Here is a 72,089-nt window from a genome sequence, read left to right as displayed (position 1 = left end):
CAAGATTGATGTAAATATTTCAAATTGTGTATGCAACCATGGACATTGTACCCCATAATTAAATTAATGTACACATCTAAGAATGAATTTAAAAAATTGTAAAGAAGGAAATGAAGAAAGAAAGACAGGAAGAAAGAAAGGAAGAAGATAGGATTGAAGGTTGGAAGAAAGATAAAGAAAGAAAAGAGGAAAGCTAAAAAGTGAAAAGAAAAAAATGAAAGGTAAGGTAAGTCAATGAAAGGGAAGGGAACACAAGGCAGCAAAGGGAAGGAGTAGAAAGGGTAGGGAAAGGTAGAAAAAAAGAAAGAAAGAAAAAGAAAGAAAGGAAGGAAGGAAGAAAGGAAGGAAGGAAGATTAGAAAGGAAAAAGGAAAGCAAAGGAATGAAAAGAAAAATGAAATGTAAGGTAAGGGAAGGTAAGTCAATGAAAGGGAAGGGAAGCAAAGGGAAGGGATGGGAAGGGAAGAAAAAGGATGAAGAAAGATAGAAGGATGGAAAAAGAAAGAAAGGAAGAAAATGAAAGAAAGAAACGAAATGACAAGAAGGTGGACGATATTCCTCTTAGCATTGTCTACCCGGAATGGAAGAAAAATATCCAATGTACTCAGTACTACAGTCAAGCATATATATAAAAAGTACACTTCAATAAGAATGCTACAATTCAGCAAAAGCCAAAGGTAATGAAGAAAGTGGAGCAACAGGGTACGGGGAGAATGGGTGAAGGAACAATAATGATTTGCTTCCTACCAATTGTGCATTTTATAAGACTGCATGTTAATTCTCTGAATTGTAAAATAGGAATATCATATCACAACACTGAAGAAACTATAAAGAAGGATATGTTAACAAGATTGATGTAAATATTTCACATTGTGTATGCAACCATGACATTGTACCAATAATTAAATTAATGTACCCATTGTAAGATTTAATTTAAAAAAAGTAGTAAAGAAACAAAAGAAGAAAGAAAGACAGGAAGAAAGAAAGAAGAAAGGATGGAAGGTTGGAAGGAAGCAAAAGGAAGAAAAGAAAACAAAGGAATGAAAAGAAAAATTAAAGTAAGTTAAGGCTAGATGTCATTGAAAACAAAGGAAAGACAAGGGAAACAGAGGGAAGGGAAAAAATGGAAGAAGAAAAACACAAGGAAAGAAAGAAAGAAAGAAACATGAAAGGATGGAAGGTTGAAAAAATGGAAAAGGAATAAAAGAAAGGAAAAAGGAAAGCAAAGGAATGACAAGAAAAATTAAAAGGTAACATAAGGCAAGGTAAGTCAACAAAAGAAAAGGAAAACAAATGTACAGAATGGGAAGGGATGGGAAAAAATAAAAAGACAAAATGAAAGAAAAAGAAAGGAGAAAGAAAGAAAGATAAAGAATGGAAAGCTGGAAGAAAGGAAATAAAGAAAGAAAGGAGAAAAGCAAAGAAATAAAAAAAAAATAAAAGGTAATGTAAGACAAAGTAAGTCAAAGAAAGGAAAGGAAAGATAAGGGAAACAGAAGGAAGGGATGGAAAGGGAAGGAAAAAACAAGAAAAAAGACAATAAGAAAGAGAAAGAAAGAAGAAAGAAAGAGAGAGAAATGAAGAAAGAAAGAAAATGACAAGGACGTGGAACATATAATTTTTAGCAACATGTATCAAAAATGGAAGTAAGATATTCAATGTACTCAGTACTACAGTGAAATTGATATAAAACCACTAAAATGGGGTGGCGCCTGTGGCTCAGTCAGTGCGGCGCCAGCCCCATGTACTGAGGGTGGTGGGTTCAGACCCAGCCCCAGCCGAACTGCAACCAAAAAGGTAGCCAGGCATTGTGGCGGGCGCATGTGGTCCCAGCTGCTCTATGGCTGAGGCAGGAGAATCGCTTGAGCCCAGGAGTTGGAGGTTGCTGTGAGCTGTGTGGGGCCACGGCACTCTACCAAGGGCCATAAAGTGAGACTCTGTCTCTACAAAAAAAAGAAAAAGAAAGAAAAAAAAACCCCACTAAAATTGAATATGAAAGCTACAACCCAGTAAAAGCATTCAGTAATGATGAAAGCGGAGAAAGAGGGTATAGAGGAGGACGGGTGAAGGGACAATTATTCTTTGCTCTGTACCAATTGTGCATTAACAAGGCTACATGTTAAATATCTAAATTGTAAAATGTGAATATCATATGACAAGACTGAAGAACTATGGAAAAGTATATGTTAATGACATTGATGTAAATATTTCAAATAATGTATGGGACTCTGACATTATACGCCAATATTGCATTAATGTACACACATAAGATTTCATTTAAATAATAATGAAGTAAGAAAGAGAGGAAGAAAGAACACTAGAAAGGATGGAAGGTTGGAAGGAAGACAAAGGAAGTAAAGAAAGCAAAGAGGTAAGCAAAGGAATGAAAAGAAAAATGAAAGGTAAGGTAAGTTATTGAAAGTGAAGGGAGACAAGGGAAACACAGGGAAGAGATGAGAAGGGAAGAATAAAGAAAAGAAACACACAAGGGAAGAGAAAGAAAGAAAGAAGAAAGGATAGAAGGTTGGAAGCAAGGAAAAGGAAGAAAAGAAAAAATAAGACAGCAAAGGAATGACAAGAAAAATTAAAAGGTAAGGCAAGGTAAGTTAAGGAAACAAAAGGTAAGCAAAGGGAAGGGATGGGATCAGAAGGAAAATAAAGAAAAAGACAAAAGGAAAGAAAAGGAAGAAAGAAGAAAGGATGGAAGGTTGGAACGAAGGGAAAGGATGAATATAATGGAAAAAGAAAAGCAAAGGAATGAAAAGAAAAGTGAAAAGTAAGGTAAGGCAAGGTAAGTAAAACAAAGGAAAGGGAAAAAAGAAGCACAGGGAAGGGATAGCAAGGAATGAGAAAGGAAGAAAAAAGACAGAATAAAAGAAAAAGAAAGAAAGAAAGAAATATGAAAGAAAAAAATGACAAGAAGGTAGAACATATAATTCTTAGCAACATGTATCAGGAATGGAAAAAATAATATTCAATGTACTCAGTACTACTGTGAAGCCGATATAGAACCAATACACTTCAATAAGAACATTACAACCCAGAAAAAGCCTAAGGTAATGATGAAAGAGGAACAAGAGGGTATAGGAGAGAACGGGTGAAGGGACGATAATTCTTTGCTCTTGTAAATTGTGCATTTACATGGCTACATGTTAAATATCTGAATTGTAAAATATAAATATCATATGACAAGAATGAAGAATTGTGGGGCAGTATATGTTAATGAGATTGATGTATATATTTCAAATTGTGTATGGAACCATGACCTTGCACCCCATAATTGCATTACAGTACAAATATAATATTTAATTTTAAAAGTAATAAAGAAAGAAAGAAAGAAAGACAGGAAGAAAGAAAAAAAGAAGAAAGGATGGAAGGAAGTGAAAGGAAGAAATAAAACCAAAGAGGAAAGCAAAGAAATGAAAAGAAAAAGAAAGGTAAGGTAAGGGAAGGTAAGTCATTGAATGCTACAGGAAGACAAGGGAAATAAAGGGAAAAGATGAGAAGGGAAGGAAAAAGATAAGAAACACACAAAAAGAAGAAAATGAAAGAAAGAAAGAAGAAAGGATGCAAGGTTGGAAGGAAGGAAAAGGAAGAAAAGAAAGAAAAAAAGAGTAAAGGAATGACAAGAGAAATTAAAAAATAAGGCAAGGTAAGATAAGGAAACAAAAGGTAAGAAAAGGGAAGGGATAAGAAAAGAAGGAAAATAAAGAAAAAACAATAGAAAAGTAAAAGAAAAAAGAAGAAAGGATGGAAGGTTGGAAGGAAGGGAAAGGACAAATAAAATGGAAAAAGAGAAGCAAAGGAAGGAAAAGAAAAGTGAAAAGTAAGGTAAGGCAAGGTAAGTAAAAGAAAGGGAAGGGAAGACAAAAAAAGCAGAGGGAAGGGGTAGGAAGGGAATGAAAAGGAATAAATAAGACATAATAAAAAAAGAAAGAAAGAAAAAGAAGTAAGGATGGAAAATTGGAAGGAAGGGTAAAGAAGAAAACAAAGGAAAAATGAAGGCAAAGGAATCAAAAGAAAAATAAAAGGTAAGGTAAGGCAAAGTAAGTCAAAGAAAGGTAAGGAGACAAGGGAAGCAAAGGGAAAGGATAAGAAGTGGAGGAAAAGAAAGAAAAAAGAGACCAGAAAAGAGAAAGAGAGAGAGTGAGAGAGACAGAGAGAGAAAGAAAAAAGGAAGAGAGAAAATGCCAAGGAGGTGCAACATATACTCCTTAGCAACATGTATCAGGAATAGAAGAAAAATATTCAATGTATGCAGTACTACTGTGAAGCCGATATAGAACCAACACACTTCAATATGTACGTTACAACCGAGCAAAAGCCTACAGTAATGATGAAAGAGGAACAAGAGGGTATAGGAGAGAACGGGTGAAGGGACGATAATTCTTTGCTCTTGTAAATTGTGCATTTACATGGCTACATGTTAAATATCTGAATTGTAAAATATAAAAATCATATGCCAAGAATGAAGAACTGTGGGGAAGTTTATGTTAATGAGATTGATGTATATATTTCAAATTGTGTATGGAACCATGACCTTGTACCCCATAATTTAATTGAAGTACAAATATAATATTTAATTTAAAAAATAATAAAGAAAGACAGGAAGAAAGAAAAAAAGAAGAAAGGATGGAAGGAAGGGAAAGGAAGAAATGAAACCAAAGAGGAAAACAAAGGAATGAAAAGAAAAAGGAAATGTAAGATAATGCAAGGTAAGTCATTGAATGCTCCCGGGGAGACAAGGGAAACAAAGTGAAGAGATGAGAAGGGAAGGAAAGAAATAAGAAACACACAAAAGAAGAAAATGAAAGAAAAAAGAAAGGATGGAAGGTTGAAAGGAAGGAAAAGAAAAGAAAGAAAAAAGAGCAAAGGAATGAAAAGAAAAATTAAAAAATAAGGCAAGGTAGATGAGGAAACAAAAGGTAAGCAAAAGGAAGGGATAAGAAAAGAAGGAAAATAAAGAAAAAGTTAAAAGAAAAGTAAAAGAAAAAAGAAGAAAGGATGGAAGGTTGGAAGGAAGGGAAACGATGAATAGAATGGAAAAAAAGAAGCAAAGGAATGAAAAGAAAAGTTAAAAGCAAAGGTAAGGCAAGGTAAGTAAAAGAAAGGGAAGGGAAGACAAAAGAATCAGAGGGAAGCAGTAGGAAGGGAAGAGAAAGGAGAAAAAAGACATAATAAAAGAAAAAGAAAGAAAGAAAGAACGAAAAAGAAGAAAGGAGGGCGGTGCCTGTGGCTCAGTTGGTAAGTTGCCAGCCCTATATACGGAGGACGACTGGTTCAAACCTGGCCCTGGTTGAACTGCAACCAAAAAATTGCTGGGCATTGTGGCAGGTGCATGTAGTCCCAGCTACTCGGCAGGCTGAAGCAAGAGAATTGTTTAAGCCCAGGAGTTGGAGGTCCTGTGAGCTGTATGATGCCATGGCACTCTACCAAGGGCCATAAAGTGAAACTCTGTCTCTCCAAAAAAAAAAAAAAAAAAGAAGAAGAAAGGACAGAAGCTTGGAAGGAAGGGTAAGGAAGAAAACAAAGGAATCAAAAGAAAAATGAAAGGTAAGTAATGCAAAGTTAAGTCAAAGAAAGGTAAGGAGACAAGGGAAGCAAAGGGAAAGGATAAGAAGGGAAGGAAAAGAAGGAAAAAAGAGACCATGAAAGAGAAAGAGAGAGAGAGTGAGAGAGACAGAGAGAGAATGAAAAAAGGAAGAAAGAAAATGCCAAGGAGGTGGAAAATATACTCCTTAGCAACATGTATCAGGAATGGAAGAAAAATATTCAATGTACCCAGTACTACTATGAAATCGTTGTAGAACCACTACACTTCAATATGAACGCTACAACCCAGCAAAAGCCTTAGGTAATGATGAAAGAGAAGCAAGAGTGTATAGGGGAGGACGGGTAAAAGGACGATAATGCTTTGCTCTGTACCAATTATGCATTTACAAGGCTACATGTTAAATATGTGAATTGTAAAATATGAATATCATATGACAAGACTGAAGCACTGTGGGGAAGTATATGTTAATGAGATTGATGTAAATATTTCAAATAATGTATGGGACCCTGGCATTGTACCCCAATATTGCATTAATGTACACATATAAGATTAAATTTAAAAATAATAAAGAAAGAAAGAAAGACAGGAAGGAAGAAAAAAGAAAAAAGGATGGAAGTTTGGAAGGAAGAGAAAGGAAGAAAAGAAAGTAAAGAGGAAAGGAAAGGAATGTAAAGAAAAATGAAAGGTAAGGTAGGGAAAGGTGAGTTATTGAAAGCGAAATGAAGACAAGGAATACAAAGGGAACAGATGAGAAGGGAAGAAAAAGGAAAAGAAAAGCACAAGGGAAGAGAAAGAAAGAAGAAAGGATGGAAGGTTAGAAGGAAGGAAAAGGAAGAAAAGAAAAAAAGAGAGAAAAGGATTGACAAGAAAAGTTAAAATGTAAGGCAAGGTAAGTTAGGGAAACAAAAGGTAAGCAAAAGGAACAGACGGGAAAAGAAGGAATATAAAGAAAAACACAAAAAGAAAGAATAAGGAACAAAGAAAAAGGATGGAAAGTTGGAAGGAAGGGAAAGGATGAATAGAATGGAAAAAGAAAAGCAAAGAAATGAAAAATAAATTGAAAAGTGAGGTAAGACAAGGAAAAGTAAGAGAAAGGGAAGGGAAGACAAAAGAAGAAGAGGAAAGGGGTATGAAGGGAAGAGAAAGAAAAAAAGACAAAATAAAAGAAAACAAAAGAAAAAAGGAAAAAAATGACAAGGAGATAGAACATATATTTCTTAGCAACGTGTATCAGGAATAAAAGAAAAATATTCAATGTACTCAGTAATACTGTGAAGCTGATATAGAATGACTACGTTTCAATATGAATGCTACAACACTGCAAAAGCCTAAGGTAATGATGAAAGAGAAGCAAGAGGGTATAAGGGAGGATGGGTGAAGGGACGAAAAGACTTTCCTCTATACCAATTGTGCATTTATATGGCTACACGTTAAATATCTGAATTGTAAAATATGAATATGACAAGCCTGAAGAAATATGGGACAGTATATATTAATGATATTGATGTAAATATGTCAAACTGTGTATGGAACTATGACATTGTACCCCATAATTGTATTAATGTACACATATAAGATTTAATTTAAAAAAATAATAAAGAAAGAAAGAAAGAAAGGCAGGAAGAAGGAAAACAAGAAGAAAGGATGGAAGTTTGGAAGGAAGGGAAAGGAAGTAAAGAAAGTAAAGAAGAAACCAAAGGAATGAAAAGAAAAACGATAGGAAAAGTAAGGCAAGGTAAGTCATTGAAAGCAAACGGAAGACAAGCAAAGCAAAGGGAAGAGATGAGAAAGGAAGTAAAAAAAAAAGAAATACACAAGGGAAGAGAAAGAAAGAAAGAAGAATGGATGGAAAGTTGGAAGGAAGGAAAAGGAAGAAAAAAAGAAACCAAAGGAATGACAAGAAACATTAAAAGGTAAGGCAAGGTAAGTTAAGGAAACAAAAGGTAAGCAAAGGGAAGGGAAGGGAAAATAAGGAAAATAAAAAAAGGACAAAAGGAAAGAATAAGGAAGGAAGAAGAAAGGATGGAAGGTTGCAAAGAAGGGAAAGGATGAATAGAATGGAAAAAGAAAACCAAAGGAGTGAAAAAAAGTGAAAAGTAAGGTAAGGCAAGGTAAGCAAAAAAAGGGAAGGGAAAACAAAAGAAGTAGAGGGAAGGGGTAGGAAGGGAAGAGAAAGGAAGAAAAATGACAGAATAAAGGAAAAAGAAAGAAGACAAAAGAAAGAACAAAAGAAAAATAAAGATAAAATTAAAAGTAAAAACAAAGAAAGAAAATGACAAAGAGGTGGAACATATACTTCTTGCAATGTTTATCACGAATGGAAGAAAAGTATTCAATGTACTTAGTACTACTGTGAAGCTGATTTCGAACGAATACACTTCAATGTGAATGCTACAAGGCAGCAAAAGCCTAAGATGATGAAAGACTAGCAAGAGAGTATAGGGGAGGACAGAAGAAAGGACAATAAGTCTTTGCTCTCTACCAATTGCACATTTATATGGCTACATGTTAAATATCTGAATTGTAAAATATGAATATCATATGACAAGAATGAAGAATTGTGGGGCAGTATATGTTAATGAGATTGATGTATATATTTTAAATTGTGTATGGAACCATGACCTTGCACCCCATAATTGCATTACAGTACAAATATAATATTTAATTTAAAAAATAATAAAGAAACACAGGAAGAAGGAAAACAAGAAGAAAGCATGGAAGTTTGGAAGGAAGGGAAAGGAAGGACAGAAAGGAAAGGGGAAACTAAAGGAATAAAAACAAAAATGAAAGGAAAGGTAAGACAAGGTAAGTCATTGAAAGCTAACAGAAGACAAGGAAAGCAAAGGGAAGAGATGAGAAAGGAAGGAAACGGAAAAGAAACACACAAGGGAAGGGAGAGAAAAAAAGAAAGAAGAACGGATGGAAGGTTGGAAGAAAGGAAAAGGAAGAAAAGAAAGGAAAAAAGAAAGCAAAGGAATGACAAGAAACATTAAAAGATAAGGAAAGGAAAATTAAGGAAACAAAAGGTAAGCAAAGGGAAGGCATGGGAAAAGAAGGAAAATAAAGAAAAAGACAAAAGGAAGAAAGAAGAAAGGATGGAAGGTTGGAAGAAAGGGAAAGAATGAATAGAATGGAAAAAGAAAAGCAAAAGAATGGAAAAAAAGTGAAAAGTAAGGTAACGGAAGGTAAGTAAAAGAAACAGAAGGGAAGACAAAAGAAGCAGAGGTAAGGAATAGGAAAAGAAGAGAAATGAGGAAAAAGACAGAATAAAAGAAAAAGAAAGAAAGAAGGAAAAAAGAAGTATGGATGGAAACACTGAAGGATGGGTAGGGAAAAAAAGGAATAATGAAGGCAAAGGAATGAAAAGAAAAATGAAAAGTAAGGTAAGGCAAAGTAAGTCAAAGAAAGGGAAGGAAAGATAAGGGAAGCAAAGGGAAGGGAAGAGAAGGGACGGAAAAGAAAGGAAAAATAGACCAGAAAAGGAAAAGAAACAAAGAAGAAAAAAGACAGAGAGGGAGAGAGAGAGAGATAGAAAGAAAAAAGAAAGAAAGAAAATGACAAGGAGGTGGAACATATGATCCTTAGCAACATGTATCAGGAATGGAAGAAAAATATTCAATGTACCCAGTACTACTGTGAAACCGATATAGAACCACTAAACTTCACTATGAATGCTACAACCCTGCAAAAGCCTAAGGTAACGATGAAAGAGGAGCAAGAGGGTATAGGGGAGGAGAGGTGAAGGGACAATAATGCTTTGCTCTGTACCAATTGTCCATTTATAAGGCTACATGCTAAATATGTGAATTGTAAAATATGAATATCATATGACAAGACTGATGTACTGTGAGGAAGTATATGTTAATGAGATTGATGTAAATATTTCAAATAAGGTTGGAACCATGCGATTGTACCCCAATATTGCATAAATTTACACATGTAAGATTAAATTTAAAAAATAATAAAGAAAGAGAGAAAGAAAGAGAGGAAGAAAGAAAAAACAAAGATAGGATGGAAGATTAGAAGGATAGGAAAAAAGATAAGAAAGCAAAGAGGAAAGCAAAGGAATGTAAAGAGAAATGAAAGGTAAGATAAGGAAAGGTAAGTCATTGAAAGCAAAGGTAGACAAGGGGGAAAAAGGGAAGAGATGAAAAGTGAAGGAAAAAGAAAACAAACACAGAAGGGAAGAGAAAGAAAGAAAGAAGAAAGGATGGAAGGTTGGAAGGAAGCAAAAGGAAGAAAGGAAAGGAAAAAAGAAAGCAAAGGAATGAAAATAAAAATTAAAAGGTAAGGCAAGGTAAGTCAAGGAAACAAAAGGTAAGCAACGGGAAGGGATGAGAAATGAAGGAAAATAAAGGAAAAGACAAAAAAAAGAAAAGGGAAGAAAGAAAAAGAATGGAAGGTAGGAAGAAAGGCAAAGGATGAATAGAATGGAAAAAGAAAAGCAAAGGAATGAAAAGAAAAGAGAAAGTAAGGTAAGGCAAGGTAAGTAAAAGAAAGGGAAGGGCAGACAAAAGAAGCAGAGGGAACGAGTAGTAAGGGAAGAGAAATGAAGAAAAAAGACAGAATAAAAAAAGAAAGAACGAAAGGAAAAGAAAGAAAGAATGAAAAGAAAAAAGAAAGAAAATGACAAGGAGGTGGAACATATACTTCTTAGCAACAGGTATCACGAATGGAAGAAAAATATTCAATATACTCAGTACTACTGTGAAACAGATTGAGAACCATTACACTTCCATATGAATGCTAGAACTCAGCAAAAGCCTAAGGTAATGATGAAAGAAGACCAAGAGTGTATACGGGAGGACAGGTGAAGGGTCGATAATTCTTTGCTCTGTACCAATTATGCATTAACAAGGCTACATGTTAATTATGTGAATTGTAAAATATGAATATCATATGACAAGACCGAAGAACTATGGGGATGTATATCTTAATGAGATTGATGTAAATATTTCAAATTTTGTATTGGACCATGGCACTGTATCCCATAATTGTATTAATGTACACATATAAGATTTAATTTAAAAAATAATACAGAAAGAAATAATGAAAGAAAGGCAGAAAGAAAGAAAAAAAAAGAAAGGATGGAAGTTTGGAAGGAAGGGAAAGGGAAGAAAGAAAGCAAAGAGAAAAATGGAATGAAAACAAAAATCAAAGGTAAGGTAAGTCATTTAAAGCTAAGGGAAGATAAGGGAAAGAAAGGTGAGAGATAGGAAGGGAAGGAAAAAGAAAACACACAAGGGTAAAGGAAGGAAGGAAGGAAGGAAGGAAGGAAAGAAGGAAGTAAAGAAAAAAAAGAAAGATAGAAAGAAAGAGATTGAAGGTTGGAAGGAAGGAAAAGGAAGAAAAGTAAAAAAGAGAGAGCAAAGGAATGAGAAGAAAAATTAAAAGGTAAGGCAAGGTAAGTTAAGGAAACAAGATCAGCAAAACGAACAGATGGGAAAAGAAGGAAAATACAGAAAAAGACAAACAGAATGAATAAGGAACAAAGAAAAAGGATGGAAATTTGGAAGGAAGAGAAAGGATGAATAGAATGGAAAAAGAAAAGAAAAATGAAAAAAATTGAAAAGTGAGGTAAGGCAAGGTAAGTAAAGAAAGGGAAGGGAAGACAAAAGAAGCAGAGGGAAGAAATATGAAGGTTAGAGAAAGGAAAAGAAAAGACAGAATATAAAAAAAGAAAGAAGAAAAAGAAAGAAAGAAGAAAGAACGGAAGCTTGGAAGGAAGGGTAAGGAAGAAAAGAAAGGAAAAATAAAAGTAAAGGAATGAAAAGAAAAATGAAAGGTAAGGTAAGGCAAAGAAAGTCAAAGAAAGGGAAGGAAAGAGAAGGGAAACAAAGAGAAGGGATGGAAAAGGAAAAAAATGGAAGAAAAAGGCGAAGGGAAGGGATGGAAAGGGAAGGAAAAGGAAGAATAAAGAGATCAGGAAAGATAAAGAAAGGAGAGAGAGAAAGAAAGAAAGAAAGAAAATGACAAGGAAGTGGATCACATACTTCTTGTAAGTGTATCAGGAATGGAAGAAAAATATTCAATGTACTCAGTAATACTGTGAAACCGATATAGAACCACTACAATTCAATATGAACACTACAACCCATCCAAAGCCTAAGGTAAGGATGAAAGAAGAGCAAGAGGGTATAGGGGAGTGTGGAAGGCTGACACCACAGCATCTATTTTGTAGGCCAAGTGTTATTTCCGGTACTAACAGACTTAAGTTTCTATTTCCCTGCAAACGCCAGGCCTAAGTTTCTATTTCCCTGCAAACGCCAGGCCTCTTCTCGTAAATCACGTGAGCAAACTTGGAAACTTGCCGTTGGGAACTTATCTCCACTGTGGCCAGGTTGCTTGGATACCTGGTGACACAAACGTCCTCCTTCACCTACCCTTATATACCCTGGAAGAACTTTGCAATAAACGAGACTTGATCAGACTCCTGTCTTGTCTCCATTCTTCACAACCCTTGCCCCTTCCCATTCTCCCCCCTCCTCCAGGTATCCCTGTCGACTGACCCACAGGCCGGGTCACGTGGCGCCCGAACAGGGACCTGGATACGAGGGAAAATGGTGAAGAAGCTACTGGAGGCAGCTGGCCGGCTCAGAGAAAAATCGGGACCTGGCCACGCAGTAGCCTGCTGCGCTGGAACGAGGATCTCGGTGAGTAGTAGCGATCATGGGGCAAGAAGTCAGTCAGCATGAGTTATTTATGGAACAGTTAAGAGAGGCACTCAAGATGCGAGGAGTAAAGGTCAAAATTAAACAGCTATTTCAAATTTTTGACTTCATAAAGAAGTCTGTCCTTGATTTCCTCAAGAAGGAACCATAGATGAGAAAAGATGGATAAGAGTAGGTGATGCTTTAAATGATTTGTATCAGGTATTTGGACCTGAAAAAATACCACTCACTGCTTTCTCGTACTGGAATCTCATTAATGATATTATTAGCTATCGCAGTGTTTATCCCACGGTTGCGGGTGTCATAAAAAAAGAGAGAAGAACTGTTACATCACCACAAAGAAAAGGATATTAAATCCAAAGATCCATCCAAGGATTTTGGGGCTGCTGGAGGCACTCCTCCTAGCTGTCAGCTTAATGAACAAGAAGATCTTATCTCACTAGAGAGTGATGAGGAATCAAACAGAAAGGAACAAAAGGCTCCTGCTGTTCAGCAGAAAGTTAAGCGGAGAACAAACAGAAAGTAAAACAGCCTTTTGTCATACATGGCATCCCTGTCAACCTTTGGGGACGAGATCTCTTGTCCCAAATGGGACTCATAATGTGTAGCCCTAATGATGTAGTGACAGCGCAAATGCTTGCCCAGGGTTTTCGACCAGGAAAAGGATTAGGAAAAGAGGAATCAGGCATTCCCAGCCCTCTACAAATTACTGGAAAAACAGACAAAAAAGGGCTAGGAAATTTATCTTAAGGGCCATTGACAGTCCTGAACGCCATGCAGATAGGATCACTTGGAAAAGTGACGAGCCTGATGGGTTAATCAATGGCCCCTCTCAAAAGAAAAATTAGAAGCCACTCAGCAGTTAGTGCAGGAACAATTAAAAGCTGGGTATATAGAGGAAAGCAACTCCCCATGGAACACTCCAATCTTTGTCATAAAAAAGAAGTCAGGGCGATGGAGACTATTACAAGATTTGAGAGGTGTAAACTCCACTATGGTCCTCATGGGGGCGTTGCAACCAGGATTACCCACTCCTGTGGCCATCCCTCTTGGTTACTATAAAATTATCATTGATCTTAAAGACTGTTTTTTCACTATACCACTCCATCCATTAGATCAAAAAAGATTTGCATTCAGTCTCCCCTCTATCAACTTCAAGGAACCTATGAAAAGTTTTCAATGGAAAGTTTTACCACAGGGCAAGGGCAACAGCCCACCTTATGTCAAAAATTTGTTGCTGCAGCTATTCAGGAAACTAGGCTTCGCTAGAACTCCATGTACATCATTCATTATATGGATGATATTCTTATTGCTGGACAGAATGCTCAGCAGGTTTTACTATGTTACAGTGATTTATCATCCTCCCTCACAAACCAGGGACTTCAAATAGCCCCAGAGAAAGTTCAGCTAAAAGATCCCTACCTTTACCTTGCTTTCCACTCAACTGGACCCAGAATTACTAATACTCAATCTGTCCCTGAGATTGGACAAATTAAAAACACTAAATGATTTTCAAAAGCTCTTAGGGGATATAAACTGGCTTAGACCTTACTTAAAACTAACCACAGGGGATTTAAAACCTTTATTTGCTATTTTACAAGGCGATAGCAACCCCAATTCTCCTAGAACATTAACAGAAGAAGGCCGTCAGGCTTTAGTATTAGTACAACAAGCTATTCATTCACAATTTGTTACAACCATAGATTACACTCAGCCCCTGAGCTACATCATTTGTAAAACTTCTCTTACACCCACAGCAGTATTTTGGCAAACTGCCCCCATAATGTGGATCCACTTACCTGCTTCTCCCATGAAAGTTATTTATCCCTATTATCAGGCTGTCGCAGATATCATCATTATAGGAAGGGAAAATAGTAAAAAATACTTTGGTAAAGAACCAGATATCATTATACAGCCTTATTCTCAGGCACAAATTAATTGGTTATTTCAAACTACAGAACATTGGTCTAGTGCTTGTGCTTCTTATTCAGGTCAACTTGACAACCATTATCCACCCAATAAATTATTACAATTTATTAGTACACATGACTTTGTATTTCCCACAAGAACCTCCAATTCCCCATTGCCCAATGCCTTATTAGTTTTCACAGATGGCTCCTCTTCTGGTCATGCAGCTTACACCTTTAATACAGAGATTGTACAATTTCAGGTAAAATCAAATTCTGCACAAATTGTGCAACTTCAAGCAGTTATTGCAGTTTTCTCCACATTCCCCAATCTAGCTTTGAATATTTATACTGATAGTGCTTATTTAGCTCATTCAGTTCCCTTATTAGAGACAGCAGCACAAATGAAACATGTATCAGATACTGCTACCTTTTTCTTGCAACTTCAAAATCTTATACACCAAAGGCCCTCTACTTTTTCATTGGACACCTTAGAGCTCATTCCAATTTACCGGGCCCCCTAACTGATGGTAACCGCAGAGCGGATGGAGCCACTTACTTAGTCTGTACTGCCCAAACCCACCACAGAGCCTGATCGGATCGCATTAGCCTCTGCTGCTCACCAATTACATCATCTAAACGCTCACACACTTAGACTCATGTTTCAAATTACCCGAGATCAAGTCCGCCACATCATAAAGCAATGCTCTTCTTGGGTAATTCTACTCCCTACTCCCCATCTAGGAGTAAATCCTCGAGGTGTCATACCCAATGCCATCTGGCAAATGGATGTTACTCACCTACCTGAATTTGGAAAACTCAAGTATGTTCATGTAACCATAGATACCTTCAGTGGATTTATTTATGCCACTGGCCAGTCAGGGGAGGCCGGCAAACATGTCATTGCCCATGTACTAGCCAGCATGGCTGTACTAGGCACCCCTAAACAAATTACAACTGATAATGGTCCAGGATACACAGGACATGCATTTAACACCTTCTGTAAACACCTCAATATCAAACACGTCACTGGTATACCATTTAACCCACAAGGGCAAGGCATAATAGAACGTGCCCACCTATCTCTTAAAAACACTCTAGAATAAATAAACAAGGGGGAATGGTACCCTGTTAATGGGTCCCCAAGAAATCTCTTATCCCATTCATTACTCATTTTAAATTTTTTCACACTGGACCAAGACAGCTGGTGTGCAGCAGACCACTTCTGGCATCCAGATACTAAACGGGATTTTGCCACTGCCCTATGGAAAGATCCATTAGATAATAAATGGCACGGCCCCGATCCAGTTTTAATTTGGTGTAGAGGTGCCGTATGCATATATTCACAGAAGATGGAAGCAGCACGATGGTTACCTGAACGACTGGTCAAACAAGTAGATAACATCATCACCTCTAAATCCAGGGAGCAAGAGACCCCTGAGAAGGCTTTCTTTCCTTTTCTTTGCAGGTAACTATAAGCACCTGGATGTGGCTACTGCTGGGAATCTCTTTCCTGATACGAAAAAATGAAGGTGGTTTCGGTAATCCCCATGAGGCTTGGGCACTCTTACAAAAATTAACTGGTACTCCTTTGCGAGTGCCGTGGTAGCACCTGGAATGGTGAGACAACCACTCTCCCAAATGTAGAATGTGGTGATAAAACAGCATACTTAGTAATGAGACAAAATGTTCATGGAGCACAGGCATGGATCTGTAGCAAAAAGGCTAAAATTATCCCCACCTTGAATAACAAGCCTGGACCATGCCCTTGTATAGAATTCCATACATCTGTACATAATACCTGTTATGAGCAGGTTCAACTATGCACTGGTACAGATAATAATACCTATTTTACAGCAATCTTGACCAGACATTTTTAGGGTATATTTGGAAGCGAGTGGGACACAGTCCCTCAGGTCTGGGGGAACCTCAAATAAATATGCCCAATCTGGCTGTCCTGATACAGTAGGAAAAACAGTTTGCTGGAATTAGACTCCACCTGTGCACATCGCTGATGGATGTGGACCCCAAGATCAGGTGAGACAGAATATAGTCCAAAAGCAACTGAAAAACATTGTAAACCACATGTCTCCTAAATTTAATTACCATCCAATAGCTTTACCCAAAAATAGGGATGCAAATCTAGACCCTCAAACCCTGAAAATGCTAGACATCACACATAGGTTACTTAATCAATCCAACCCTTCTTTGGCTCAAAATTGCTGGTTATGCCTTCATTTAGAACTATCTATGCCTATTGCTATCAATGTTAATTCCAGTGAATTATCATCTAATAACTGCATGCCCATCATGCCTTTACCAGTAGAACCTATCTTTTCTGAATCACCCTGTATTGTCTCCCCTTATAGAAACGACAGTTATGCTATTGATATTGGCATACTCTCTTTGACCAATTGCACTGACATCATCAATATTACTTATTCCCCGTGTGCTCCCAATGATATGGTATTTGTTTGTGGCAATAACTTGGCATATACCATTCTGCCCACTAATTGGACAGGATTATGTACTATTGCCCTTTTGCAACCCGATATTGATATAGTGAATGGAAATGAATCTTTACCTATACCATCCTTTGATTATATATCTGGCCGTTCTAGAAGGGCTGTCCAATTTCTCCCTCTCTTGGCCACTCTGGGAATCACTGCTGGCATGGCCACTGGTACCACCGGTATGGGCATTGCTGTACATAAATATACCTAACTATCTCAACTTATGGCAGAAGATCTACAAGCCCTATCAGGCACAGTTAAAGATCTTCAAGGTGAATTAGATTCCTTAGCTGAAGTAGTACTACAGAATAGAAGAAGTTTAGATCTTCTAACATCTAAGCAAGGAGGCATCTGCTTAGCATTACAGGAAAAATGCTGCTTTTATGCAAATAAATCAGGAATTGTTCGAGACAAAATAAAAAAAATACAAGATAATCTAGAGGAAAGAAAAAGAAAAATTATGGACAACCCATTTTGGAGCGTGCTAGATGGCTTTCTGCGTTATCTCCTTCCATTTTTAGGGTGCCTCCTTGGCTTATTAATATTACTGTCGCTAGGACCTTTTCTTTTTAACAAAGTCATGGCCTTTATAAAACAACAAATTGATGCTATTAAAATGCAGCCCCTCCAGGTTCATTATCACAGACTTGCTATGGAAGATGAACGCATAACCATAACTACTTCCGGGACTGGCTAGTCAAGGATGGGTAATGAGGAACCTCATCTCAGACTTTGCTTATCCTACCAACCTAAGACAGGAGCCCAGTCAGATAGCTACTGTGTATCCCATCATGGGTAAGGAGGATCAGCTGAGATGGTAAGGTGGTCCCAAACTAAGACAGACACAGTCACCCCACCCTCTCAGTTGAGAGCTGGTAAAACTTTAAAAGTAAAATGTACATTTACAAAGATTATAAAAAAGGGGGACCTGTGGAAGGCTGACACCACAGCATCTATTTTGTAGGTCAAGTGCTATTTCTGGTACTAACAGACTTAAGTTTCTATTTCCCTGCAAATGCCAGGCCTAAGTTTCTATTTCCCTGCAAACGCCAGGCCTCTTCTCGTAAATCACGTGAGCTAAACTTGGAAACTTGCCTTTGGGATCTTATCTCTGCCACGGCCAGGTTGCTTGGATACCTGGCGACGCAAACTTCCTCCTTCACCTACCCTTATATACCCTGGAAGAACTTTGCAATAAACAAGACTTGATCAGACTCCTGTCTTGTCTCCATTCTTCGTGGCCCTTGCACCTTCCATTCTCACCCCCTCCTTCAGGTATGCCTATTGACTGACCTGTGGGCCAGGTCAGGGGATGATGGGTGAAGGGACGATAATTCTTTCCTCTGTACCAATAGTGCATTTACAAGGCTAAATGTTAAATATTTGAATTGTAAAATATGAATATCATATGAAAAGACTGAAGCATTGTGGTGAAGTATATGTTAATGAGATTCATGTAAATATTACAAATTGTGTATGGGACCATGACATTCTACCCAATAATTGTATTAATGTACACATAAAAGATTTAATTTAAAAATTAATACAGAAAGAAATAAAGACAGAAAGACAGGAAGAAGGAAAACAAGAAGAAAGAATGGAAGTCTGGAAGGAAGGAAAGGAAGTAAAGAAAGGAAAGCGGAAAGCAAAGGAATGAAAAGAAAAATGAAAGGTAAGTTAAGTCATTGAAAGCAAAGGGAAGAGATGAAAAGGGAAGGAGATAGAAAAGAAACACACAATTCTCAGACCTATCCCCTATAATAACCAACCCAATCCTCTACTACAAAAGTAAACTCACTCAGAAACTTCTGATCAAACTCCAACTTCCACAATGGCAAAAGGATTAAAAATGTCCACTGGACTTTTGAAAAACTCAATACCCAAAATTTCACCAAACTTATCAATACTCTCCATTAATGTAAATGGCTTAAACTGCCCTCTAAAGAAACATAGGTTAACTGACTGGATACAGAAACTCAGGCCAGATATGTGTTGCATACAAGACTCACATCTTAACTTAAAAGACAAATACAGACTCAGGGTGAAAGGATGGTCATACATATTTCAGGCAAATGGTAACCAGAAAAAAGGAGGTGTTGCAATTTTATTTGCGGATACAATAGGCTTTAAACCAACAAAAGTAAGGAAGGACAAGAATGGTCACTTCATATTCGTTAAGGGTAAGACTCAATACGATGAGATCTCAATTATTAATATCTATGCACCCAACCAGAATGCACCTCAATTTATAAGAGAAACTCTAACAGACATGAGCAACTTGATTTCCTCTAACTCCATAATAGTCGGAGATTTTTAACACTCCTTTGGCAGTGATGGATCGATCCTCCCACAAAAAGCTGAGTAAAGAAATTCTAGATTTAAATCTAACCATCCAGCATTTAGATTTAGCAGACATCTACAGAACATTTCATCCCAACAAAACTGAATACACATAATTCTCATCAGCCCACAGAACTTACTACAAAATTGATCACATCTTAGGTCACAAGTCTAACCTCAGTAAATTTGAAGGAATAGAAATTATTCCATGCATCTTCTCGGACCATCATGGAATAAAACTTGAGATGAGTAACAACACGAATCTGAATATTAATACAAAAACATGGAAGTTAAATAACCTTATGCTGAATGATAGCTGTGTCAGAGATAAGATCAAGAAAGAAATTGCCAAATTTTTGGAAGAAAAGAACAATGAAGACCCTAACTATCAGAACCTCTGGGACACCACAAAGGCAGTTCTAAGAGGGAAATTTATAGCACTGCAAGCCTTCCTTAGGAGAAGGGACAGAGAGAAAGTAAGCAAATTCAAGCGACTGGAAATGGAAGAACACTCCAACCCCAAATCCAGCAGAAGAAAAGAAATAACCAAAATCAGAGCAGAACTAAATGAAATTGAAAACAAAAGAATAATACAACAGATCAATAAATCAAAAAGCTGGTTTTTTGAAAAGGTCAACAAAATAGATAAACCTTTGGCCAACCTAATCAGGAAAAAAAGAGCAAAATCTCTAATCTTATCAATCTGAAATAACAAAGACGAAATAACAACAGACTCCTCAGAAATCCAAAAAGTCCTTAATGAATATTACAAGAAACTTTACTCTCAGAAATATGAAAATCTGAAGGAAATTGATGGTTACTTGGAAGCACGTCACCTTCCAAGACTTAATCAAAATCAAGTGGAATTGTGGAACAGGCCCATATCAAGTTCGGAAATAACATCAACCATACAAAATCTCCCCAAAAGGAAAAGGCCGGGACCAGATGGTTTTACCTCAGAATTCTACTAAACCTTTAAAGAAGAATTAGTACCTATATTACTCAACCTGTTCCAAAACGTAGAAAAAGAAGGAAGACTACCCAACACGTTCTATGAAGCAAACATCACCCTGAACCCCAAACCAGGAAAAGACCCAACAAGAAAAGAAAATTATAGACCAATATCACTAATGAATATAGATGCAAAAATATTCAACAAGATCCTAACAAACAGAATGCAGCAACATATGAAACAAATCATAAATCATGACCAAGTCGGTTTTATCCCAGGGTCTCAAGGCTGGTTCAATATATGTAAATCTATAAATGTAATTCAGCACATAAACGAATTAAAAAACAAAGACCATATGATTCTCTCAATCAATGCAGAAATTGCTTTTGATAACATCCAACATCCCTTCATGATCAGAAGACTTAAGAAAATCCGTATAAAAGGGACATTTCTTAAACTGATAGCAGACATCTACAGCAAACCCACAGCCAATATCATATTGAATGTTGTTAAATAGGAATCATTTCCACTCAGATCAGGAAACAGACAAGGCTGCCCATTGTCTCTATTGCTTTTTAACACTGTAATGGAAGTTTTAGCCACCGCAATTAGGGAAGAAAAGACCATCAAGCGTATCCACATAGGGTCAGAAGAGATCAAACTTTTGCTCTTCAAATATGATATGATTGTATATCTGGAAAACACTAGGGACTCTACTACAAAACTCTTAGAAGTGATCAAGGAATACAGTAGTGTCTCAGGTTACAAAATCAACATTCATAAATCGATAGCCTTTATATATACCAACAATAGTGAAGTTGAAAAAACAGTTAAGGACTCTATCCCATTCACAGTAGTGCCAACGAAGATGAAATATTTGGGAGATTATCTAACAAAAGATGTGAAAGATCTATATAAAGAGAACTATGAAACTCTAAGAAAAGAGATAGCTGAGAATGTTAACAAATGAAAAAATATACCATGCTCATGGTTGGGAAGAATCAATATTGTTAAAATGTCCAAACTACCCAAAGCAATAGATAATTTCAACACACTCCCCATTAAAGCTCCACTGTCATACTTTAAAGATGTTGAAAAAACAATACTTCATTTTATATTGAATCATAAAAAACCCTCGAATAACCAAGACATTACTCAAGAATAAAACAAAGGAGGAGGAATCACGCTACCAGACCTCAGACTATACCACGAATCAATAGTGTTCTAAACAGCATGCTACTGGCACAAAAACAGAGAAGTAGATGTCTTCTTTGGAACAGAATAGAGAACCAAGCGATGAATCCAGCTAATTACCATTATTTAATCTTTGACAAGCCAATTAAAAAGATTCAATGGGAAAAGATTCCCTATTTCACAAATGGTGCTGGGTGAACTGGCTGGCAACCTGTAGAAGACTGAAACTGGACCCACACCTTTCACCATTAACCAAGATAGACTCTCACTGGATTAAAGATTTAAACCTAAGACATGAAACTATAAAAATACTAGAAGAGAGTGCAGGAAAAACCATTGAAGAAATTGGGTTGGGCAAGTTTTTTATGAGAAGGAACCCCCAGGCAATAGAAGCAGCTTCAAAAATCTCTAATATCATCAATCAGAAACAACGAAGACGAAATAACCACAGACTCATCAGAAATCCAAAAAATCCTTAATGAATATTACAAGAAACTTTATTCTCAGAAATATGAAAATCTGAAGGAAATAGACCGATACTTGGAAGCACGCCACCTTCCAAGACTTTACCAGAATCAAGTGGAAATGTTGAATAGACCCATATCAAGTTCAGAAATAGCATCAACTATACAAAACCTCCCTAAAAAGAAAAGCCCGGGACCAGACGGTTTCACGTCAGAATTCTACCAAACCTTTAAAGAGGAATTAGTACCTATATTACTCAACCTGTTCCAAAATGTAGAAAAAGAAGGAAGACTACCCAACACGTTCTATGAAGCAAACATCACCCTGATCCCCAAACCAGGAAAAGACCAAACAAGAAAAGAAAATTATAGACCAATATCACTAATGAATATAGATGCAAAAATATTCAACAAGATCCTAACAAACAGAATCCAGCAACACATCATCATTATCCCAGGGTCTCAAGGCTGGTTCAATATACGTAAATCTATAAATGTAATTCAGCACATAAACAAATTAAAAAACAAAGACCATATGATTCTCTCAATTGATGCAGAAAAAGCTTTCGATAATATCCAGCATCCCTTCATGATCAGAACATTCAAGAAAATTGGTCTAGAAGGGACTTTTCTTAAACTGATAGAGGCCATCTACAGCAAACCCACAGCCAATATCATATTGAATGGAGTAAAATTGGAATCATTTCCACTCAGATCAGGAACCAGACAAGGCTGCCCATTGTCTCCATTGCTTTTCAACATTGTAATGGAAGTTTTAGCCACCACAATTAGGGAAGAAAAGGCGATCAAGGGTATCCATATAGGGTCAGAAGAGATCAAACTTTCTCCATTTTTTTTAATAGCTGAATAGTATTCCATAGTATACATATACCACAGCTTGTTAATCCATTCATGGGTTGGTGGGCATTTAGGCTGTTTCCACATGTTGGCGATTGTAAATTGAGCTGCAATAAATAGTCTAGTACAAGTGTCCTTATGATAAAAGGATTTTTATCATTCTGGGTAGATTCCCAGTAATGGGATTGCAGGATCAAATGGGAGGTTTAGCTTGAGTGCTTTGAGGTTTCTCTATACTTCCTTCCAGAAAGGTTGTACTACTTTGCAGTCCCACCAGCAGTGCAAAAGTATTCCTTTCTCTCCACGTCCACGCCAGCATCTGCAGTTTTGAGATTTTGTGATGTGGGCCATTCTCACTGGGGTTAGATGATATCTCAGGGTTGTTTTGATTTGCATTTCTCTAATATATAGAGATGATGAACATTTTTCATGTGTTTGTTAGCCATTTGTCTGTCATCTTTAGAGAAGGTTCTATTCATGTCTCTTGCCCATTAATACATGGGATTGTTGGCTTTTTTCATGTGGATTAATTTGAGTTCTCTATAGATCCTTGTTATCAAGCTTTTGTCTGATTCAAAATATGCAAATATCATTTCCCATTGTGTAGGTTGTCTCTTTGCTTTGGTTATTGTCTCCATAGCTGTACAGAAGCTTTTCAGTTTAATGAAGTCCCATTTGTTTATTTTTGTTGTTGTTGCATTTGAAATGGCAGTCTTCTTCATGAAGTCTTTCCCCAGGCCAATATCTTCCAGTGTTTTTCCTATGCTTTCTTTGAGGATATTTATTGTTTCATGCCTTAAATTTAAGTCCTTTATCCATCTTGAATTAATTTTTGTGAGTGGGGAAAGTTGTGGGTCCAGTTTCAGTCTTTTACATATAGACATTCAGTTCTCCCAACACCATTTATTGAATAGTGAGTCTTTCCCCCAAGGTATGTTCTTGTTTGGTTTATCGAAGATTAGCTGGTTATAAGATGTTAGTTTCACTTCTAGGTTTTCAATTCTATTCCAAGTGTCTATGTCTCTATTTTTGTGCCAGTACCATGCTATCTTGACCACTATGGCTTTGTAGTACAGACTGAAATCTGGTCTGCTGATGCTCCCAGCTTTATTTATATTACTAAGAACTGTCTCAGCTATATGGGGTTTTTTCTGGTTGAATAAAAAACGCAGAATCATTTTCTCCAAATCTTGAAAGTACGATGTTGGTATTTTGATAGGAATGGCATTGAATAGGTAGATTGCTTTGGGAAGTATAGACATATTAACAATGTTGATTCTTCCCATCCATGAGCATGGTATGTTCTTCCATTTGTTAATATCCTCTGCTATTTCTTTTCTGAGGATTTCATAATTTTCTTTGTAGAGGTCCTGCACGTCCTTTGTTAGGTATCTTCCTAAGTATTTCATTTTTTTGAAACTATGGTGAAGGGAGTTGTGTCCTTAATTAGCTTCTCATCTTGACTGTTGTTGGTGTATACAAAGGCTACTGACTTGTGGACATTGATTTTATATCCTGAAACATTACTGTATATTTTGATGACTTCTAGGAGTCTTGTGGTTGAGTCTTTGGGGTTCTCTAAGTATAAGATTATGTCGTCAGCAAAGAGTGAGAGTTTGACCTCCTCTGCTCTGATTTGGATTCCCTTTATTTCCTTGTCTTGCCTAATTGTATTGGCTAAAACTTCCAGCAGTATGTTGAATAGTAAAGGTGACATAGGACAACCTTGTCTGGTTCCAGTTCTAAGTGGAAAAGCTTTCAGTTACTCCATTCAGTAAAATATTAGCAGTGGGTGTGTCATAGATACCTTCAATCAGTTTTAGAAATGTGCCACCTATACCTATACACTTCAGTGTTCTAATTAGAAAAGGATGCTGGATTTTATCAAATGCTTTTTCTGCATCTATTGAGAGGATCATGTGATCTTTATTTTTGCCTCTGTTAATATGGTGGATAACTTTTATGGACTTGCATATGTTAAACCAGCCTTGCATCCCTGGGATGAAACCTACTTAATCATGATGAATGACTTTTTTGATGATAAGCTGTAATCTATTGGCTAGGATTTTGTTGAGAATTTTTGCATCTATATTCATGAGTGAGATTGGTCTGAAATTTTCCTTTTTGTTTGGGTCTTTTCCTGGTTTTGGTATCAGGTTGATGTTTGCTTCATAGAATGTGTTGGGGAAGATTCCTTCTTCCTCAATTTTTTGGAATAATTTCTGCAGTACAGGAATAATCTCTTCCTTGAAGCTTTGATAGAAGTCTGGTGTGAAGTCATCTGGACCAGGGCATTTTTTGGTTGGAAGATTTTTTATTATTTCTTTGATCTCAGTGCTTGAAATTGGTCTGTTCAGGATTTCTATTTCTTCCTGTCTAAGTGTAGGGAGAGGGTGTGATTCCAAATATTGATCCATTTCCTTCACATTGTCAAATTTCTGGGCATAGAGTTTCTGGTAGTATTCAGAGATGATCTCTAGTATCTCTGTGGGATCAGTTGTTATTTCCCCTTTATCATTTCTGATTGAGGTTACTAGAGATTTTACTTTTCTATTCCTCATTAGTCTGGCCAATGGTTTATCTATTTTATTTATTTTTTCAAAGCACCAACTCCTTGTTTTCATTAATTTTCTGAATGATTATTTTGTTTTCAATTTCATTGATCTCTGATTTGATTTTGGAGATCTTTTCTTCTACTGAGTTTAGACTTAGATTGTTCTCCTTTTTCCAGATCCATAAGATGGCTTGTGAGATTGTTGATGCCCTCTCTTTCTGTTTTTCTAATGCAGTCATCTAAAGTGATAAATTTTCCACTCAAAACTGCTTTTGCAGTATTCCACAGGTTTTGGAAGCTTGTGTCTTCATTGTTGTTATGCTCAAGGAAGTTAATGATTTCCTGTTTTATTTCTTCCTGCACCCATCTGTTATTCAACAGAAGGTTCTTTAATTTCCATGCCTTTGAGTGGGGTTGAGCATTTTTGTTAGAGTTGAGTTCCACCTTGAGTGCCTTGTGGTCTGAGAAGATACAAGGTACAATTTCAATTCTTTTGATTCTGTGATATTTGTTTTGTGTCCCAGGATATGATCAATTTTGGAGAATGTTCCATGGGGTGATGAGAAGAATGTATATTCTTATCTTTGGGATGGAGTGTTCTATATGCATCTATCAAGCACAGTTGTTCTAGGGTCTCATTTAAATCTCTTATATCTTTGTTTAATTTCTCTTTCGAGGATCTGTCCAGCTCTGTAAGAGGAGTGTTAAGGTCCCCTGTTATTATGGTATTATCAGATATCATATTGCTCAGACTGAGTAAGGTCTGTTTCAAGAATCTGGGAGCATTTAAATTGGGTGCAGAAATATTTAGAATTGAAACATTTCTTGTTGTATTTTTCCGTTGACAAATATAAAGTGACCATGTTTGTCTTTTTTTACTTTAGTTACTTTAAATCCACATGAATCTGAAAATAAGATTGCAACTCCTCTTTTCTTCTGAATTCCATTTGCCTGAAAAATTGTCTTCCAACCCTTGACACGGAGCTTTAATTTGTCTTTTGAAGCCAGGTGTGTTTCTTGCAGACAGCAAATGGATGGCTTGTGTTTTTTAATCCAGTCAGCCAATCTATGTCTCTTCAGTGGGGAATTCAAGCCATTGACATTTCTTGAGATAATTGATAAGTGTGGTAGTATTCTGTTCATCTTATTTTGTGAGAGTCCATTGCTTAGTTTTATCTTTTGCATCAGTGTGGAGGTTAGGTTCTGTCCTTTAATTTCTGAGTTCTTACTTTGCTGCTGATCCATTGTGATGGTCAGTGTGCAGAACAGGTTGAACTATTTCCTGTAGAGCTGGTCTTGTTGTGGCGAATTTCCTCAATGTTTGTATATCTGTAATTGATTTCATTTCTCCATCAATTTTAAAGCTTAGCTTAGCAGGGTACAAAATTCTGGGCTGGAAATTGTTCTGTTTAAGTAGATTAAAGGTAGATGACCATTGTCTTCTTGCTTGGAATGTTTCATTAGAGAAATCTGCGGTCACTCTGATGGATTTTCCCCTGTAGGTCAACTGGCGCTTACTCCTGGCAGCTTGCAGAATCTTTTCTTCTGTCTTGACTTTGGACAGGTTCATCACAATGTGTCTTGGAGAAGCTCAGTTAGAGTTGAGGCAACCTGGGGTCCGATATCCCTCTGAAAGCCTTGTGTCAGAATCTTTGGTGATATTTGGGAAATTTTCTTTTATAATATTCTCTAATATGGCTTCCATTCCTCTGGGGCATTCTTCTTCCCCTTCTGGAATTCCTATAACTCGTATGTTGGAATGCTTCATAAAGTCCCATAATTCTGACAGTGAACGTTCTGCTTTCTCTCTCCTCTTTTCTGCCTCTTTTACTATCTGAGTTATCTCAAGAACTTTGTCTTCTACCTCTGAAATTCTTTCTTCTGCATGGTCTAATTTGTTGCTGATACTTTCCATTACATCTTTAAGTTCCTTAATTGACTGTTTCAGTTCCTTCAGCTCTGCTATATTCTTTCTATATCCTTCATATCATTCATCTCTTATTTGATTCTGTTTTTGGATTTCCTTTTGGTTATTTTCCACTTATTAGCAGTTTCCATCATTGTTTCCTTCATTTCTTTCATTGTTTTCATCATGTGTATTCTAAATTCCCTTTCTGTCATTCCTAACATTTCTTTATAGGTAGAATCCTCTGCAGTAGCTACCTCATGGTCCCTTGGCGGGGTTGTTCTGGACAACTGTTCTTCATGTTGCCTGGAGTTTTCTGCTGATTCTTCCTCATGAGTGATTTCTTTTGTCTGTTTTCCTTGCCCTAATTTTCCTTTCACTTCCTCTTGCTCTTTAAGTTCTCGTGCCTGTGGAAGTTGCAGGCGGGTTTAGACCGATTGAACACATGCGACCATTTGCCAGTTTTCCACTGTTTTAGTCCTCCTCTTGGGGTCCAGAAGTCTCTTGCTGACTCCCTGTCTCCTCACTGGGATGATGATAGGCTTATCCCACCATCCAGAGATGTCTGTAGTCCTATATCCCCAGACTCACGGTGCCCAGATTCAAGGAAGCTGTTACTCGGCTGCCATCTTGCTCTCCAGCCACCTTTCGCAGATATTTCAAACCAGTGGTTTTCACAGAAATGTGTTGAACATTCTGCTTCTCAGATAAATGATGTCCAAACTTTAAGACTTAATGGAGCTTGTCCAATAATACTTTAAAGCTCAGCTCACAGGCATGAGATCTCTCTAGGCTTTACAAATGTCAAAATAGCTTCTCCTTAATTGGAATGGAAGGTGAATGTTACTAGGCCTTGGTTTTTCATTTAGCCTTAGGCTTGCAGCTCATTCATAGGGTGTTATAAAAGTTTCCTGGATTTTATCAACAGAAATGTCCCCTGAGGCAGCCTTACTTTGCAGGCCTCATACACCTCAATGTGCCCATCTATGCAATGGGTAGATATTGGAAGTTTCATGAAAAAGAAAGAATCTGAAAAAGATGACACAGTTTACTGATATCTCCCTGTGGGAGATGATCTCACACCAGTAAACTCAGTGTTGGAACTTAAAATTAAGGGACGGTTTTGTCCATCTTAATAAAATTTTCTTTGGTGGTCAGTGCTGATGTAATGTAAGTACACTCACACATACTTTAACAAGAAGAGAGATGTATTATTTCTTCTGTTGGTCTTAAAAGTAGTAAGTAGGACTAATGAAATATAGTCAAACAAGGGAGGGTAGACACAGGAGCAATGACTATCCACATGGGGCCCTTGAAATCTGCACCAGGATAGTAGGTAGAAAGGAGTTTATTCAGAGATGATAGCATATTATGCCAAGGTCACTACATTCTTGGCCTTTGATAAAATATTTGGAGAAAGCAGGTAGATAGGCACAAAGACTGCTTGAAGCCATGCTTCTCGTGAATTTCTAGGGCCAAAATTTTGGGAATAGCTTTAAAACAACATTTAAATTATTTGTTTTCCCATTTCCTTCTCCACAATGGGATAGCCCTCAGTTAATACAAATTAAACCACACTTGTCTTGTCTGTAATTGTCTAAACTAGCAAAGTGCCTTTGTTTGGGGAAAAGAGCCCTCCAAAACTCCTTGCTCCATCTACCCCTGAGGCCCTGAAGGCCCAGTGCATGGTCCATGCTTTATCTCTTTCTTGTGGCTTTTGTGCACACAACATTAAAGGGACTCTCTTTCCTTTATGCAGGCAAATAAAAAGTAGATTTAGGGGTGGCGCCTGTGGCTCAGTGAGTAGGGCGCCGGCCCCATATGCCGAGGGTGGTGGGTTCAAACCCAGCCCTGGCTGAACTGCAACCAAAAAATAGCCAGGCATTGTGACTACCTGTAGTCCCAGCTGCTCGGGAGGCTGAGGCAGGAGAATCGCTGAAGCCCAAGATCTGGAGGTTGCTGTGAGTCCTGTGTCATCATGGCATGCTACCCAAGGCGGGAAAGTGAGACTCTGTCTCTACAAAATAAATAAATAAATAAATAAATAAAGTAGATTTAGAGAACAAAGATGAAAACAACACATTCCACCAATAGTATATTTCAGAATCCAGCAGCCTGGTTTTCAGACATTGGCCAAGTTAAAAATTTCACTGAAGTTAAAAATTTCAGACATTCAGATGAAAAAAAAATTTAAATCAAGTATGTGCCATATGGACTCATAGTACATTAAAATGAAGTTGTGTCATTGGCAGCTCTTGAAAAGAGATTTTCAGGCCTGCCTTTTAGCTTTGGTTAATGGGGAAGAAGAGTTCAAGAGTTGCAAGGCTGCTATTTGCCCTCTCAATCTGTTTCCATTTAAAGAATATTTTCTCCAAAGCTTAAAGCAGGTAACAGAGCCTGAACTGCATCATTACCTCTAAAATATCAACTTCTCACCAGCTAAGCAGTTCTCAGTAGGTACATTCAATAAGAAACTTTTAGGAGCTTATGCTTATTTTTCCCTTCAAGCAGGTAGTCAAACAAATCACAATTAAAATTCACTTAGCTCTCCAAATGAGAAACATCAGAAAAGCAAGGCAGAGCTCTCTCCAGAGCAAGCCTAATGTCAGAAGAGAACTGGAGAAAAGGTCATGGGTTTGTTTCAATGTTGTTCCATGAAGCTGGCTGTGTGTCAGAGGGTGTAGGATAATATTTAGAAATAAACTTATCCTACATCAAGCACACAAAGTAAATTCAGTGTGAGTTTAAAATGACTTGCTTTTCTTCCAGAGGCTTAAAGAGACCTGGACCCCCCTGGGTTACTCACAGAGTTAGGCTTTTTTGGAATTGTAAAATTCCTTAGGCCTTTTCTCTGAAGCAGTACACCCCGTGAAGCCTGAGATCCAAGGGCATGCCACCCTTCCTCAGAGATACGCGCCAGAGGGTTGACATATGTTAACAACATATTGTCAGAGGTCTATAGGTACTCTGCCCTGAGGGAAGGACACAGTCATTACTTCATACTGAGTAAACTGAGTGAATGCTTGAAGATATTCTTCTATTAACTCTGTTCCCCTATGGCTACTTTCGTCTTTGTGACCTGCTCAGAAAACTAGTCACTGTTTAGAGAAAGAGATTTACTACACAAGTGGTTGCATTGATATGATAAATATTTCCTTTCAAGTTAAATTATAGATATGTAAAAAAGAAGATAAGATGATGGAACTAATAGATAATAGATTAGGTGTGTACATGATTGGAAGAGTATTAAACTAAAACTTGGAATAAAGAATTTTGCTATATGCCATCCCACGGTGTATAACCTGTTTCTTGACTCAATAATTATAGGAGCGAGTTTACACCCACGGCAAAGCTGCTGTTCGTTCGCGTCTCCGGTCACGCAACTGAGGGGCCTATGAAGGCACAATCGTTTGATGCCCTCACATCCTAAAGAGCACCAAAACTGTCCCTTTAATTGTTAGCAAGTGAATGGACACACCCAGAATCAGATGATATCCCTGCCCTGGCCTTTCACACAATGTGATTGAAATGATCTTCCTCATTACTGTCACATACCTCCCACATCCCCATTACCACAGGCTTTCTACCCCCTTAAAATGACTTTCAATGAAGCAGAACTGCTTTGCCCTTTGTTCCAACACCTTTACTTTTTATCTATTCTGCTCCCAGTCACCCATTCCTGCCCATCCAACCTGTGGCCCATTCCAGAGCCACTCTGCTAAGACCATGCCACTTCCCCTCTTCCTACATTTCCTATGCTGTCTTCTATGTAGGCTCAAGCTACAAGAGGAACTCAGCTCGCCCTCGTCCTTAACCCCTACTCACAGATTGACTAACCCTGAAAATCCAAGCTGCACTAGGACTATCACTGCCTTTTCCCCTCCTCCACAGTCCCAGGTAATGTAAAGACCTGTTCTGAAGCTCACTGTGCAATGGGTATAGCAAGGACTTAGGTGCTACATCCTGAGTTTAAATCCTAGATCTGTTGCTTACCAGTTTCTGTAGTTCATTTTTCCCATGTATTAACACAAAGTGGGTTGGAATAAAAATACAGAGGACCTGGCATATTTGGGTAGTGAGCCTCCAAGACGGTCCCAATGCTCTTCACCTCCTGGTATTCACCTTCTTGCATGGTGGTCCTTTAATGTTGAATCAGAGATAGCCTTCCTTGTGTGAGCAAGAGAGTATGGAAAAGGTAATGAGGCTAGATCATAAAGGGCACTGCAGTTTCTACCTTGTTTCTGGGATAGTTACTGTGTCATGAAGATACTTAAGCAGCCCTGTGAAAAGTCCAAATGGAGAGGACCGTGGGATCTCCCACCAACATCCTTTACCAAATTTATGACTATATGAGTGAGCTACCTTGGAAAAAGGTCCCTCAAGCCTCAATCAAGCCTTCAGATGATGTCGCTCCAGCTGATATCAAACCGTGATCTCAAGAGAGACCCCAGGCCAGAACTATCCATCCAACCCACTCATGAACTTATAATCTACAGAAATTGTGTGCCCCAATAAATACTCATTATTGTATTAAGCCACTAAGCTTTGGGGTCATTTGTTATGCAGCAATAAATAAATAACACACAAGGGTAGATGCTCAGATGTTTGTTTCATTCCTCCTCAATTACAAAGTTGAAACTTACCCTTGACCTTCCCAAGTATGTCATTACTTATAGGGAAACACCTACTCCCACCCCTTACCCAGTGTTAAAGCAACTATTCTTGGCCATGTGTTATACAATTTCTCTTACATAAATATCTTTTTAAAAGTATGTGGCACGTGCCTCACTTTCCCCCTCTGCCTTACCTGCATTCTACGTGGCTCACAGGCTCATAATACCATATCTATTTCTTGCAGTGAGAATCTTATCCAAAAGTAAACCATTACACGTGGAGTGGCAGACAGGTCAAGGACCCATAGAGAATCCAAGATGCATGTTAGCAATAGTCATAATTCAGCTATTCTCTACATTTTTTCTCAAAAATGCCTATGAAGAACATTAAATTTTCCACTAAGGATGCCTAAAACTTTGTAGAACTGGTGTTAATTATGAGACAGAAAGATGTGGATTAAGAAAAATCCTACTCAGCCTTCAGCTCATGGCTGAACTTTGTATCATGAAAACAAGAGTCATGGAAAATGGTAGAAGGTACCTTGAGTCAGGAGAGAGAAGGTGAGTGAATACTGACCCAAACATAGGGCAGCTGGCTTCCTCTGTCTTCTGGTGCTGCTCCCCAGGGATATGGAAATCCCTGTAATTTCTCCCCAGTAATTTCTGCCCCTCTTCTTTCCTCCTCCCTGATCTTAAGCAGGGTCAGCAAAATGGGCACTTCTTGGTGCCTTCTGAGAAGAAAAAAGCTTCAAGTTAAGTGGGGGAAGTGATAGGAAGGACTCTGTGAAAGATGCCTGCTTGTTAATTGGCCCATGTTGGACCAGAGAAAAAGAGGTTCAGGTAAAGAGAAAAGGGAAAGACATGTCCTTTTGAAGGTGCAAAGATACACTTGATCCTGCTAGAAATTGGGAACTGGACTTGGACTGTGCATAGCAACCTGCCCTCCTACCTGTGGCTTTGAGAAGCAGATTCAGCCATTGGATAAGTGAAGGTGAAGAGGATTATCAAGCCAAATACAAGCCACACATCCTGACTGGTCAACTGACTTCAGATAGCAGTTTGTACAATGCCGAAGAAAAGAGAAAATTGGACTACAGAAAGAAAATGGACTGGCATCTGGAAGTATTAAAGCAATAATATTCTTATGAAGATGATATATTTTAGATATCAAAGTATAAGAAGCCATGGCCTTAATGAAACAAGAACTGAGAGTCATGAGAGAAGAGGCTGACATGAAAATGTCAACTAACTGAAACATCAAGGTCAGACTTTGAAAAACTTTGGCTACACGTGGCAAGGGACTGATATGTCTCAGAAGAAGAGCTCATACTTACCAATATAAAAAGAGGCTAAGTAATAATTACATAAAGAATATAGACAGTTTGCCAGTGATAAGATAAATGAAAACATGAATATAAAGGATATCATTTTCGTCAATTAGATAGTAAAAGTCCACTGCAGGCTGAAGTTTAAGTAAACAAAGACTCTCATATACACCACTGTTGGAAATGTAAAATAAAAGCTTTTATAATGTTTACAAGTTTTTATACCAAAGTTCATATGTTGGTAGTTTATGCTTATAAATATAGGAGAATGGATAAATTAAGGTACGTCCCCAAAGTAGAAAATACGGAGCCATTTAATTATGAGAATATATGTATTTTTTATCTATGTGTTAATCTAAAAGTAGAATTGAAAGGACTATTTAGAGTATAATACATTTTCATGTATTGGTATACATATAAATAAAGCCTAGAAAAATAAATATTAAAACATTAACAGTGGAGTTTCTGGGTAATAGTAATGCCAGTAATTCTCCCGATCCTATATATTCAAACTTTTTCTTCCTTTTTTTTTTTTCTTTTCTTTTCTTTTTGAGACAGAGTCACGCTCTTTTGCCCTGGTTAGAGTGCTACAGCATCATAGCTCACAACAATCTCAAACTTGGGCTCAAGTGATTCTCCTGCCTCAGTCTCCTGGGTAGCTGGGACTACAGGTACCTACCACAAAACCCAGCTAATTTTTCTATTTTTAGTAGAGACAGAACTCAGGCTGGTCTCAAATTCATGAGTTCGGGCAATCTTTAGGACTTGGCCTCTCAGAGCACTGGGATTTCAGGCATGCGTCATCACACCTGGCCCTCACTTTTTCTATAATCAGCTTTTATTGCTTTTACATTTAAAGAAGTATTTTATATTTAGGCTTTCCTTGCCTGCAATTATCTATCTTCATGCTATATCTCTAAGTCAAAATTACTTTTTATTCACTGATATGACACATGCTATGGAAAATGGTGTCAAAGTGTGAAGAGATGGTTATGGCAACTTCAACTGTAAACCACGTGCAAACATTGGGTGTGAGTATCATTTTATAATACCACATGTATGTTAGTAACCTCTAGGAGAGACTGCTATGGGTCTCTGTGAAAACGTATTTTGATTTACAGAAAAACTTTCACATAGCCAGTGGTGGATCCTCACTCACCAACACAGCATACTGCATGCATCACCGTGCCTGCATTCCACATCTGAAATTCTTTAGAATTTATGAAACGAGGTGAAAATCTCTTGCCATTAAAATGTCTCTACTCAGCAGTGCTTTTCAATTTAGACTTAGAAACAATATTTTTAGCATTTAAAATATACCCCTGGACAAGAAAGAGTGCTTTAGTCAGAAGCAATATGAAAGAGCTATCATTTCATGTGACTGAAATGGAATGTTTTGAGATGATTTGTGAAAACGATTCCACTAGCCAGGCATGCTCATATCAACATAGTCAAATGCTCCCACCCAAACCCTAGCACATAATCAGGGATCAATACATATCAGTTGAAGAGATATGACAGCTTAATTAAGGCACGTCATGCTGACATGCAGACTTATTCCTCCCCAAATGGAATGCAAAAATTTCCCCCTCCCTTTCTTATACCCCCTATTCTCCCCTCCTCTAACCTTCAAAACACCTACATACAACTGTCTCCTCACTGGTTAATGAATGAGTTCAAAATGATAGATGGAAGCAGCCCTATTCCAGAATTTTGCAAAAACTTTGCTCTGATACTCAGAAGTCCTGTATGAACTTGAAAAAATTATTTATAATTTTGAGCCTCTGTTTCTATATCAGAAGAATATGGAAAAATAATTGACTTTTTCTCCCTCACCATGTCATCGGGAGGATTTAAGGTAACACAAGTTAAATGCTTAGTGTTATAAAACTCAGGAACTTGTATTAACTTTAGGAATTTGGGCCATTTACTATGTTCTTTTCACCTGATTACACGTGTAACCAGCACCTCTGTCTATAAAGTTTCTGTCATTCTGTTGTTCAAAATGAAAACACATGCAAATCTACTAGGATTGCAGATGACACATTTTCTCGCTAACTGCCTGCCCTAACTCTTCCCCTCCTGCCCTGCCCTTTCCAGATGTCCTTGGCTACCTGGAAGAGGCAGGCAGTGTGAAGTCCTTCATTCAACAAGCCTCTGCACATCCACAGCATGCACCTCCTTGTTCTGTTAGGTTAGATGCTTTGTTAAGGGTTGATCTGTTTGCAGTTCAGACATTGGGCATTATCATCAAAAGCAGCAGATTCAAGTCACTAAGAGTTTGAGCAGGCTGAGAATGCTCTGATAGGCTCTTTCCTACTCATGGTTTGGGCTCAAAGGGCTACAGAGAATGAAAACAAACAGTTCTCTTGACACATGGAATGATGTCCAAACAAAACCAATTCCTCACAAAGCAGAGTCTGGAAACTGACACTTTTTCATACAAGAAGTACAGTCCTCATAATTGATAATTCATCCTGCAAAAAGCAACTGTTTTCTTTCTCACATGGCCCACCTTTTCCTAAGTGGCATTTAGTTTATTTTTATCTATCTGCAAACTTTTGTTCTTTTATCTCTTAAAAACAAACAACTAGAAAATGGAAATACATCACGATAAAAGTAAGTTAGCACTGCTGTACATGTGTATGTGGGTATAAAATAATGTTTCAGGATGGATTTTAAGTGTATCCTGGCACTCGTCTTTGAACACCAATCTACATAGCTCCTTGGGATTTATGTGGGAGCTCCCTAGCATTCTAAAGTAGTTCATATTGTCAGAAATGTAACTTGTTTCCAAATTTTCACTGTCCAAACCACATTACACTGCACTGAACATTCCCTAACTAAATCTATGCTACGTCCTTACAGTTAGATTTCCTGAAGTGGAATTATTGGGTTAAAGTTAGGACATTTTAAAGACTTTTGAAATATTTGTCACACTGCCCTCCAGATAAGCTGTTCCAATTTCTATTCTACCAGCCATATGTGTACGCTTTAAAGTATTATAATAGTCAAAATACGTGTCAAATCATAGGCTGAATGAACACTCAATGTTTATGTTGACTGTTGCTTTTTTTTTTTTTTGAGACAGAGTCTCAAGCTGTGACCCTGGGTAGAGTGCCATGGCATCATAGCTCACAGCAACCTCCAACTCTTGGGCTCAAATGATCCTCTTGCCTCAGTTTTTCTATTTTTTTAGTAAAGACAGGGTCTTGCTTTTGCTTGGGCTGGTCTCAAACTCGTGAGCTCAAGCTATCCACCTGCCACCGCACCCGAACCGAGCATTAAATTTTTGATTACTAGCAAAGGGAAGCATCTTTTCACATGCTGGTGCTTCTGTGTATGGGTGGGTTTACTGGGTGGTCTCTTAATTCATTTGTAAGGGTTTTTGTGCATTAATGCTTTATGTTGCAAATATATTCAGCATGTCATTTTGCATTGTTTTGAATTGTCATGATGATTTTGTTGTTGTTCTTGTTTTACTGTTGTCTTTTTCCTTATGAGTTCTGTCAATTGAGGGCCAAAGCCCCTGTTTTGGAGAAAGTGACCAATGATCAAGGAAGCAGTTTGCGGTCACTTGGGGAATGTCCAGAGCTGACATGGTGACCCCATAACCTTTGCTCTCTGGTCTGTTCTGCAGCTATCCCTGAATGTATTGAGCTATATCGAGAAGGGGGTTTCTAGACATTATCCCAAATTAGAAGGTATTAGTGGTCTTCTGTCAGGATGTTATCCACTTGTTTCCCTAGGTACTACGTTTCTTTCTCATGAAAAGAAAGCTATTACTTAGCTTTTGTGAATTCATTCTTATCTGCATTGATTTAGAGGACATTCCTCAAAGTCCAAGGCACGTCTATGACACATCTCTCTAGGTCCATTGCTGATTCGGGGTCTGTGCCATTTAACTTGCCTTTGACTATTGTAGACAAGCACCTCTTCTCATGCCTCCAGCTTTCCCAGAACATATTTTATGTTATTCATTAAAAATGCACTATCCCCATTGTTGTCATATTCTGTATATGGCACATATACTGGAGAAGTATTGTTATTTTTGTTTTTTAACAGGCAATCTTACTGAAATCTTACTCTAGCTCTTTCCAAGTTGGCCTTGGATTACTTGGGTAGGCAATGAAAGCATCTGAAAATATTTTGTTTCCTTTTCCAGTATTTACAAGTTTTTGTATTCCTTCACATCTTCACTCCACCCACAGTGTGCATAACTCTGTTTTCAGATTATGTTATTTAAACAAATGACTCAAACTAGGTTCTAGAGAAATCTAATGACAAGACAGACAATGAACTAAAAAATTCACAACACATCTCAGTAGTTACAGCAAAAACATTTTACACAATGCTCCTTCATGGTACATGGGTCACTACGAAAGTTTAGAGACAGACTATGATTATGGTCTATTATTTTACTTCCAGAAAACACAGTTGCCAGAGTCCTTTCTGATTCACCTGTACAAGTTTCAACTTGCTTGGCTTATCAGCATTGCTGAGAGGGCTTCATTTGTTTTTATTCACAGATGTTATGCTTCTTGATTTTTGTGTTTCTCAAAACTTTTGTTAATGACCCATAGAAATGTACCCAAACTAGAAACAGAAGGAAACCTCTTCAACCTGATAAAAAGAACCTATAAAAAAAATCTCGAAGGAGCCACACATTTAAAGATTAGGAAAGGACAAAAACGTCTTAAAGATTAGGAAAGGGCAAGAACGTCTATTTTCACCACTTCTATTTAACATTGTACCATACGTGCTAACCTGAGTAATTAGATAAGAAAATGAAATACAAAGCATTAATATTGAACAGGATGCAGATAAAATGATTTTGTATATAGAAAACTATAAGGAATCCACAAAAAAATAATATAACTAATAAATGAGGTCAGCAACGGTGTAGGAGAAAAGATCAATATGCAAAAATATATTGATTAATTTGAGTTCTCTATAGATCCTACTTATTGAGCTTTTGTCCAATTCACAATATGCAAATACCCAACAATCCTATATATCACTGGGCAAGAGAAATGAATAGAATCTTCTCAAAAAAAGACAAACAAATGGCTAACAAATTAAAATTACTCTGAGGTATCACCTAACCCCGGGGAAAATGGCCCATATTATAAAATCTCAAAACTGCAGATGCTGGTGTGGATATGGAGTGAAGGGATTCTCACTGCAGGTGGGATTGCAAACTAATACAACCTTTTTGGAAGGAAATATGGAGAATCCTTAAAGAACTCAAATTAGACCTCCCATTTGATCTTCAAGCCCATTACTAGGCATCTAGCCAGAAGAAAAAAAATCCTTTTCTCATAAGGACATTTGCACCTGTTTTTTGCAGCTCAATTTATAATCGCCAAAATGTGGAAACAACCTAAATGCCCACCAACCCAGGAATAGATTAACAAACTGTGATGTATGTATAACATGGAATACTACGCAGCCATTTAAAAAGATGGAGACTTTACATCTTTTTTATTAACCTGGATTTAGTTGGAACATATTCTTCTCAGTAAAGCATCACAAGAACAGAGAAGCAAGAATCCAATGTATTAAATTCTAATACAAGGTGGGGGTTGGGGGAAAGAAGCGAATGGGGGGGCTCACATGTATGGCACACTTCTTAGGGGCTGGACACAATTATAAGAGGGACTTTATCTAACAAATAAAATCAGTGTAACCTAATTCTTTGTTCCCTCAATTAATCCCATTATAATGTAACATATATAAAGCAATTGTATTTTTATACAGTAGCAATGAATAAACTGAACTTGAAATTAAGAAAACAATTCAACTGATACTAGAATCAAAAAGAATAAAATATTTAGGAATAATGTTAATAAAATAAGTGCACAAAATAGGCTAAAAACTACAAAAATTGCTGGGAAAAATTGAAGTTCTAAATAAATAAAAGATGCCCCATTCTCATGGATCACAAGACTTTCTTAAGATGGAATAACTTTTCAAACTGATTTCCAGATTTAACTCAATCCCTATTAAAATCCCAGTTGGCTTCTTTGCAAAAATTGAAAAGCTTGGACTAAAATGCATTTATAAATTTAAGAGACTCAGAAGAGCCAAACATCTTTAAGGAAGAACCAAGTTATTGTACTCACACTTACCAACTTCAATACTTAACTAAAAAGCTGACACCACTAGGCTGTGTGGTAATGGCATGAGGATATAGGTCAATGAAATAGAATTGAGAGTGCAAAAACTAACCCTCACATTTATGGTCATTTGATTTCTGACAAGGGCTACAAGACAGTGTAATAGGGGAAAGGAGAGCTTTTTAAAACAATGTTGCTAGGACAATTAACATCCTCATGTAAAAGTACAAAGTTAGACCCTACTTCACACCATATACAAAAATTGACTCGAATGGATCAAAGACCTAGACATAAGAGCTGAAGCACAAGAAAATTTTAAAGGACACCATAAAGAAAGTAAAAAGACAATCCAAAGAATGGAGTAAAATATTTTCAAATCAGACACAATTGACCCTTGAACAACACAAGGGTTGGGGGCACTAACCCTCTGCACAATCAAAAGTGATTAAAAAAAAAGATGATAGAAAATAAATAAGGATACACTGAAAGAAAAAAGTCATGTATAACTCTTGACTTTCCCAAAACTTAACTAATAGCCTACTTTTGTTTTTCTACTTCATAAGGCTCTGGACCAAGAGGAATCACCTCCATTCCTAAATAGAGAGATGGTGGATATCACTTAGCCATCGCAGACAATGTATGGATCCAGCACATTTTTTTTTGCTGTGAGTAGAGGGTGTGGTCTTCTTGTGAAAAAATATTTCATGGGAAGAACAGACAACAGTAGGAATTAATATGGTCCACTAAATTTTTATGTTTTTTCTTTCAGGTATGTATTCCTTTTCCCGCTCTTTTAAAGTTTACTTTGGTTATGTTTGACTTCCTGTAACTAATAAAACATGACACAAACAACGTATTAATGCATGTTTTGTATGTTATGCTACATGTAGTGTATATTGTATTTTTACAATAAAGTAAGCTAGAAAAAAGAAAATGTTATTAAGAAAATCATAAGGAAGAGAAAATATATTTGCTATTCATTAAGTGGAAGTGGATCATCATAAAAGTCTTCATCCTCATCTCAGTGTTGAACAGGCAGAAGAAGAGGAGGGAGTGAAGAGGTTAGTCTTGCTATCTAAGAGATGGCAGAGGAGGAAGAAAATCTGCAGGTAAATCTATCCATGAAGTTCAACCCATGTTGTTCAGGGATAAACTGTATGTAATAAGAGACTTGTCTTTAGAATACAGTAGAACCTCCACAGTTGACTACCTCCCTACATTGCCCACCCTCCTTAAGTTGACCTAATTTTCATGGACTGGACAATGCACCACATGTACATATCAGTACAGTAGTCCAAGTTCCTTATGTTGATTACCTCTGTGTGTTGACCAGTTTGCTATTGTCCCTTGGATGGTAAACATACAGAGGTTTTACTGTATATGAATAACTCTATCTCAATAATGAAATTAAAACCCAATTAAAAAATAGAAAAGGGTATGAATAGACATTTCTCCAAAAAAATGTATGAATGTCTAATAAACACATGAAACAATGTTTAACATAATTAGGGAAATGCACATCAAAACTTTGACAACCCAAACTAGTATACCCACTAGCATGACTATATTAAAAAAGATAATAACAAGTGTTGGTGAGGATGTAAAGAAATTGAAACCCTTACATAAACTGCTAATGGGGATGTATAGTGATGCAGCTCTTTTGGAAAGGAGTCTGTCTATCTGCTCTGTAAAGGCCATAGAGTTTCCATATTGCCCATCAATTCCACTCCTAGTTATATGCCCAAGGGAAATTATATTACATCTGCTTGTGTTTTATTAGTTACAGGAAGTCAAACATAACCAAAGTAAACTTTAAAAGAGCGGGAAAAGGAATACATACCTGAAAGAAAAAACATAAAAATTTAGTGGACCATATTAATTCCTACTGTTGTCTGTTCTTCCCATGAAATATTTTTTCACAAGAAGACCACACCCTCTACTCACAGCAAAAAAAAAAAATGTGCTGTGTCCATACATTGTCTGCGATGGCTAAGTGATATCCACCATCTCTCTATTTAGGAATGGAGGTGATTCCTCTTGGTCCAGAGCCTTATGAAGTAGAAAAACAAATTATGTGTCTCCACATATACTCAATGGGAAATAGTGAGACAGGGAGTATAGGAGAAAAACAGTAATAGGAGAAAACCAGTGCACAGAAATTCTGAAATCCCCCTGGGAAGACATTGTGGAGACTTCATCCCTGGGGTTATTGTCCTTTCCTGAATTTAGTCTTGCTATGTCTACTGGCTTGGAACCCTAGCCATTCTCTTCTGAACAGAGGCATCAGTGCCTCTGCCTTTCATGCACCTTTGCTGTGCATCTCTCCCATGCGTCCCTCTCTTCCCATGACCCCTGCTTCCACTGAAGTCACTGTTTCTGTGCTGCTGTCTGGCAGCCCACACAATGCCTAGGCCTCTCAGGGACTTGCCAAACACTCTGGGCTCTGCAGGAGGCAGACCTTCAGACCGCCAGGTGAGGGGGGAGAGTAGAATGAGAGTTCAGAATTACCAGGAAAATATTTACTCAATTTTATGCCCAGCAGGATGATGCCTAGGCTCACAAGTAGGACATCCCTAGAAAAGGAGGCCTGGTGTTTAATGGCTCTCTCCCGCAGGGAAAAATGGAGGTCTTTTGTTTTCTCCTCTCTTACAGAGAGCCCACAGCAAGACTCCTGCGTCTCTCATCCTCTTGGTGATGGGCTTTGTACCTGGAATTTGTTTTCTTGGATCCTCTTTCTTGAGTCACAGCTTGCCTCAGCAGTGATGATGTGCACTTGTCCTTGTCTATCTTCTTTCTTAGCTCAGCTCCTCACCTTCAGCTTCACTAAGTCCACTTCTATCCAGTATCTCTCCCTCTGGACAGGGACTTCTGGCAAAAGCTGCCCCTAGTCAGCCTTCTTCCTTCCCCATTCTTTTCTGAGAAGTTCTGTTTTCTCCTTGTCCCACTGTGGCTACTTCTAAACAGGGCAATAGAACGTCAGCTCTCCTTGGGGACCAGTTTCTGATTACAGGTAGTTGGGATCTCAAACTTGTTTGAAATTAGTCTTCATCAACGATGCAACCCCCTTCAAAACTTAGTCAACATATTTGCTCTTTTATTCAAGTTACATGCTCATGTTTTGCTCTTATTTGCTGTATTTCATTGCTTCTTCTTCTCTGCCTTCTTTTTAATTCATATTCCCTCTCTCTCCCTCATGCTCTCTCTTCTCTCCTTTCTCCTCTCTTTCTCTTCATTCAAGAATAGGACTAAATATTTTTGAGAATTCAAGTCTGAATAAAAAATTGGAAGGTTTTACTACCTTCTGACACTCTTTAAAACACATGAATTTTTTAAAAATAATAATTTAGGTCAAAGAGACACCATAATATCTGGTCAATGAGTAAGAGATTCATAGGTGAAATACTCAGGAAGACACTTATAAATTCAAGAAAATATTTCTCATGCTAGATATTTATCTTTGTGTAAGTTAAAGCAATAAGAACAAAATGAAACACCCAGTGGTTAAATCATTAACTGAAAATAGTCCAATTTGTTTATTTCCACAATTCCAGACACCTTAATTTTTTTTAATGCAACAGCATCTCACTTTGTCACCTTCAGTAGAGTGCCATGGCATCACAGCTCACAGCAACTCCAAACTCTTGGGCTCAAGTGATTCTCTTGCTTCAGCCTCTCAAGTAGCTGGGACTACAGGTGCCAACCACAACATCAAGTTATTTTTAGAGACGGGATCTTCCTCTTGCTCAGGCTATTCTTGAGCTCCTGAGCTCAAGCAATTTACCCCAGCTTGGCCTCCCAGAGTGCTGAGATTACAGGTGTGAGCTACCGTGCCCTGCCAGATACTTTTAAAAAATGCAAAAGGTCGAGCCTTTAGTTTTAAGAGACACATCTCCCTAAGGTAAACTCTGAGAGATGTGCCATTCAAGAAACGTGTGCACTCAATTGTCAGCATTAAACCTCGACCTAGGTCACTGGCTGCTCTGGCCAAATGGCAGGGAAGACCTGAGACCTGGCTGTTTCAGTCTTCCAATAAAAAGGATAGTAAAATGAATGTGTGGTGATAAAAATGCTTTTATGGAAACTTGCGTAATTCATGCTTTTTGGTGGTGGTTTAACGTCAGATTTTACAACAGGGCAGTTAAATAGTTGGCTGAATTTTTGAAAGGTCTGTGGAATTTAATGGAAGAAAGTATACTCTTTGTAGTTTTGTCAGTTCAGATTAGGTTTGAGTTGCCAGGCTGAAGAATCTGGGATTTCTTTCTTGACATAATTTTCAATTCTTCAGTCTTCTGTGCCTAACACAAAAGGTGAGGCAGGTATCACATTGTTCTGAGGTGCTTTGGGGTTTCTGAGAGAGGAATATGTTAGTCCCAAGTGTTTTATATCCCCACAAGACCATTCATAGTAATAAGTTTAAGACAGAGGCTTAAGCCCTCATCTACAAACAGAATTGTCCACAAACAGAATGATGCTTATCCTTAAGGCTCAAATTTGCCATTCCCACTGTTAAAGGCTAAAACCACTGAGCTTCTTGATGAAGTAGCTTCTTTTATAAGTAGTTAGAGTGCTACTTTCTTGGTCCCTCCTACTTACAACCTTCTGGACAATGAAAAAGAGGGACTTAAAGGATGTTTTGCTACACTGCCCTCGGGAAGGGTAAGCATAAAGCAATTCAGATAAAAATATCCATGAGATAAAGACCACATTTCTACCCTACTATGTTACAGGAACATCACTTGTGGATTAAAGAGGGAAAGAAGCAGAATAATTGTCCTTAAAAAAAAAAAAAAAAAAAGGTGATTTTGTTTATGCTCTATCATTCCATTGCTAACATTTTCATTGTGCTGTATTTCTGTGTTCTTTCTTGCTTCAGTAAATTGGTGCAACTTTAAGATTATTGTGTGTAGCTTTGTGGACCAGATGATTCCATCTTAGAAAATAAAGAATGACACATCATTTTCAGAGACAACACTGCTGACTACTTTTAAAGAAGTAGAATTTATGCTTTAAGTTAATTATCCTGAAGTGGAAGGATTGATGCTTTCTTTTTTTCTCTGCTGGTCTCATAATTATTTTTTAAAAAAAGCATTTTCAATAATAAAATTTGAATTCTGGAAATCAGATTTTACATCTTTCTCAAAGTTTGTTGTTTTATGCTATTATTATTCTTGTTTGTTTGTTTAGTGACCTTTTTAAAACTAATTTTATAAATTCTATTTGCTTTGTTGTGTGTGGCCATTGACATCTATGCTCAATTACCTTGTTAGTTAGGTAATGAATAGGATGACTTTTTTTTGTCAGTGCCTGGAACTAGTAAGCCTTTGCTGGGAAACTGTAGCTGTGCTGAGGCACGCCTTCAACACTCAGCCTGGCACTTACCAGCTCTAACTTCATCGTTACTTCCTGCTAATTCAGAGTCTCAAAGTTGGCCAGAGGTGAGAGTTTAGGGCCTTCTCAGATCTTCCCAGAGTATGTGTACATCCCTGGGCATACACACAACCCAACATGGGCATAGGGCCTTCCAGATTCCAGAGGTTTTCAAAGCCCCCACGGATGTCCCATTCCCCAACTTTTCTTCTGAGATTTTTTATTAGTCTATTGTTTGCCCCCAAATATTATTTATCTCTTCAGGCAGCTGTGATGTTTAACAATTACCTCTGATTGATTTAAGAAAATGCTCCTTGGAAAAAAGACTGTTCACACTAGGTGACCTTGGGGTTAGGGCAAAAGAAAGATGAACCTGATGAGTGGAGTTTCCCATGGGACCACCAGACAGGTCGTGTAAAGACTGTCTTCAGGAACTGAGAAGGTGTTCCTGCTCCACTTTACTACTCCCACTGGCCGTGAGTATGGGCTACTGCCTGTGGACTATGTGGAACTAATAGCCAGCAGGAGAGGAGGAGATGGGACCAGAGAAAGAAAAATGACACAGTGATCACTATTCTTACCAAGACTCATCTGTTTTTCTCAATAAGATGCTATTTGAATCACTGTAACCCTTCATTTAACTTCAAGAGTTCTGAAATAGTCAATTCTGACCATTTCTGCTAGTTTCCTCATTGCTTTTGTGGGACAGGATAAAATGTCCATTTCCACTAACATCATTTACTATTTTGATCATTGTTCAGCTTCTTGAAAAATATTGTTACTGAGTTATAAGAGTTCTCTATAAATGCTGTATCAAACCCCACTGCAGATACATGAGTTGTGAATATTTCTATGAAAGTATACCTTGATTTTTTTGTTCTCTTGGCTATGTCATTTAAAAAGATTTCTCTTTTATGACCAAAGTGTGTGTGTGTGTGTGTGTGTGTGTGTGTCCTATGAAATCCTTTCCTGTCCCAAGCTGGCAAATATTTTTTGCTTTTAGGAATGTTAGGCTTTTTGGCTTTTACATCTAGGTCTATTATATTCCCTTAGAGTAATTTCATATTCAATGAGATAGAGGCTGTGGTTTATGTTTTCTAAATGAATAACCAGGTGTTTTAATGTCATTTTTAAAAGATAAAAATGAATTACATTGAGAATAAAATATCTGAGAATAAATTTAACTTAAGAAGCAAAAGATTGACAACCAAAAAATGTTACTAAAAGACATTAAAGAAGACCTACATAAATGGAAAGATGTTCCATGTTCAAAGACAGAAAGACTAAACATTGTTAAGATGTTAATACCACCCAAGGAAATCTATAGATTCAGGGAAATCTCTACCAAAATTCCAATAGCCTGTTTTTCAAAAATGGAATAGCCACAAATTCATATGGAATTACAAAGGACCCTCTATAGCCAAAAGATTTTTGAGAAATATCAAAAATGGAGTATTGATACATTCCAATACCAAAGCTTACTAGAAAACTATATTAATCAAAACGGTGTGGTACTGGTTTATGGATAGGCATAGAGACAAATAGAGACTGAGACTCCAAAAAGTAAATACACATCTCAATAGCCCGATTTTCAGCAAGGCTGCCAAACCAACCAATGGGAAAAGAATAGTGCCTTTAAAAGATGGTGTTGCGACAGCTGGGTTTCTATGTGCAAAAGAATACAGTTAGACCCTTACCTCACCACTGTAGTCAAAAATTAACTCAAAATGGATCAATTGGGTAAATATAAGAGCTAAAACCATAAGATTCTTAGAAGAAAGTATAAGGATAAATCTCCGTGACCTTGGATTTGGCAATGGAGTCTCAGCTATGAAACCAAAAGCACAAGCAACAACAGTGAAAATAGATAAATTGAATTCATCAAAGTTAAAAACCTTTATCAAAGGATATTATCAAGAAAGTAATAGGACAGCCTACAGCATGGAAGAGAATATTTGCAAATCTTTCATACGATAAGGATGACTTTTTCATATCTAGAATATACAAAGCACACTAATAGAAGTCAGTACCACAATTAGAAATGGAAATCACATCAGAAAAGAAATTTCTCTTAAGCTATACAACTGGTCAAAAATGGATGAAGACATGTATTCAACATCATAAGTCATCAGAGAAATGTACATCAAAAACCACAAGAAAATACCACTATGCACCATGGTTAAGATGAAAAAGTCAAATGATAACAAATGCTGGTGACAAGGTGGAGAAATGGAAACCCTCATACAAATGTGGTGAGGATATAAAACGGTCCAGTCACCAAAGAAACAGTATTGTAGTTCCTTACAAAGCTAAACATACAATATCATACATCTCAGCAATTCCACCCCTAGGTATATACACAATTTTCTTGAAATCAAGGGCTAGAACAGATACTTGTGTGCTGGTGTTCATTGCAGAACTATTCATAATAGCCAAAAAGTGGAAACAACCCAAGTGTCCACCAATTTTGTCCATCAAGTGGACAAAATGTATCTCCCTGGAGAGCCTACAAGAGGCCCCTAATGGGGATCATTGCCTCCTTCTCAGCATGAAGCAGCCAGATGACTCATTTGGGAAGAAGAACAAAAGCAGGCCCTATTTTAGGGCTGCCCCACCTGAGTCCTATACTGAGCAACTAAAATCCGCACCTGGGAGAAGGAGGAACACTTCAGGGCCAGGCAGCCCAGACACAATAGGATTTGAAAATTTTAAAGCCAATTGTCACATCATTACCATCCACCAAAGTGGTTCCATGATAATGTCTGAACCAAGAGGAGGGCCCCCAAAACAGTGTAAAACAGAACCCCAGAACGTCACCAGGGACGTTTTTTTGTGGTGACCATATAGGCCCGTTCATTGTCTAGGGTGTTGCTGTCCACTGGGCTTCTAGTCAATGACGCAGAGGCAGCACTGCAGATGAAATGATTGACTTAAAAGGGATGGCTGGTGCTCACTCAGGCACAACAGCCATCAGCCGTCTTTATTCACTTTCTTATATACCCAAAATCATCAGATAAAAATAATCCAAGAATAAAGAAGATAAAAGGTAAAGATTCCTTATCAGCGTTAATACAGCAAAATACGTACACACCTTTCTAAACCAGGAATATCCGGTTTGGAGATAAACAACAACGGAGAGGAACCACAAAGGGCTGGGTTGTCTGTTCTGTTTGCCCACTTCCCTATATGTCTAACTGAAAGTTATTGTGTAAATAGAGGTAGGCGATTAAGTGCAAGGGTCCATTGCCCCAGGCAGATGATCTGTCTCCAGCTATGACTTGGCGAGGGCTCTCCGGCACTCTTTCCTTTAAGGTGTGACTGCCTGCATTTTTCCAGCAACGCTGCTTCTGCGAGCTGGGAGAGAATATCCCCCAAAACTCACATCTAGCCCAAGTACTGGAAATGTTCCTTCTCAGAGCCTGGTACCTCAAGGAGCACAAATGAGACTAATTCAGCTTACGAGGGTGCAGGAAACTGTGCCCCTTCACTAGGGTGAACACACCTATATTTTGCTCTTCCCCTGTAGAGAGGAAGTTCTATAAACCCCTCTCTCTCTTCCTCAAAAAGGAATTTGTCTCATGCTTTTAAAAAGGTGATCTCTACATTAAATATTGTTATATTTCATAAAATAAATGAGGTACTGAAACGTGCTGCTACATGGATGAACCTTGAAAATACTACGTTAAGTGAAATAAGCCCAACAAAAAAGGGCAAATATTGTATTATTCACTTATGTGAAGTATCTAGAACAGGCCAATTCATAAAGACAGAAAGAAGATGAAATGACTCCAGGAGCTTGGGGTAGAAGGAAGTGAGGAGTTATGACTTGATGGTTACACAGTTACTATTTAGAGTGATGAAAAGTTTTAGGTAGATAATGGGGATGATTGCACAGCATTGTAAATATAATTAATGCCTCTGAATTGTACACTCAAGTGTGGTTAAAATGGTAATTTATTTATTTATTTAATTTACATTAATTAATAATATGATGATTAATTAATAATATGATTAAATTTATATAAATTTATTAATTTAATTTAATTTAATTTTATAAAAAATAATGTGATATACCAAAATCATTGAATTTTACACTTTAAATCAATGAAACAAATGGTATGTGAAATATCTCAATAAAACCATTAATTAAGAAAATACAATTTTTGTCATGTCAAGGACTAACAAAAGAGAGTACATTGAAACATGGTATTTGACTATACAGGTGAAGGTCCATTTACAGACTCTATTTGCTCCAGTGAGCTTTATATCTATTATTCCAAAATCTCCAATTTTTTTAATTGAACATTCTCAACATTATCAATATTCTTAATAAATCAATCTTTGGGTTTCTAAACTTCATTAATTTCTGCTTATATTATTATTTCTTTTATTTTGTGGATTTCAAGTTTAGTTTTTCCAGCTTCTTAAGAGGGAAGCTTAGGTCACTAATTTAATCATTTCTTTTCTTTTTTTTTTTATTAAGTATTTTGTACATAGATCATAAATACATTTATGCCAATTTCAGCGTGTTGATTATTTGTACAAATTGGAGTACTTATCACACTAATCAACATAAATTTCACCTCATTTACCCAATTATAGCATTAGGACATTTGTGTTCTACACATGATAGATCCAACTTGTACTTGCAATGTGCTCCATAGATGTGGTCCTCCTACTATCCCCTATTATCCCTCCCGGCCTCTCCTTTTCCATCTCCCTCCCCTTCCCTCCTTCATCCTAAGCTAAAGTTGTGTCTCACTTTTCATACGCAAGTGTGAGTTATTATAAATTAGTTTCACAGTAGTACTGAGTACATTGGATACTTTTTTTTTCCATTCCTGAGATACTTTACTAAGAAGAATCATTTAACCATTTCTTACTTTCTAATATAGGAATTTATTTATTTATTTATTTTAATTAAATCATAGCTGTGTACGTTAGTGCAGTCATGGGGTACAATGTGCTGGTTTTATATACAATTTGAAATATTTTCATCAAACTAGTTAACATAGCCTTCACGGCATTTTCTTAGCTACTGTGTTAAGACATTTATATTCTTTTTTTTTTTATTAAATCATAACTGTATACATTGATATGATCATGGGGCATCATACACTCGCTTCATAAACCATTTGACAGATTTTTATCACAGTGTTTAACATAGCCTTTCCGGCGTTATCTCAGTTACTGTGCCAAAACATTTACATTCTACATTTACCAAGTTTCGCAAATACCCCTGTAATATGCACCACAGGTGTGATCCCACCGATCCCCCTCCCTCTACCCACCCCCCCTTTCCCACTTCCCCCTATTGTTAAGTTGTAGCTGGGTTATAGCTTTCATGTGAGAGTCCCAAATTAGTTTCAAAGTAGGGCTGTGTACATTGGGTACTTTTTCTTCCATTCTTGAGATACTTTACTAAGAAGAATATGTTCCAGCTTCATCCATGTAAACATGAAAGAGGTAAAGTCTCCATCTTTCTTTAAGGCTGCATAGTATTCCATGGTATACATATACCACAATTTATTAATCCATTCGTGGATCGATGGGCACTTGGGCTTTTTCCATGACTTAGCAATTATGAATTGGGCTGCAATAAACATTCTGGTACAAATATCTTTGTTATGTTGTGATTTTTGGTCTTCTGGGTATATGCCCAGCAGAGGAATTACAGGATTGAATGGCAGATCTATTTTTAGATCTCTGAGTGTTCTCCACATATCTTTCCAAAAGGAATGTATTAATTTGCATTCACACCAGCAGTGCAGAAGTGTTCCCTTTTCTCCGCATCCACGCCAACATCTCTGGTCTTGAGATTTTGTGATATAGGCTAGTCTCACTGGAGTTAGATGATATCTCAAAGTAGTTTTGATTTGCATTTCTCTGATGATTAAAGATGATGAGCATTTTTTGATATGTCTGAAGGCCATGCGCCTGTCTTCTTCAGAGAAGTTTCTCTTCAAATCCCTTGCCCAGCCTGCGATGGGATCCCTTGTTTTTTTCTTGCTGATGCGTTTGAGTTCTCTGTGGATTCTGGTTATTAAACCTTTGTCAGAGATATACCTTGCAAATATCTTCTCCCATTCTGAGGGCTGTCTGCTTGCTTTGCTTACTGTGTTCTTAGCTGTGCAGAAGCTTGTTAGTTTGATCAAGTGCCAGCAGTGTATTTTTGAAGCTGCTTCAATTGCCCGGGGGGTTCTCCTCATGAAATACTCACCCAGACCAATTTCTTCAAGGGTTTTCCCTGCATTCTCCTCTAGTATTTTTACAGTTTCATGTTTTAAGTTTAAATCTTTAATCCAGTGAGAGTCTATCTTAGTTAATGGTGAAAGGTGTGGGTCCAATTTCAGTCTTCTGCAGGTTGCCAGCCAGTTCACCCAGCACCATTTGTTAAATAGGGAATCTTTTCCCCACTGAATGTTTTTAATTGGCTTGTCAAAAATCAAATAGCGGTACGTAGCTGGATTCATCTCTTGGTTCTCTATTCTGTTCCAGATATCTACTTCTCTGTTTTTGTGCCAATACCATGCTGTTTTGATCACTATCGATTTGTAGTAAACTCTGAGGTCTGGTAGTATGATTCCTCCTGTTTTGTTTTTATTTCTGAGTAATGTCTTGGCTATTCGAGGTTTTTTCTGATTCCATATAAAACGAAGTAATGTTTTTTCAAGATCTTTAAAATATGACAGTGGAGCTTTAATAGGGAGTGCGTTGAAATTATATGTTGCTTTGGGTAGTATGGACATTTTGATAATGTTGATTCTTTCCAGCCATGAGCATGGTATGTTTTTCCATTTGTTAAGATTTTCAGCTATTTCTTTTCTTAGAGTTTCATAGTTCTCTTTATAGAGATCTTTCACGTCTTTTGTTAGGTAAATTCCCAAATATTTCATCTTCTTTGGCACTACTGTGAATGGGATAGAGTCCTTAACTGCTTTTTCAATTTGACTGTTGTTGGTGTATATAAAGGCTACCGATTTATGAATGTTGATTTTGTAACCTGAGACGCTGCTGTATTCCTTGATCACTTCTAGGAGTTTTGTAGTAGAGTCCCTAGTGTTTTCCAGATATACAATCATATCATCTGCGAAGAGCGAAAGTTTGATCTCTTCTGACCCTATATGGATACCCTTGATCGCCTTTTCTTGTTATACGTACATTAAATAGAAGAATTAAAAGCATGGATAAACATAGGCCATGCCAATGGAAGTCCAAAAAAGGCTAGAGTGGCTAAGTTAATATTAGACCAAGTATCCTTTAGACCAGAGAATATTAGCAGAGACATTGCATATTAATCAAAAGAATGAATTCACTGAAAAAACATAACCAAGTTAAATGTAATGCATATAACAACAGAATGTTAAAAATACATGAAGCAAAAATTAAAAGAACTGAAAGAAATAAACAAATCCACAATTAATGTTGAAGACTTCAACACTCTTCCCTCACTAACACATAGAACTAGTAGAGAGAAAATTAATAAGAACATAGAAGAAAAAATGCTGTCATGAAAACTCTTACAGATATCAACCTTGGCAGAGAATTCATACAGAAGACCCAAAGGCAATCACAGCAACAACAAAAATAAATAAATGGGACCTGATCTAATCAAAAAGTTTCTGCACAGCCAAGCACGCAATCAAAAGAGCTAATAGACAATCCACAGAAAAGGAGAAAATGTTCACAATCCATACATCTGATAAAGGATTGATAACAAAAATCTACAAAAAAAAAATAAGAAATACACAAGCAAATCAAGAAGAAACAACCAAACAACCTCATTTGAAAGTGGCCAAAAGACATGAGCAGAAGCTTTCAAAAGAAGATCAACTAGTGACGAATAAACAGGTGAGAAAATGCTCAATATCTCTACTCATCAGAGAAATACAGAACAAAACCACAATGAAATACCACCTAACTCCAGTGAGAATGAAGTTTATCAAAAAGTCCCAAAACAACAGACCCTGGCATGGATGTGGAGAGAAAGGAATACTCACAAACTGCTGGTGGGACTGCAAACTAGTACGGCCTCTATGGAAATTACTATGGAGATTCCTCAGAGAACTAAAAGTAGACCTACCATTTGCTCCAGCAATCCCATTACTAGAAATTTACTCAAATTGCTTTTTGCTATAGAAGACATAATGTATTCACATAGGGAAAAACCATAAATTAGACACATAACCCTTCTACCTACAATTCCAACCCTCCACCAAAGGCAACCACTGTTAATTTTTTTTGTTATTGTTGTTCTGTTTCTGTGAAGCAACAGATACAAAACAACAACAATGCTGTGTCATATCTAATATATATATATATATATATATATGGAATTCATTCACAGTAAACAACTATGCTTGTACCCAGCATCTTTACTAATTCAGGTTTGCATAAACTATCCCTCCTTTCCTCACTCAATGTCATTTGTGTATTGGACTTTAACCCTGAGTTGATACGGTTCCTTTGTCACAGAAATTGCATCAGGAATGGGAATAAGCTACAAGTTGGCCCAGTAAGTGCCAATGAAACTTAATTTTAGGAAATTTTGTCTCAGCTATTGAGCAAAGAAAATCCATTTGAATTTGGTACAGTCAAAATGTTGTCTAGCACTGTTAGAAACTATGCCATGTAGAGCCCAAGAAAAAATCCAGCAAGCAGAGTGCAGACCAGAGTCTGATAATATTGTTTTCAGCCTTGACCAGTTATACCTGAAGTCTAAATTTAAACTTTGCAGTATACATGAGATAATAAGTTCCTTGATTGCAAACTTGGATTGAGTTTTCTGTAAGTTGCAACCAGAAAAAAAAAAAATGTGCCTGATACTACATCTTTCTGAGAATACATTAAAGCTGTGTAAATACACACACACACACACACACACACACACACAAAACTCCCATTGTTAGAACTCAGGATCCAAATAGATTCAACTAAATTATGTTTTATAAATTCTTTGATTCACTTCTCACTATCTGAAACTCAGTAATAAGATAAATTTGAATAGCATAGTATCTCACTGAACTTGCTTTCTAAACTCTTGCTATTTGAACAGATCTATCTGTGTGTAAGAAAGATAGGATGTATTTTGTATACAAACTGTCTTGGAGATCTTCCATATCAGCTCATAGAGATTACTTTTAGTGGCTGTAAAATTTTTTGGTGTAGCATGTGTAAATATCCCATTGAAAGCCATAAAGTTTTGTACAATGCCCTGCTATCCCAAACATCATATACATGAGTATATCTAAAGATAAATGTGTGTGAGTATATTTAAAGGTAAGTCCTTAAGAGTAAAATTGCTGGACCACTCTTACAGCCTTTTCTCTTACCATTGATAAGAGAAAATCAAGAGATCACTTTGGACTTGTTAAGAGCCCTATAATAGGAGCAGGTCTTGAAGAAAATATCCTCGCACTTATTTACAAATGGCATATTTCATCATAAAAAGAGGTTTTCTAATTTTTATAAAATTATTTTCCTCATCCATTAACTTTTGAAATGATTAATTATATTAAAAAAATTTCTAGATATCGAACCATCTTTGCATTGTTAGGAAAAATCTGTCTTGGGCTTGATGTGATAATCTTTTGAAAATCATATTATTTCATTGTACCTATTAAGGATTTTTACAATTTTTTAATATGTATGTACTTTTCATTTTTTGTTGTATCTTTCTCAGGTTTCTCAAATCCTCTTAAGCAAGGTGAGAAAATTACCGTCTTTTTATATCAAATAAAACAATTTATATAGAATGTGTCTTATTTGTGATACAAAGGCTAACCCATAAATTCTTAGGAGCCAAGGATCTCATCTGGAGATAATTCTTTAAAAGAAATGGAATAGCCAGGCATACTGGCTAACACCTGTAATGCTAGCACTCTGAGAGGCTGAAGCAGGTGAACTGCTTGAACTCAAGAGTTCGAGACCAGCCTCAGCAAGAGTGAGACCCCATCTCTACTAAAATAGAATTAGCTAGACATTGTGGTGGGCTCTTTTAGTCCCAGCTACTTGGGAAGCTGAAGCAAGAGGATCTCTTGAGCCCAAGAGTTTGAGTTTGCTGTGAACTATGATGCCATGACACTCTGCCCAGAGCAATGGAATGCAACTCTGTCTCAAAAAAAAAAAAAAAAAAGAAAAAGAAAAAGAAAAGAAAAGAAAGAAAGAAAGAAAGAAAGAAAATGAAAAAGAAAGGAAAGGAAAACTAAATCGAATGAGGTATCATAGACATTAATTTGGCATAGTTTTTTACATTTTGAATCAGTTTTGGTCATTAAACTAAAAAAAATCCATTTCAAATTTTTATTTTATTAGTATGTACATATATTTCTTCTTTTATTTTTCAAAATTTTATACAATCTGTTTTATTACTGTGCGTATTCTTATTATTCTCATATATATATTTTTCCCTTGATTAGATATGACAAAGCATTATCTCTTTTTCTGTTTTTTTCAAAGAATCAGTTCTTGAATTTATTAATTCTATCACTCTGTCTTTCAATTCATTACTTTTTATTTTTCTCTTCACTTTTCTTCTTTACTTCACTGCTCTAGTTCTGATTATGAGTACATTTCCTTTGTTCTTTCTATTTTAATAAAATTATAAGACAACAAATTTTCCTGTGACCAAATCTTTGGTTGTGTTGATAGATTTTTAAAAGGTGTTTTCATGACTATTATTTTCTGAGCAGCTCATTACTTCTAATTTGATTTCCTTTTATCCAAGATAAATTTGAGATATATTTGTGTTTTGTTCCACAAACACCTTAACCCTAACCTATATTTAAAAGACAAATTTAAACACATGTAAAAGCACAACAAATAGTATAACTTTCTATCAGCAAATGGTCTATTTATAAATAATTTTAATTATGAATTATTTATATTATATAGCCATATTTACATTTTCAAATCATCACTACATATTTATAAAGAAGCTTATTATTTATAAATGAATCTATTAATGTATTCTCAAATTTATAAGTATTTCATTAAAAACCAAACAAGAAAAAACTGTGCATATAATGGTAAATTCTCTGCAATGAGAAGCTTTGGTTAAGAAAATTTTTTGTTCCTGTCTCATTCATTTGAAGAAATATTCTGCCCAGGAAAGTCAAGTGGGTCACAACTCACACACATATTTCTCTTTACTTGTCTTTCTCCCTCTCGGGTGACACAGACTTACATTGAGCCAATCAATTATGAAAGAAAAGTGCATTTCTTTCCACTAGAGTTGCCAGCCTGGTAGCAAGTAAGCTGAGGCTACCTTTGGTGATTTTGTGGCCACACTGGAAAAGCTTACCTTGGATAGACAAGCCAGCATGAGCAGAGCAGAGAAGGTGTTCATTCTGCCAAGACAGTTGGAGCCCTGGTCCCGTCCTTCTGAAGCTGGTTGCACCTCTATGCTTTCCTTTATTTTTTTCCATTATTTGGTTATGCAAGCTCCATGCAAGCTGGAATTTTTTGAAGTCCAGATAATCTTGATTAATAAAAAATACTTATGAATTCTCTCTATAAAGATGAATACTCATCAAATATACTCTCAGCTATAAAGCTTAGGGCTCTGATGTGAAGGCTGGAGATGCACATGACATAGGCAAAGGAATAAAGGTTGCTACTGGAGCATTTGCTCTGTTCGCTTGTTGAGCTTTTGCTGCCTAATGGGAGAGGAAGCTTGCTGATTTTTCTAAAATAGTACAGGGTATTGTTTGAGTATGTATCTTTGACAGGGCACATACTGCAACATGAACCCAATTCACAGCAGAATCAATAGTGCTGAGGTTGTCTCAATATCACTGGACCTTGGAAATTTCACAGGAGCCCCAGAGCTTTCAGAGTGAAAACTTCAATCATCCATGTAGTGATGCCGGATTAATTCACACATTCAAATGCATCTGGTCATGACAAAGTCGTGCCTTCAGAGGATGACTTGTGTTTGAAGCTTATCCTCCAGCAAGGTTTACTGAGATCAATAAATGGCTCAAAGCACTGCGGACCCACTCTGTTCTTTCATGTTTTCCTTTGCATAACGACAAAAACAAATCTAGGGGCCTTTGGAGTCATTTTCTCTGCGTAGAAACAGTCCCTTTGGGGCCTTGCGGGTACATGCCTTAAATAGGTAAGCTTTAAATGTAATAGATACTTCTTGTTCGAAAGAGGAAATAATGTTCATTTTAAGGATTAGCTGCAAAAATTCAATGAACCTTAAAAAAGAACTTTGGGAGAAAAAAACCCTCAGGCTACTTCCAGCAATGCGGTGTGAATATATCTCATTTTTTCCGAAATCATGCAGTTAAGAATTTTCATCAGAATAAAACATCGCTCAAGGTATTGTTTGAAATGACTTGTTATTTAATTAAGGGGACCATTTAATGCAAGCTGACTCATCCTTAACTGTGTGTATGTGCGTGTATACGTGATCAATACTCCAAAGACAGTTTGCAAAACTTTGAAAAGTTTATAGAATCCTTTTGAAGCATCTGCTAAATATTTCTTTCATTTTGGAGTAGTTTTAGAGACATATTTCACTTTATCCACATCAGAGTTTTGCTTTAGCAAAACATATATGGAGAATTTTTTTTACCAAAAGAAAAAAAATAATTTTTTTGGAAAATTCTCTTTTTTGAACTCTTTTTAAAAGTTTAAACTCTTAAACTTTTTTAAACCAGGACCAGGAGTAGAAATATGAACTCCTAGAGTTAGTGTATCTGCAAGGTATTAGCAAACCATTTCCTTTTAACCTTCAGCCCTCTGCTGTAAATTTTAACTTCTGTAATAAGGCTCAAAGGGTGACACTAACGGAAGTCCATAAAAATGAAAGTCTGGATGTGTTTGCACAGGCTAAACTGAGCAATCCTTGAACTCAACATAATGGGCACACAAATTCCAGCACTTTCGGTTCAGTTTTACTAAAATTCCCAAGTCTGTGTGTCCTCTAAATGCTGAGGAAAGTGGTTGTTTCAGACAACCTGCAGAGTTAGGGATGAACTAGTCCCTGTATTTAATCTTTTGCGGGTTTTATTTTTTCAGGCCACTTATACTTTGACTCTAAACTCTTCAAGGATTGTCTTTCTTCTTCAAACTCTACTATTCCCTCCCTTTCCTTCTGTAGCAAGAAGTGTCTGAACTCTCAGGGAAGATGCTTTCTATATGAGAAATACCAGATAATCATCACAACTTTTTCTAAAGTCAGATAAAACTGGGACTAAAGTGTGTCTGCTCGGGTTTTTTTGGGGGAGGTGGTGTTGCTGTTGCTTAGGCATCAGAGTTTTCTGAAATCCCAACACTTGGCCTGACCCATGACTGGCAGAGTGCCTCAGAAACTTGCTCATTACACTCCATGAATAGCAATGTCCCCTTGGTTATTGCAATCAGTGTCCATCAGTTGGAGAGCCACACAGATGTAATGGCCTGGCCGATGAATCACATTTTATGATGCAAACGGCCCTGAGAAGAATTGTGTTCCCTGTATCCCAGCTCCTTTCTCTTTTTAAAAAATCTCATTTTCAATGTCTTCCGTGTAACATTTTAAAAGTTATTTTTATTGTTTTTGTTTCTTTAGAGAAAAGCCTTATTGTAAAAGTAAAAAAAAGAAAAGAAAAGAAAAGAAAAAACTTGCATGACCAAATCACAAAAGAAAGTTAGTTCTAAAAAGTAACAAAAGAAAATGAAAGAATCTTTTTTATTTTTATTTTGCTTTATGTTTACCATAGGTTTGGGGAGAACAAAAAACACAAAAAATTTTGTCAGATGACATGGTCCCAAATTCTTTAAAGAGGAAAAAGTTTGTTGTAATGCTCTTGCAATGCAGCTTTTGTAACTAAATTAATATTCTAAAATCTTATAATGTATATTACCTCCAGCTGTTATTAGAAATAATTTATTGTGAGCCTGTCAGATGTGAAGGGAATTTGATGAACTGACGATGTAGGTGAAAATGATACAGTGGAAAGATTTTTCTTTTCACTTAAAATAACATGAGGAAAAGACTGTTAAATTATCTTGATGTTATTGATTCTTGATAAGAAATCTGATTTTTTTTTTTTTTTTAATGAGAAAAAGTTCATAGCACAAAACATATCCTGGCTGTGGTGTATGGCTAGAATCATCTCCACACTCTCTCACAATCTGTGTGTCTCGGCACACAGCGAGCATCCTCAGGCAACACACATTTCACACATTGTCCCAGAAATCTCAGCAAGTCCTCAGACAGGTCCTCTTCTGTGTATGTGGGGTAGGCGGCCTCTCTTTGCTGTCCTCCCCACACTCTGCCTCCCTCTTTCCCTCTTTCACTTATATTCCTAGCAGATTGGAGACAGTTTGTAAGAGATTTCTTTTCCTACTCCCTCATATTCTCCTGTCTGTCTTATATCACAAACATATTCATGAGCAGCTCATTGTTATTAAACTTTTTTCTCCCTACCCTCACTTTCTCATTTCATAAACTATCCTTTCATCAATCTTCTTAATAAATACCTCTTTGAGTCATAAAATAGGCCTCCCTAACATCAAAACATTTGCCCATTTGTTTTCTGATGATATGAGCAACAAAGTTTCACCATCTGTCTCTTACATTTTTTCATAATATGGTACTATTTATTTATTTATTTATTTATGACAAAGTCTCACTCTATTGCCCAGGCTAGAATACCATGGTGTCAGTGAGCTCACTGCAACCTCAAACTCCTGGGCTGAAGCAATCCTCCTGCCTCAGCCTCCCAAGTAGCTGGAACTAAAGACACCACATGAAACCATGCTAATTTTTCTACTTTTTTAGTAGAGACCAGGTCTTATACTTGCTCAGGCAGGTCTGAATGAGATTCTCCTGCTTTGGCCTCCAAAGTGCTAGGGTTACAGGCATGAGCCACTGCGTACAACCACAGTATGGTTATTTCTATCCATACTCTCTCTCTACACATAGGTAACAGAGATTGTGTTTGCAGCATCTGAGATTTTCCATGGAAGATGCAGAGGTGCTATCTGCCTCCAAGACACCCCTGTTTCTTGCCTGATATGTGACTTAACATGTGGATGCAGTCCGCTTAATACAGGACTGAGCTTTGATAATGCCCACCACTTTTATGACTAGCAATCATCCAACCCCAGATTTTCCATAACTGTGACTCTGTTTATAGTCTAGCCAGAAATGAACCCCACCACACCCGCTCTGCTTACCAACAACTGGAGGGACAAATGCATGATATCACATAACTGTAAAACAATTCGATGCCAGACTTTTTTAGTGGTCACTGAGTTGAGGCTTTTCTGCATGTTTGACCTAACTTACGGAGCTGACTTCAGCTGTCCTCATTAACTGTGTTTGGGAGGAAATGGCCTTTCTTCTGCATTGACTCTTATGGTACATCTGAGTCATCTATTTTTTTCTTTTAAAGGATTTAACTATTTACATTTTCCTTGGGCTGCCTCCATTATTTCAGGAAGCAGACCTAACCTTTTTATTCCTACAAATTCCAAGTATTAGATAATCATATTCCTGGAATTGAATGTCTACAATTTTGTCTCCATAAATACCTCTTCAACTGAGTATACATATGAAATAGCAGGTCTTATCCAGTTTTTTATATGCTTTTAGCTCCTAGTACCATGCTTTGCAGACAGTGATGCTGTTTGATTAATTTTAAATCTAGGGCATGGGTTTTCCTTCATAACTGGTTTCTTCTAGCTACAGTCCCTAGCCCAAGGGCCTATTTCATCTGGGTAAAAATAACCACTGTTATTTCCCACATACTTAGTTAAAACTGCTCTGTACACAAGAGATTAAGGGTGTCACTTACATAATGTAAGGGAAAGGGACCTTGAATGCTTCTTTCTCCTTCACTCTAGTTTCTTCATTATCCTACTGTGGTTTGCTTTCCCATACAATATACTTTCATCTCTGCTTCCACTACCATCATTGCCCTGAGTGAGCCGCTTCCCAGACCACTCCAGACTCTGCCCTAACTCCTATAGACTCTCCCACAGACAGCCAACTTCTCGCCCAGACTTCAGCCACAGATGCCTGGGCTCTCCCTGCTCGAGACCCTGCTCCTATCCAGACTCACACCTGCTGCTGCATCATCTCAGTATGGGGGTTGTCTCAAGCCCAGAGGATTCTTGGCATGTACATGGCCGCCATTGGCTGGATTCTCAAAGGACTTGGCTGCCAGGTTTCATCTTCAACTACCTATTGAGGCACCAGTCCTCTGGGCAAGATGCAGATACAGAGATAATTTCTTTTCTCTCTACTGCTCCCACTTTCATTGGAAATCACTTTGATGGGAAAACCAGAAACACAGTGCAGGGCCCTCCAATTTGTTCATTTAACAAATGCTTATATTGCTAGACCTGGTGTGACTCCAGCTGGGTATGCAGAGAACAATCTGACACAATCTGTGCTCAGAATCCACAAAGGAAGACACATTTGAAAAAAGGTTTAGGTGCCTTTCCTTTAACATCCGGAAGGAGCTGGAGTCAGAAGGCAGAGAATGAAGCCTTCACCCTGGCCAACCTGAGCACTGCCAGAGCTGAGCCCAGCAGGGCTGATGTCCAGTCGGAATGTGGGGACTCCCCTCTGGTTCCCTGTAGATCTGATTTGGGCCTTATGTCTACTCCCTCAGATCATCACCCAGCTGCAACTCCAGTTTCCTAATACAGGTTCATCCCAGCTACAGCAATATGTCCTTCAAGTACGAGGACACAGTGCCTGTGGAGCAGAAGAATTTGTGTACACTGCAGAGGTCAAGGAAATACCACAGGGAGCCTGCCTGGCAGATGTACAGCCACCCCCGATGACTGGGATGTGGACATGAGTGTATACTGAGACAGAGATGGTGGAGAACAGAATGCTCAAGCTCTGTCCAAATGCATCTGGAACAAAGACTCTGAGATGATCAGGAAGATGTTTCTGTGATCAGATGCCAGGTGGGCACCTTTGAGCTTCACACCAGGGGCACTGGGGAGAAGGTGGTGGAGAACAAGGCTGGGCCAAGTGTCAGGGCCAGAGCAGCAGTTGCTCAGGGGTGACTGAGGCCCTGGACGGTGATGGCCAACACCCCAGATGCAAGTGTGGATTGGGGTGCCATGGAGAGAAGCTGCAGCCATTTGGGCAACTGAAGAGGCCCTGTGGAACTATTGAGGGCCTCGTCTCCACCATCTGTGTTGAACCTATACCCCCAGGACCAGGGGGATTCACTGCTCCACCACCAGCCACCCACTAGCATGAAGTTTCGGACAGATTCCGCCTTTGCGAGGGGTTCTGATTGTGCCTCAGACAGCCCCCAAGAATCTGAGTGACTGGATTGAGGGCTTCTTTGGTCAGAATTAACTGGGACCTACAGGAAAACCCTCTTACTGGCATTATTGACCACCAATGCAGAAAGGAGCCTGGGAGCAGACTTCTTGGCTTTTTTAGGTGCTTCACTCCAAACTTGCCTGCAGCTCTCTACTTCAAGCGTGTTTTTACAAAATGCTTGGAGATTAGCCCTTAATAAGTCTTCTCTTAATAGTCTTCACTTCACTTCACCTAACCCTAGCCCCTGCTGCCTACCATTGGCACCTGCAAAGTATGGACTGGGTGAGCTTATCAGCACCATCTTCCTTGGTGAGTCTGAGGGGTTACCATGAGGGCCAGAAAGGGGGACAAGGGGTTTGGAAGAGGAGAGTATTTGTGCTGCTCAGAGGAAGACATGGTTTGGGGCGGGCCCCTCACCTGTGGAGACCCAGCAGGGTAGAGTCCATGGTGGGTGGGATTTGCCACGTAACAGAAGAATAAAGAAGTTCCGTATTGAAAAAATAAAAAAGAGAGCGATATGTGTTCATGAAGCCCCATCTGAGATGCATGTGTGAACAGGAAACAAGGAAGGTCTCCATACCTGTCTTCCACCATTTACACACCAATCACCATCAAGAGCTTCACAGAGAATAATAAAGAAAAGCTGTATTTTTTTTAAAACCAATTGGGGTTGGGTCATCCTGTAGATGGAAAAAAAAAAAAAAGATACTAAATGATAATGGATGCTCTAAATTTAATCCAGGGAAAAGTATATGTAGGGAAATTTGAGAAGCAGGAATAGATAAAAGCAACACCATGGAAATGGGAAAAGAAGACTCCAAGGAAGAACACAGGCTTATAAAATGTGAGCCCAGAGGGAAGAGAGCAGGAGAAACCCGTTCAGGGTGAGAACCCATCTGGTTTGTCTGACAGGGGCCAATGAGGTCACGGATTCCACCAGATGAGAAAACCTTGTAAGATGGAGTCTCAGGTGGCTTCAGAGAGCCCTTTTTCAGATTAATTTCAGTCTAAGATCCACATCCACAAGAATACCTCTTTCATGTTTACATGGATGGAACTGGAACATATTCTGCTTAGCAAAGTATCTCAGGAATGGAAGAAAAAGTATCCAATGTACTCATCTCTACTATGAAGCTAAATTATAGCTTTCACATGAAGGCTATAACCCAACTATAGCACAAGACTATGAAGAAAGGGCCAAGGAAGGGAAAGGGAGAGTGGAGGTTAGGGTGGAGAGAGGGTAATGGGTGGGGCCACACCTAAGGTGCATCTTAGAATGGGTACAGGCGAAACTTACTAAAGGCAGAATACAAATGTCTACATACAATAACTAAGAAAATGCCATGAAGGCTACGTTGAACAGTTTGATGAGAATATTTCAGATTGTATATGAAACCAGCACATTGTACCCCTTGATTGCACTAATGTACACAGCTATGATTTAACAATAAAAAAAACAAGAGCTAACAAAAAAACCCAAATAAACAAAAAACAAACAAACCCCAATCAATCAAATAAACAAACAAAAAAGCCCAGGCTATAGAGGGCTGAAAAGATAAAGCAAGTTCTGACTGAGAAACAATCGTGGGTACTGAGTTGAGCAAATACAGCGACTGTCACCAGGCATAATATCTATAATTTGTCCACCTGGATATAAAATATAACCTGAGTTGAGGGACAATAGGTATAATAAAACATGCTGTGCATTCTAAATGATGAGTGAAATGTGAAATGGATGAGTGAACAAGTTTTCAAAAGTGTAAAAATCCAGGACATTATTTCACAGTCAAAGATTTGTTAAAGGATTCCAAATTACTGCTAAGTAGGAGGGGTAAATCCTAGTGTTCCACAGCACTGTAGGATGACTGTAGTCTACAACATGTTATATAGTTTCAGATATCTAGAAGGAGGATATTGAATCCGCCACACAAAGGAAGGATAAATGTTAGAGATCACAAATATGCCAATTATCTTCATATGATCACCATACATGATATATGTCAAAAAATTACTATATGTACAATTGTTATCTGTCTTTAAAAACTAAAATGAATTTTAAAAATTAAAAAAAAATCTCCTCTTTATGTCTTGAATTTCACAACAAACGCTATGGAGATCTTGTGCCCAAGATGGGTTAGGTGATCAAGTTAGTAATTTTTCACTTAAAAACCAATAATGAGGCATGGGCATATCTTGATGTGTCTTAAGGATGAGAGTAAAAAGGTTAAACACATGTTGAGCTGAAGAACGCAGGTGCAGGTGGTCCACTGGGCAGCAAGAAGAGCATTTGGGAGTAACACAAGAACACCAGGGTCAGGGCAGAATGGCCCCATGAGAAAGTTCACAAAAACCAGGTTACACTCACAAATACATGGCTCAGTCACAGATTTTATTTTGTGAATACAAATTCTTTTTTAATCTCTAGAACATTAGGGTTGCTAATGTAGGTTTATTGCTTTGACTTCTGTTGTCAGTAATAGAAACCACCACATGGAAGACTACATGAGGTCTCACAATTAAGTCTTGAACTCATGCTAGAAATAGTGTCACATGCCTCATTGCTGAATATCACTATGGTGGTCAACTTCAAAATGCTCCTGTTGGCCCTCTGAGGACTGCAGTGATATTCAGCAATGAAGTATTTAACAGCATTTCTAGCATGAGTTTGAAAACATAATTGTCAGACCTTGAATATATGTACATCATGTCCAAACATAATTTCCCATGACAGTGAACCTCAGAAGAAAGGTTCTGTGAGATGTGAGGGCTAATTTTAAAAGCAGAGGGTTTATGCTACTGTTCATGAGAACAGAACAGCTACAAATGATAAAAGCCACCCCCCTGAAAATTTATCATGTAGCAACTTCTATACTTAAAAAAGAATATTAAGCTTACAAGAAATCAAAAAGTCATGGGACAGATGTCTAGAAAATGTAGCAGTTGAGAATACATGTTTAATTCCCCCCAATATGGATTCTTATTGAAATGATGAAAGAGTATAATACACTGCTATGCATAAACAAATAGACATGTAAAAATATATGTATGCAAGTTAGTAAATGAATCAGGTGAGAAATATATAAGTTTGTGTATAGAAGACACAAAACCACAGCAGTTGCATTGGAATTCAAAACAGTCATTCAAATTTTTTCTATGTAAGTTTGTTTTTGTTTCACAACTAATACGTGAATATTTTATAAAATTTAAGGCACATAAGGTCATAATACGTAAAAAGATGTAAAAAGAAAACATTTACTTTTTATCTCTCACTCTTCCACTTTCTAGGTTACATACTCTGGAAATATTTGAATTATTTGCAAAACCATTTTAATTTCTTTCTGATTTTTCCAATGAAAAATAATTGTTGAAAATAATAAGTAAACCAAAAACATAATGATCTGATAATACGTCTATCAGGATTAGAAGCTATAAAGGAGTTCTACCCATATGCACAAATTCAAAGGAATTCTTATTCTATAAAGAACAGCAAAATAAAATCATGAAGTAAAATTTTTAAGATCACTAAAGAATAAAGACTTGGTTCATACAGTAAAGGCAGGGAAATTACATTTTACCTATGCGTAACACAGCTAAAACAAAATGACTGTGGTTGAAATGAAAGGTACCATGACACCATGAAAATGTAAACTAAGGATAGCGGGAGGCAAGATGGCTGACTGGAGCCAGCTTTCCACAGAGGTTCCCATCAAGAAGGAGAGTTAAAGGACAGAAGTTAAGCAAGTAAGTTGGTGGATTGGAGCTGAGCCAAGAAAGAAGGTCGAAGAACGTACATCAACCCTGCTGAGGCGAGCTGTGACCCCAAGGATACAAACAAAAGGTACAAAATTGATCACCAAGCAGACAGGAGTCCCCTCCCCCATGAGAATGGCTCGCAGCATACTTTCTACAAACAAGTGAGAAGAGTTCAAATATTCTCCCATTTTTATCCCAGGGGTGAGACCCTCTAAAAACCAGACCTCCTTCCCCTACTAGGGTGCCATGACACTGGCAGTCATAAAACTATATAAAACTGTATATATTCTCTCCATGCAATTCTGAACTCCCAGCTTTCCTCTCTACTCTCACCCCGAGGTCTGGAAGCCTGTCCCCCATGGAGTCCAGATTCTTGGATATTTTCTCAAAAGGCGTGGACAGTGCATGGACTGATGCTGGTCAGTGCTGATTCTGCGGCGAGGGAATAAGGAGAGGATGGTCAACTGAGAGAGAACTATACAAGAGAGCCAGTGCCCTGAGGCACAGACCGGTAGCCACAGCAGCAACAATAGGGCTCACACCCATGGAGATATTCCAGACAGACACTCCCTGTCTCTCTGGGCAACCAGAGGAGGCCAGGCATCTTCTCTGGTGGCAGCCACTGGTGAAACAGATCTGGGATGGAAACACAGGCCTCGTGAGTAAAGAGTATGCCTAAGGCGGTACCGGCCTGGGTGGAGCACAGGGACCAGAATACATGCATGCAGAGATGGCAGACTCCCCTGGCAGGGCTGACCCACAGGACTGTTTTACTGAGCCTAAGCTCATCTGGCACTCAGGGGATCATAGCTGAGACAAAGGCAGGCAGGCAGAGGCTGGAACTGACAACTGAGTGTGAGCTCTAACCCCAGCTGCCCCAACATAAACTGTAGCCAAGCCTGGGCAGCAGCACAGACCGGGGCTGAGTCACAGGTTCTGTGAACTCAAACAGTATCTGATCCACATGGGGAATATAGCCGGGACATAAAAAAATTCTGCGAAGTTGCTCTGTTCTGTCAGCAATATCTATCAGGGGCAGGGCTGAACTGAGTGAACCACCCCAGCCTTCATTAAGCCCTGAGGTTGCCAGGCCTCACCTCCCCCTGCTGGATAGTGGCAGAGAACAGGGGCCTGGCTGAGGAGACATAGATCTCCCTGTGACTCAGGTAGGCATAAACCCCTGGAGCATCTGCTCTCATTGGAGGGAACTAGGTCACAGCCCTACAGGGTTACCAGTGACTGGGTGTGACAGAGGTGCAAGGTGGGGAAGGAGGCATCAACCTTCCCAAACTAATTTATTTGCTAGGTGGGTACTTCTGACCTCATGGAGCACCGAATTGAGTCATACTTCAGCTGCCAGCAAAACACCTGCTATCGAGTTGCCAGAGACTTTTGAACTCTCCCACCTGAGACAGGTGCTGACTGAGACACTTGATGTGGACCTCTTGAACTGGATCAATCATCAAGGACTATCCAAATGGTACCCTGGGTGTGTGGTTGTGGAAAGGTTTGATTTCCCTTTTCCAATGATTGCCTGTGGGGGGTGGGGTGACTTAATTGCTGGTATTTCTCCATAGTTGAGACATAAACCCAGAGTAACTGATTCACTAGGATAGGACAGAGACCAGCTGAAAATAAGACAGAACCACTTAGCCCCACCACACCAAGCAGGTCCCCTGTTTCTCAGGCCGCAGCACTGTACAATCCTTGGCAAAGCTCTAGGGGAAAAGGTACAGGCACCAGTCCCAGCTTTTGGGCAAAGGGCTGGTTAATCACTACTCCTGGAGCCCCTAACCTGACTTCTCTTTATCTGCTCATCTTGTCAAACAGTATAAAATAATCATGGGGTGGAATCAGGGGAAAAACTCTGGTAACATGAATAACCAGAGTAGATCACCCCTCCCCTCCCAAGTAAAGATATGGCGGATACAACCTAAGATCCCATTTATAAACAGATAGCTGAGATGTCAGAAATCGAATTCAGAATTTGGATTACAAACAAGATTAATAGAATAGAGGAAAAGTTGGAATTAGAAATTCAAGGAGCATTTCAAAAGTTTTATCAAGAATTCAATGAATTCAAAGAGAAAATTACCAAAGATTTTGACATATTGAGACAAGAATTTGCAGCCCTCAAAGATCTGAAAAATACAGTAGAATCCCTCAGTAACAGAATGGAGCAAGCAGAAGAAGGATTTCTGACATTGAAAAAAAAGCTTTTGAACACCCCCAAACTCTCAAAGAGGAAGAGAAATGGAGAGCAAAAATGGATCATTCCCTCAGAGAGCTTGGGATAATTAGAAGAAAACTAGTATTTGCCTCAAAGGAATTCCTGAAAGTGACAAAGTGGCTTCGCAAGGCACAGAGGCTCTTCTCCATGAAATTATGAAAGAGAATTTTTCAGACATGCCAAGAGATTCTGAAATTCAGGTAGTAGACAGTTTCAGAACCCCAGCACAACTCAACCCAAATAAGACATCCCACAGGCACATCATAATTAACTTCACTAAAGTTAATATGAAAGAGAAAATACTGCAAGCAGCCAGACATAAGAAAACCATAACTTACAAGGGGAAGAATATTAAAATGACTTCAGATCTCTCAGCTGAAACCTTTCAAGCTAGAAGAGGGTGGTCATCGACTTTTAATCTCCTAAAACAAAATAACTTTGAACCCAGGATCCTGTATCCAGCTAACCTGAGTTTCATTTATGATGGAGAAACTAAAACGACATTCACATGTTTTGCCATAACTAAACCAGCTCTTCAGGATATTCTCAGACCTATCCTCCATAATGACCAGCACAATCCTCCAAAACAAAAGTAAACTCACTCAGAAAATTTTGATCAAATGCCAACTTCCACAGTGGCAAAAGTATTAAAAATGTCCACTGGACTTTTGAAAAACTCGATACCCAAAATACTACCAGGCATATTAATATTCTCAATTAATGTGAATTGCTTAAATTGTCCTCTAAATAGGCACAGGTTGGCTGACTGGATACAAAAACTCAGGCCCGATATCTGCTGCATTCAAGAATCTCACATTACCTTCAAAAATAAACATAGACTCAGGGTGAAGGGATGGTCAACTATAATTCAGGCAAATGGAAATCAGAAAAAAACAGGTGTTGCAATTCTATTCACATATACAATAGGCTTTAAACCAACAAAAGTAAGGAAGGATAAGAATGGTCACTTCATATTTGTCAAGGGTAATACTCAATATGATGAGATTTCAATTATTAATATCTATGCACCCAACCAGAATGCACCTCAATTTATAAGAGAAACTCTAACAGACATGAGCAACGTGATTTCCTCCAGCTCCATAATAGTTGGAGATTTCAACACTCCTTTGGCAGTGTTGGATCGATCCTCCAATAAGTAGCTGAGCAAAGAAATTTTAGATTTAAACCTAACCATCCAACATTTGGATTTAGCAGACATCTACAGAACAATTCATCCCAACAAAACCGAATACACATTCTTCTCATCAGCCCATGGAACATACTCCAAAATCAATCACATCATAGGTCACAAGTTTAACCTCAGTAAATTTAAAAGAATAGAAATTATTCCCTGCATCTTCTCAGACCACCATGGAATAAAAGTTGAACTCAGCAACAACAGGAATCTGCAGACTCATACAAAAACATGGAAGCTAAATAGCCTTATGTTGAATGATAGCTGGGTCATGAAAAAGATTAAGAAGGAAATTACCAAATTTCTGGAACAAAACAACAATGAAGACACAAATTATCAGAACCTCTGGGATACCACAAAGGCAGTCCTTGGAGAAAAATTCATAGCACTGCAAGCCTTCCTCAAGAGAACAGAAAGAGAGGAAGTTAACAACTTAATGGGACATCTCAAGCAACTGGAAAAAGAAGAACATTGCAATCCCGAACCCAGCAGAAGAAAAGAAATAACCAAAATTAGCACAGAATTAAATGAAATCAAAAACAAAAGGATTATACAACAGATCAATAAATCAAAAAGTTGGTTTTTTGAAAAGGTCAACAAAATAAACCTTTCACTAAACTAACCATGAAAAAAAGAGTAAAATCTCTAATTTCATCAATCAGAAAGAGCAAAAATGAAATAACAACAGACTCCTCAGAAATTCAAAAAATCCTTAATGAATATTATAAGAAACTTTATTCTCAGAAATATGAAAATCTGAAAGAAATTCACCAATACTTGGAAGCATGCCACCTTCTAAGACTTATCCAGAATCAAGTGGAAATGTTGAACAGGCCTATATCAAGTTCTGAAATAGCATCAAATAAACAAAATCTCCCTAAAAATAAAAGCCCAGGACCAGATGGCTTCATGTCAAAATTTTACCAAACCTTTAAAGTGGAACTAGTACCTATATTATTCAACCTTTTCCAAAATATAGAAGAAGAAGGAATACTACCCAACATTTTCTATGAAGCAAAAATCACTTGATTCCCAAACCAGGAAAGGACCCAACAAGAAAAGAAAATTACAGACGAGGATCACTAATGAATATTGATGCAAAAATATTCAACAAGATCCTAACAAACAGAATCCAGCAACACATCAAACAAATTATACACCATGACCATGTGGGTTTTATCCCAGAGTCTCAAGGCTAGTTCAATATACGTAAATCTATAAATATAATTCAGCACATAAACAAATTAAAAAACAAAGACCATATGATTCTCTCAATTGATGCAGAAAAAGCTTTTGATAATATCCAGCATCCTTTCATGATCAGAACACTTAAGAAAATTGGCATAGAAGGGACATTTCTTAAACTGATAGAGGCCATCTACAGCAAACCCACAGCCAATATCATACTGAATGGAGTTAAATTAAAATCACTTCCACTCAGATCAGGAACCAGGCAAGGTTGCCCACTGTCTCCACTGGACTTTAACATTGTATGGAAGTTTTAGCCATTGCAATTAGGGAAGAAAAGGCAATCAAGGGTATCCATATAGGATCAGAAGAGATCAAACTTTCACTCTTTGCAGATGATATTATTGTATATCTGGAAAACACCAGGGATTCTACTACAAAACTCTTAGATGTGACCAAGGAATACAGCAGCATCTCAGGTTACAAAATCAACACTCATAAATTGGTAGCCTTTATATATACCTACAATAGTCAAGCTGAGAAAACAGTCAAGGACTCTATTCCGTTCACAGTAGTGCCAAAGAAGGTGAGATATTTTGGAGTTTATCTAACAAAGGACGTGAAAGATCTCTATAAAGAGAACTATAAAATGCTAAGAAAAGAAATAGCTCAAGATGTTAACAAATGAAAAAACATACCATGCTCATGGCTGAGAAGATCAACATTGTTAAAATGTCCATACTACCCAAAGCAATATACAATTTTAATGCAATCCCTATTAAAGCTCCACTGTCATACTTTGAAGATCTCAAAAAAAAAAAAATACTTCATTTTATATGGAATCAGAAAAAATCTCGAATAGCCAAGACATTACTCAGAAATAAAAACAAAGCAGGAGGAATCTCCCTACCAGACCTCAGACTATACTATAAATCCATTGTGATCAAAGCAGCATGGTACTGGCACAAAAACAGATAGGTAGACATATGGAACAAAATAGAGAACCAAGAGATGAATCCAGCTACTTACCATTAGTTGATCTTTGACAAGCCAATTAAAAACATTCAATGGGGAAAAGATTCCCTATTTAACAAATAGTGCTGGACAAACTGGCTGGCGACCTATAGTAGACTGAAACTGGATGCACACCTTTCACCTTTAACTAAAATAGACTCTCACTGGATTAAAGATTTAAAGTTAAGACATGAAACTATAAAAATAGAAGAAGAAAGTGCAGGGAAAACTCTTGAAGAAATAGGCCTGGGCAAATATTTTATGAGGGAGACACCCTGAGCCATTGAAGCAGCATCAAAAATACACTACTGGCACCTGATCAAACTAAAAAGCTTCTGCACAGCCAAGAACACAGTAAATAAAGCAAGCAGACAGCCCTCAAAATGGTGGAATATATTTGCAAGTTATGTCTCCGACAAAGGTTTAATAACCAGAATCCACCAAGAAGTCGAACGTATTAGCAAGAAAAAACAAGTGATCCCATCTCAGGGTGGGCAAGGGACTTGAAGAGAAACATCTCTGAAGAAGACAGGCACACAACCTACAGACATATGAAAAAATACTCATCTTCCTTAATCATCAGAGAAATGCAAATCAAAACTACTTTGAGATATCATCTAATTCCAGTAAGATTAGCCCACATCACAAAATCCCAAAACCAGAGATGTTGGCGTGGATGTGGAGAAAAGGGAACACTTCTACACTGCTGGTGGGAATTTAAACTAATACGTTCCTTTTGGAAAGATGTTTGGAGAACACTTAGAGATCTAAAAATAGACCTGCCATTTGGTCCTACAATTCCTCTAGTAGGCATATACCCAGAAGACCAAAAATCACAGTATATCAAAGATATTTGTACCAGAATGTTTATTGCAGCCCAATTCATAATTGCTAAGTCATGGAAGAAGCCCAAGTGCCCATTGACCCATGAATAGATTAATAAATTGTAGTATATGTACACTGTGGAATATTATGCAGCCTTAAAGAAAAATGGAGACTTTACCTCTTTCATGTTTACATAGATGGAGCTGGAACATATTCTTCTTAGCAAAGTATCTCAAGAATGGAAGAAAAAATATCCAA

At 37.6% G+C, this 72,089-nt stretch overlaps 1 pseudogene; it reads left to right on the top strand.

The window, feature by feature from the left end:
- Positions 1-16,145: 16,145 nt before the first annotated feature.
- On the top strand, positions 16,146-61,628 carry LOC128585510 (G patch domain-containing protein 3-like; annotated as a pseudogene).
- The last annotated feature ends 10,461 nt before the right edge of the window (positions 61,629-72,089 follow it).

The sequence above is a fragment of the Nycticebus coucang genome, chromosome 5, assembly GCF_027406575.1.
Source record: "Nycticebus coucang isolate mNycCou1 chromosome 5, mNycCou1.pri, whole genome shotgun sequence".
Lineage (NCBI taxonomy): Eukaryota > Metazoa > Chordata > Mammalia > Primates > Lorisidae > Nycticebus > Nycticebus coucang.
The sequence above is the reverse complement of the archived record's forward strand: the minus strand, read 5'-3'. Positions and strand labels throughout refer to the sequence as shown.